At 35.1% G+C, this 72,089-nt stretch overlaps 1 non-coding gene across 1 annotated transcript; it reads left to right on the top strand.

The window, feature by feature from the left end:
* Window positions 1-37,997: 37,997 nt before the first annotated feature.
* On the top strand, window positions 37,998-38,154 carry LOC122199071. Its single transcript, XR_006193338.1, has one exon. It is a non-coding gene; the product is annotated as a U1 spliceosomal RNA (small nuclear RNA).
* Window positions 38,155-72,089: the final 33,935 nt, after the last annotated feature.

Below are 72,089 nucleotides of genomic sequence, written 5' to 3'. Positions count from 1 at the left end.
GTGGCTCAGTTGGTTGAGCGTCCGACTTTGGCTCAGGTCATGATCTCACAGTTGATGAGTTCGAGCCCTGCATCGGTCTCTGTACTGACAGCTCAGAGCCTGGAGCCTGCTTCAGATTCTGTGTCTCCCTTTCTCTCTCTGCCACTCCCCTGCTCATGCTCTGTCTCTCTCTGTCTCAAAAATAAAGATAAACATTAAAAAATTTTTTTTAATAATACTATTTACAGGGGCGCCTGGGTGGCTTAATCAGTTAAGCCTCTGACTTCGGCTCAGGTCATGATCTCGCTATCCGTGAGTTCGAGCCCCGCATCTGGCTCTGTGCTGACTGCTCAGAGCCTGGAGCCTGTTTTGGATTCTGTGTCTCCCTCTCTCTCTGACCCTCCCCTTATTCATGCTCTGTCTCTCTCTGTCCCAAAAATAAATAAAAAACGTTGAAAAAAAAAATTAAAAAAAAAAATAAATAAAGAAATGTTAAAAAATTTTTTAAAAAATAATACTATTTACAAATATCTAACAAGAATTGTATCATTTGTCTTATCACCTACAGCTAACTGTAATTTGGGTAAAGAGTTAGCTATCAGATATAAGACTGTTTGGATCATCCCTTCTCTTTTGTTCAGTTGTCTACCTTCCATTTCTACAGCTATTAAACTACATATCAAATTCTGGAACCTATGGTACTGGCAAACTAACTAGTGATGTTATCACGGTATGTGCAGTGTGAAGTTATCTGTAAAACCTACCATGTTGCATTACCAGATCTCTGGTTAAAATCCATGCTTTCAAATGTTAGGTAATTTATATTCCATGATAGGGGAAATTTAACTTAGTTCTAAGGCACCACTTGATTTAGGCACCACCAGAATGATGATCATATAAGAATGCTCACTTTTGTTTTTTTCTTAAATCAACACCCCATAGGTCCATTCCTAGAAGAAAACAAGGAAATGGTAAAGGGAAGCTCCTAATCACTTCACCAATCATCAACACTAAGTTCTGAAGGATGTGCAAAAGAGTTTTATGTAACAGTCACACCTTGTATTTCACTCAAATAGAGCCTTCACATATTAAGAAATTATAGGTAGTACTTGAAACCAATTCTACCAGAGTCTTTAGCTCTTTAGACCCTAGGCAGTCTAGGTTAAAATCCATACACTCTGGACAGATTCCATGCCTATCAGCATGTTCTTATTTGATATTACCCTAAAAAAGTTTCTCTTGCACAGTCTCAAGTAATGACAAATAATTTTGTAATTTGGGGAATGTTTTACATATAAATATTTTTACATATAAAATAATTATTATTGCAGTACATACTCTTTTCAATTCTCTATTATTTGTGTGTGTGTGTGTGTTATCCTGATTAATCTTCATGTGGAACAATATACATATTTTTTATCTGTATCTCTTTGCATATATATTCTTTCTCCCTTGCATTATTGTCATTTATTATATACTTTCAGTACAGTAACATATTATATTATATAATAAAGTATATATTACAATGTATAATATAATACACACACAGAGACACATGCACACACACACAGAGTCTATATTCTATATCCTTTCTGATCAGGTAAAAGAACCCAGAAAATAGGTTCTATATATCTCTGCATCAACTTTCACATTGTAAAATTTCAATCTGATGAGCAAATACTTAAGTCAATAGTGAATAAATGAGATGTATTGACTCTAGGCTCTTAGAAGGCAAGATCGTATCTGATTTGATAACAATAAATATCCAACTTCTAACAAAGTGAAAAACAATGAAAAAAACAAACTGGGTAAGATGAGCTTTAAATATGACAAAATTCCATGTAACAACTCCTTTATCTACATTTGACAAGGTCTAAAATGTAACTATCAATGTGACTTATTTCTAAGAAATTTTAATTACTATTATGATTAGTTTTTCCCATTTATAGAAGTATTTTGGGGTTTTTGTTTATTTTTTATTTAATTTTTTATTGCTTTATAATTTAATTGTATTATGGTCACTGTGTCCTGCATAACACTGATTTTTTTTCAAATATTCATTGAGATTGTGTTAAACACACCAGGAAAAGACCACCAAAAAGCCATTTATGTTCAAGCTAAGTTAGAAGTTTCAGTTTGATACAACAAAAGAGAACACATACAATTTTATATCTTTGTAAGTATAATTTTGGGGAACAATGATACCTTATTGTACACATTAGACGAATATATAAATCTCAAAGATTTAAAGCATGGCAAATTAACCTTACTATTGTGCTAACTAGAATATTGTGTTTGCATAGTTTTCACATGGTAGCAAACTGGTAGAGAGTTACAGAGCTGTTTTTAAACTAAAACTGAATTTGTCAAGATGGTGTTCTCTTTATCAAGAATATTCTGTAAACTCATTTTTAAATAAGAAGAAATTATACAGACTCTTTAAGTCATGCCAAAAGTTCTGAGTGCCTTGCTTTCCTTATCTTGTAGCCTAGCAACAAAGACCATTAATTAAACTCAAAAATAAACTTTTTTCTCTTTCACAGTTGCAGTTTTGCCAAAAAAAAAATACTGAAAAGACAATACAATAAAGATCTACAATTTTATGTTTCTTTTAGCTAAAATAGGACAATTAGTTGTCCACTTTCCCACGTCTAAGAAGTCACAAAGGAAATTAAAGGGATGCCTGGGTGGCTCAGTTGGTTAAGCATCTGACTCTTGATACTGGCTCAGGCTGTGATCTTGCAGTCCTGAGATCAAGCCCTGTGGATCGTGCTTGGGATTCTCTCCCTTCCTCTCCCTCTCCCTCTGCCTCTCCACAACTCTCACACATGCGCTCTCACACTCTCTCTCTCAAAAAAAAATAAACATTTTTTTAAAAAAAGAAATTAGAAAACATTTTTAAGGGGCACCTGGGTGGCTCAGTTGGTTAAGCATCTGACTTTGGCTTAGGTCATGATCTCAACTGCTCGTGAGTTCGAGCCCTGCATCAGGCTCTGTGCTGACAGCTCAGAGCCTAGAGTCTGCTTTATATTCTGTCTCCGTCTCTTTGCCCCTCCCCTGCTTGTGCTCTGTCTCTCTCTCCATCTCTCTCTCAAATATAAAGTAAAACATGAAAAAAAGAAAACATTTTTAACTGAATGATAATAACCACACAATTTTTCAAAATGTGTGTAACGTAGCTAAATCAGTGCATAAAAGAAAGTGTATAGCTTTACATGTATATATGAGAAATGGAGAAAGACTTAATATTGGTCTCCTAAACTTCCACTTTGAATGAAAGGCAAATTAAATGCAACATTAGTAGGGGAAAAATAATAATAATAGGAATTGAAATATTTATGTAGAACAGAGGAAAACAATACAGAAAAGCAATGAAGTGGCAAAAAAAAATAGATCTATGAAAGATTAATGTAATTGATAGGCCCAGAGAAAGACTGATCAAGAAAAAAATAAAACAAATTGTTGATATCAGGAACAAATCACTACAGATCCAACAGATACTAAAAAGGTAATAACAGAATATTAAGAACATTATTTCAGCAACTTTAATCAATTGATGAATACAATTTACCAAAACTGAAATAAATTACTTAAGCAAGAAGAGATGATCTGAATATACTTTTTTCTATTGAAAAAAAAATTAATTCCTAATCAAAACCATTTCCACAAAAAAGTTCAAAGCCCAGATAGATTCATCAGTGAAATCCCTCAAACATTAAAGAAATAAATAATACCAATTCAGGAAAAACCTTTTCAGAAAATACAGAAGGAAACTATGAAGTCCAGCCTAACCCTAGGACCACAGAATGAAGACAGAGATCAGATATTATGAGAGAGAGAGAGAGAGAGAGAGAGTGAGAGAGAGAGGCTGGGGGCGTGGGGTAGAAAAATGAGTCAAAATCAAGTGAGTTTTATCCCAGGAATTCAAGGTTGGGTTATTATTTGAAAATAAATTAATAAGGTTTATCACAGTAAGGGAATAAAAGATAAAAATCATATTAGTAATGCAGTAAAAGTTATTGACAAAATTCATACCTTTTTTTGTTTGTTTATTTATTTATTTTGAGAGAGAAAGAGCACATGCGAGAGAGATCAGAGGAGGGGCAGGGAGAGAGAACCCCAAGCAGGGATGTCTACTAACATCAATGAAAGTAACCATGACTAACAGTATGGAACAAACCTTCAGGTGCCCAGAAATAACTTGAGTTTCTTCATAGCTAAGTAAAGAAAACATAAAAGGCAAGCAATAGCACAGATATGAGCACCTTCAGTTTGTTCAGATGCAAAACACTGCGTGAGATTTCAGTATTTCTCTTTTCGTAACATCTGAATGTTATTATAGTATTAAATTTAACAACTGACTAAACACAGCACTCACAAGCTGATGGATGATAGGTAGTAATTGTTGAAGCAAAGCTTCAGAACAACATGTTTTACAGGGTACAGTATCCAATTTCCTGAAGTGACAGTTTTCAGTATCTTAATAGCTAACGGATAGTAAATTGTTCACTTCATGAGCATTTTTGGCACAAACTTTTAGAAGCAATTTCCAAGGGAGTCATCCAGGATGAATGATACGGTACTTAGTGCAGCACCGGAGTACAACATTAAACAATTGCCGTGTGCAGAATATGACACGATATGACCCTAATTGCAAGTTGTGTGCAAGGACAGCAAGAGGTGCTCATGTTACATGACATATGTTTTATCCTGTAACAAGAGAAAAGAATTTGCAGCCACTGAACACTTCTGAATGATAAGGCTGCTATTTACTGAAAAGTTTAGTTTTCTATGACAGGAGTTTTTAAAATACTTTTTTTATCACTTCCCAAACAAAGCTTTGTATCACGGAAACATAGAGGTGCAATGTGTTACTACCGAGATGAGTCTCCATTCATACATATGCCTTTAACTCAGCAGTGGGTCTGTAGTGTTGAACAAGTCCTTTTCTCCTATTCTCTCTGAGAAGTTCTTCCCTCTAACAGCTTTACTCTCCGAGAAAAATTTGTTTAAGATAGTGTAAATTGCAGGATATACACCCATCTTAGATAGTAGGATATGTAATGCAGAGCGAAGGGACTCAGTCTTTTCCTTGAGCTAAAAAAAGACAGTATATCAATACTTTCTCATGGACTAACTCCCTTTTACTAACTTCCAGTTTATGTTATAGAAAAGTAACTGCCTTACAATATTCCTTTCTATGCATCATGAAATACTTTGAGAAATATAAGTATTTGGTAATCTTTAGAAGGAGGTAATATGGGTGGTTAAGAATTGGGAGTCTGCAGTCATATGCCTGACTCTAAATCTTATGTCTACCATATGTTATGTCTAGGATCTTGAGCAAGCTTATTTAACTATTCTATACCTCCATTTCCTTATTTGTAAAATTAAAATACTATTGATATATATATGTCATAAGCTACTAAAAAAGATTGAATATATTAGCACATGTGAAGTATTTCAAACAAGATGGTCAAAAAAGAAGTCAATAGATATTTGCTATTATTGGGTAACATTTTGATCTTTCCTCATGTGTCATGTGTTAGGCAGATTATTTTAGAAACCAAAATTTAAGAAATAGTGTAGATAATGGTACTTAATTTTATTGTGTTGATATTATATGTTGGTGTTGCTATTATGATACATTAAATTAAAATGTTTTCATGTGTGATGCCTTTGATAACTGATCCTAAAATTCTAAAATTAGTTTTGAAACAAACTAAGTTGCAAGTTATGACAGAGAATGGGGTAGAGATGGGGACCAAAATTCTTGTCACTTGGAACCCCTCACTAGCTGTGAGAGTCTAAAATGTGTCACAAGGATCTGTGCAGAGATTTCTTGAGGGAGTGTTAATGCTTTCCACTTTCTCATAGAAAGAAAAGGAAGTGCTAGAATATACTTCAAGGAAACTCCCTTAGATAGCTCCTATGAGTCCCTCTAGAATTACCAGGGCATACTGGATGCATATATAAGGAATATCTAAACAATGTCAAGATATGAGGATGTAGCTACCAGCCTGATACAACTGGGCAGAGACAACAGAGGCATTTAGAAATGTCTTAGAAAGTAATCTCCTTTCAACAACAGCAAGGTAAAATAAGCATATGTGCCTCCCATGTGTGAGCCAAACATGGAAGTCCATCTAAACTCATTCCAAATAGATTTTAAACCAAGATAATTTCTGTCAGGGAGTGCGAAGAAAAGAGAATAAGAAGCTAAGGAAGACCAGAAAGCTAGCGAAAGGGGAGAAATCCACTATCCTATGGGTGTGATAGTCGGAAAGATCCTGCAAGAGATCTCTGAAGATTTCATGGCATTACCAACGGCCACAGAGTGAGCCTCAAATATCTGCCAAAGAGCCAAAGCTGTCTTGAGATAGTTTCAGTTAGGTGAGAACATTCCCTTTGCCCTCTCCAGGTACTCCAACACTAAAGAGATCAGTCATGGCACTGAGCAGATGGGTGAGTATGGGATAAAGGAACCCAGCCACATCTCTTTCAAAAGTCAGGCAGCCTGCCAATAACCAAGATCTAGATAAAAAGAGGATGTTGAGATAGACTTGCTGTTGAATAAAGACTGAACTTCTAAATACAGTGGCTGTAATATTTTCCTTTTTTTTTTTTTTTTTTTTTTGGAATAAAATGTCCCAAGGATTCTCTATTACCTGCAAGTGACAGAAAAATTATGAGGCTTCCTAGAGGTGTCATTCAGTGGTAGAAGAAAATGTTTCCCCTACTGAGGGGCAGTGAAAGACAAAATTATAGGTGCATTTCAATTATACTACTTGTGCTTGTTCAAGTTGACCAGTCTCACTAATATTGATACTATCGCTTGTCATAGACATGGGCTCCTCGGCTCTCTCTTTTCCTCTTCTCTGACCCAAAGGACCCTAGTTTTGAGTGTGTGTGGGGAATTGGCCCCTCTCCCTTCTTTATCCATGGTATTTCCACAAAAATTATTCTATTTTCCGCTCCAAGATTGTGCCACGACTGGGCTTAGGCCCATCAACATATTACATCTCTTTTGCCATTGAGAAGCAGGGAAGGTTTGTGATTGGAGTTTTCAGGGAATGCACTTATACCACGGGTGTTGCAGTTAGACCCAGCTCTTGCCTCCAGCTAATGGATGACATGGGAGAATGTTGAGTATAAAATTGCTGCAGTCACTCAGGTAACACACTGAAGAGCCCTTAGCAGGGTACCATGGGATGTGATACAGAGCTGACCGAAGAAGTCAGGCACTGTTTGAACTACTGTATAGAGATTAATTGAAGCTAGCTCTCTTGACTCTTGGATCGAAGCAAAAAATTATACTTCTTGTTTAATCCAGTGTGAGTTATTCTGCGCCATTTGTGACATAAAATGTTAAAGAGTTTGAGAATTTTTTGGTGCCTTGATAAGAACCTAATATTTTTTTCCATAACAAACATATTCTAACAAGTCTAGCCAAATCAATACTATTAAAATAAAGGTTTAACTTCCCAAAGTTTCTCCATTCAGATATATACATCTTGAATTACCTATTTCAACACCGTCTTTTAGAGTAATACTTCTTACCTAAATTTTCAAGAATTAAAACAAGGAGAACATTATGATTTTGGGGAGCCTAGGCGGCTCAGTTTGTTAAGTGCCCGACTGGATTTCAGCCCAGGTATGGTATCATGGTTCTTGAGATTGAACCCCACATGGGGCTCTGTGCTGACAGTGTGGAGTCTGCTTGGGATTCTCTCTCTCTCTCTCTCTCTCTCTCTCTCTCTCTCTCTGTCTCTCTCACTCTCTCTCTCTTCCTCTGCCCCTCTCCTGCTCTCTGTCAAAAATAAATAAACATTAAAAGAAGTATTAAAAAAGAACATTATGATTTTAGCTTTACCAACAATCTTTCCTGAAATCAGCTCTCTGAGAAAAAGTGAGAAGAAATACAGTCATGTTTATAGTAAACTAAAATTTAAGCCATACATTAAACTAATAGAAATAAACTTAAAAAGACAAATATATATAGAGAGAGAAAAAATACATCCACTGAATAATGAGATTTGAAGGGAGAATCTACTTTAACTATAGACTTCCCCAAGTCTCTGTATATTATTCAGTTATTAGATTTGTCATATTTGGCATCTAGTCATTCATTTCTTCTTCATTGCAAATTAATGTAATTACTAAATGGTTTTCAATTTTGGATATATTACTTGATCTTTAAAGTTATTATTTTCTCAGTCATAATATGCAACAAATTAATATTAGTCCTCAGAAGTAGCACTGGATTTATTTCTGTTTACTTTTCAGACATATTCCTGACCCCCAGATCCTACAGTTTCAGAAAATTAACAGTTCTTAGTCTGCTCTGATAGTTGTTTTGTTTTGCTCTGCTTTTTGGATCAAATATCATACTGTAGTGTCTGGTCTTTGAGGGGTAAGTTCTTCCAATTTCATGTCTGAATAAACAATGTTGTGTAGAGAATTTTAGCCTTTTTTAAGATTAATTTTTATATAGACTATATTTCAATGGAAAGATATGAACAGGATAGCAATCCCCCACTAGTTTAATGAATCCATAAAAATTGCAATACCCTTTTTCTTAGGCTAGTAACGTATAAATTACAGTACTTAAGAGAGCATGTTCTTGGGTTATTTACAAGGATTCTTATTTATCAGAAAACTGAAATTCACTCAGACTTGAAAACCAAAATGACCTATATATACCAGTATCATTAGCCTAGAAAATAGTATAGTGAGTTATTTCCCTGTCAGAACCCATGAGCTTGGGAAATATGTGGTGCAGCTAGGTCTGTTTAGAGGTTGGCAAGAAAAGTATCTGTGAAATGTCCTTTGTATAAAACAATACAGATACTTGAATAGAAGGTTTAAAAATATACTGTTTCAACTTTTATCTCTCTAAATATTTTTAAATTTATCCACAAATATAAATCTAACACATAGCTAAATTAAATACTGGGGAACTCTGTTCTCCCTACTTGAAGTCAAATTTACCAATCTCTGGTCTGGTTAAAAATAGACCAGGTTCATGATTAAAGCATAGGCTGGTGGAGACAGAATTTCAGCTGACCCAATATTTAGGAAGTGACAAATGATCCTGGGGCTCCTGACATCAATATGGCTTTAGGACTACAAAATATCGGCTACCTCTACATATAGATTCTACAGTTGATTCCATAAAATCTAATTTTGAAATTTGTAACCAAATATTTGAATCAACTGTCCATGCAATGTTCTCCATAAACATAAATGGATATCTTATCAAATAGTTGGTTATAACATTTGTATTAATCAAATAACAATTCCCATTTCTTCTATTGAAGTATTAAAAATGAAAAATGTTAAATCATTAAAAGTAAATTAACTCAAGGAAATTAATCAATAGTACACTTATTTCAATGAGCACTGAGTAATGTATAGAATGGTTGAATCACTATATTGTACACATGAAACTAACAAAATATTGTATGTTAATTATACTTCAATTAAAAAAGGTAAATTAAATCTAATATTCTCAAAATTTCTATTCTTTTAAAGACTATATAATGTATATTATATATATGTGTGTATGTATATATTACTAAATATACGTGTGTGTGTGTGTATATATATATATACACACTAAAGGCATATATATATATATATATATATATATGTATATATATATATATAGTTACTAAAGGCATACCTTGAAGATATTGCAGGTTTGGTTTCAGTCCACTCCAATAAAGCTAACATCATAAATAAACTAAATGAAATATTTTTTTTTTGCTTTTCCAGTGGATATAAAAGATATGTTGATACTATATTATAGTCTATTAAGCATAATGTCTAAAAATATGTATGTACCTTAGTTTTAAAAATACTTTATTTTTATATTGATGGCTGCTGACTCATCAGAGTGGTGGGTGCTAAAGGTTAGGGTGGCTGTGGCAATTTTTTAAAATAGGACTATAATGAAGTGTGATGCACCAATTGATTCTTCCTTTCACAAACAATTTCTCTGTAGTGTGTGATGCTTTTGATAGCATTTTACCCAAAGTGGAACTTCTTTCAAGATTGGAGTCCATCCTCTCTAATCCTACTGCTGCTTTATTAACTAAGCTTATGTAATATTCTAAATTCTTTATTGCATTTCGACAATCTCTACAGCATCTCCACCAGGAGTAGACTCTATCTCAAGAAACTACTTTCTTTGTTCATCCAGAAAAAGCAACTCCTCATCCATTCCAGTTTTGCCATGAGATTGCATTAATTCAGTCCCATCTTCAGGATCCACTCCTCATTATAGTTCTCTTGCTGTTTCCACCACATCTGCAGCTACTTCCTACACTGAAGTTGTGAACCTCTCAAAGTCATCCATGAGGTTTGGAATCAACTTCTTCCAAATTCCTGCCAATGTTGATATTTTGACCTCTTTCCATGAATCGGTTTTTGTTTTTTGTTTTTTTTTTAAGTAGGCTCTATGACTAGCATGGATCCCAATGCAGGGCTTGATCTCAGGACCCTGAGATCAAGACCTGAGCCAAGATCAAAAGTAGGACATTTAACTGACCAAGTCACCATGGCACTCCTGAATCAAAAATGTACTTAATGGTAAATTTTTTTCCAGAAGGTTTTCAATTTGCTTTGCCCAGATCCATCACAAGAATCACTCTCTATGGCAGCTGTAGCCTTATTAAATGTATTTCTTAAATAATAAAACTTGAAATTCAAAACTACTACTTGAATGGATACTGTGTTGAGGGGTAGTTGAGCAGTCATGAAAATAACAGTCACTCTGTTGTATATATTTTATCAGAGCTTTTGGGTAACCTAATGCATTGTCAATGAGTAATAATATTTTGAAAGGAATTTTTTTTTCTGAGAATTAGGTCTCAACAGTGGGATTAAAATACTCAGTAAACCATGTTGTAAACACCGTGCTATCATCCAGGCTTTATTGTTCCATTCATAGAGCACAAGCCAAGTAGATTTAGCATAATTCTTAACGGCCTTAGGATTTCCAGATGGTAAATGAGCATTAGCTTCAAGTTACCAGCTGCATTAGACCCTAACAAGAAAGTCAGCATATCTCTTGAAGATTTGAGGCCAGGCATAGATTTCTCCTTGATTAATGATTCCTAGTTTTTGATTTAAAGATAGAGATATACAACTCTTCCTTTATTTAAACATTTAAAGGCCATTATGGGGTGGGGGGAGGAGCCTGGGTGGCTCCATTGGTTAAGCACCTGACTCTTGGTTTTGGCTCAAGTCATGGTCTCATGGTTTCATGAGTTTGAGCCCTGCATCAGGCTCTTTGCTGACAGCCCTGAGGCTGCTTCAGATTCTCTCTCCCTCTCTCTCTATCCCTTCCCTGCCCACACTGTGTTTGTCTCTCTCAAATAAATAAATAAACCTTAAAAATAAATAAATAAATGCCACTATAGGGTTATTAACTGGTCTAATTTCAATCCTGTTTTGCCTCAGGGAATAGAAAGTCCTAGGGAGAGGGAGGGAGATGGCAGAGGGAGATGGGATGGTTAGCCGGTGGGTAGAGGAATCAGGACACACATTTATTGATTAAGTTTGCAGTCTTCTATGGGCAAGTTTCATGGTGCACCAAAGCAATTAAAATTGTCACATCAAAGACCACTGAGCACAGATTACCAAAACAAATATAATAATAATGAAAAAGTATGAAATATTGCAAGGATTACTAAATATGACACAGAAACAAGAACTGACCAACGGTTTTTGGAAAAATGGCATCAATAAACTTACTCAATACAGGGTTGCCACAACCTTCAATATACAAAAATCACAATTTCCCCAAAAGCTTAATAAATGGAACTATACCTGTCCTCAACTGTACACTTAAAAATGATCAAGACGCTAAATTTTGTGATGTATTTTTAATACACAGAGTCAAAAATAAGTAATTAGTTAAATATAAAAATTAAAATAAAAATTCTCAATAGTAAAATGGAATAAGACATAAAAAGAAGTTACTTTTTTCACAAAGGAATACATAAAGGATAAGCACATCATGAAAATGTTAAAACCTATAATGGGTAACTCTTTCAGTTTCTTCCTAAAGAGGTGCTATGGTGATTCAATGAGCTAATATACACAAGTTCTTACAACAGTGACTGGCCTATTAAAGCTGTTCATCAAAGTTAGATGCTATTATTAGAAGTTGGATTTATTTATTTATTTTTAAATGTTTATTTATTTTTTGAGAGAGAGTGCAGGCACAAAAGTACAAGCACAAGCGGGAGAGGGACAGAGAGAGAGACAGAGAGAGAGAGAATCCCAAGCAGGCTCTGCTCTGTCAGTGCAGAGTCCAATATGGGGCTCAAACCCATGAACTGTGAGATCATGACCTGAGCCAAAATCAAGAGTCAGATGCTTTACTGACTGAGCCACCCAGGGGCCCTTGGATTTATTTTTTTTAAGTTGATTTATTTATTTATTTTTGAGTAAGTGAAAGAGCTTTTGTGGGCACGTGAGTGGGGGAGGTGCAGATGGGAGAGAGAGAGAGAATCTCAAGCAGACCCCATACTGTCAGCCCAAAGCCCAACACAGAGTTCAAGCTCACAAATACTTAGATTGTGATCTGATCCAAATTAAGAGTCAAATACTTACCTCACACCAGTCAGAATGGCTAAAATCAACAACTCAGGCAATGACAGAAGTTGGCAAGGATACCGAGACAGAGGAACCCTTTTGCACTGTTGGTGGGAATGCAAACTGGTGCAGCCACTCTGGAAAACAGTATGGAGGTTCCTCAAAAAATTAAAAATAGAACTACCCTACGACCCAGTAATTGCACTACCAGGTATTTATCCAAGGGATACAGGTGTGTTGTTTCGAAGGGACACATGCACCCCAATGTTTATAGCAGTGCTATCGACGATAGCCAAGGTATGGAAAGAGCCCAAATGTCCATTGAGGGATGAGTGGATAAAGAAGATGTGATATATCTATACAATGGAGTATTACTCAGTAATCAAAAATAATTAAATCTTGCCGCTTGCAACAACGTGGAAGTAACTAGAGTATATTAAGCTAAGTGAAATTAGTCAGAGAACAACAAATATATGACTTCACTCAAATGTGAATTTAAGATACAAAACAGATACAAACAGATACAAAACATAAGGGAAGGGAAGCAAAAATAATATAAAACAGGGAGAGGAACAAAACATAAATGGGCTAAATGGACAAGGGGCATTAAGGAAGACACTTGTTGGGATGAGCATTGGGTGGTATATGTAGGGGAGGCACTGGATTCTACTCCTGAAATCATTATTTCACTATATGCTAGCTAACTTGGATGTAAATTAAAAAAAATTTAAAAAAAAGACTAGGATGCTTAACCAACTGAGCCACCCAGGCACCCCAGGAGTTGGAATGAGAACTGGAATAGAAGTGGAGGAGAATGGAAACAAACAATTTAAAAAAACCTTGAGAGTGTCATGCCCAAATAAGTAAATATTTAAAAAGCCATGTGTTCAGTGTAGAAAAGTATGGTTCCTAAAACATTCCTGGAAAGATGTAAATTTGTATAACCTTCTTAGAAATTAATTTGATAATGTATTCCCAAACCCTTACAGAGGTTCCTTACTCTTGAAGCCATAATTTCATTGCAAAGACTCAATCTTAAAAAGTAATAAGACATGTAGAAAAATGTTCATTGCTGTTGCATTCAATTAAAAACTTTAGATGAGAGAATTACACCCTGTTAGAAATAAGAATTTTTTATTTTCCCTATCCCATCTAATGCAGTCTACCTGTGTACCTATCTATCTATCTATCTACATACATATCTATATATCTATATCGATGCAATTAGTGATCAAATAATGAACTTTGCAATATATTCATATTTAATGATGTTGGCCCCTTAGTGTTTTTAATAATACAATTCCTTAATATCAAAAAAAATGATCAAAATTGTATTGAGTATAATTAAAATAAAAATAAAGAGAAAAGCAAATAAATGAAATATAGTAACAGTTAAATGTAGGAAATAGATTATAGAATATTTATTTTCTAAATGACTAGAAATGTTTAACATTTTAAAAAGGAATGTGACTTTCTTACTTTGATAATCAAAAGACAAATAATTACATAGATGTACATGGGATATTTCTAATTAATTACCCTCATACAAACTCCAAAACTGAAAAGTTTAGGGCTCTCAGAGATATGTTCTCATTTTAATCTAAGTAATTATTTAATGAAATTTTGAATCTGATTATAATTATAATTATTTATAAGGTAAATTATTTAAATTATATTTAAAGGGTAAGTACTATGCTATGCTATTGCTTGAAGAAAATTAAAAAATAAATTCGTGACTCACTGATTTTGTTTATTCCTTATAAATCATTATCATTCAAATCATGTTGGTGGTTTTTAATAGAAGGGTTGGGAACTTTCATATTCATGCATTCACCATTTATTGATTATCTTTGTATTAGAAGCTTTTCAAGGAACAGATTATCAGCTAAGACCTCAAATGAATCAAGGAAATTCATAAATAAACTGGGAGATTATGTTGGGAGTGTTATACTATAGGCATAATACACTTTGGACATTCAGAGTAATTATTGCTTAGCCTGAACTGAGAGAAGCTATGGGTTTTTAATAGAATCTGGTTGGACATGAAACATACTTTAAAATATTAATTCAAACCAATTTGACAATAAATTTCATATATTAAAAAATAAATAAATAAAATAAAAAATAAATAAAAAATAAAAATGTATACTGTAAAAGTGAAAAAATAAATTAAAAAAATAAAATAAAATATTAATTGAACATTTTAAGAAAAGAAAGTTGAAAGAACAATCCAGGCAGAGGCAAGAAGTTGAAATTGTATATAATATATATATATATATATTTATATATATGAATTTTAACGTGTATACATGTATAATACAATGAAATTCAATGTCATTTCCAGTGAATTGTAGAGCCAATGTGACTGGAATACAAAAACATGTACAACTGATCCCTGAGCAATGCAGGGGTTAGGGGCACTGACATTCTATGAGGTCAAAAATCTGCATATAATGTTTGACTCTTCCCAAATGTAATTACTGATAGCCTACTGTTGACCGTAAGTCTTACCCATAGCATAAACAGTTAGCATAGCATAAACAGTTGATTAACACAGAGTTTGCATGTTATATGTATAATATACTGCATTTTTACAATAAAGTAAGGTAGATAGAAAAAATACACTTAAGAAAATCATAAAGACAAAATACATTTATGGTACTATACTGTATTTTTCAAAAAATATCTGCATATAAATGGACCTACACATTGCAAACCCATGTGTTCAAGAGTCAACTGTAGTTGGAAAAGATGATAGATGGATGTTGTGGTGACAGATGGATTTAGACTAAGTTGACAGAAAATGGAAAATATGTTTTTACATAAAATGCTTAGAAGTCTAGACATTATTTTGTATGCAAACATTATCCAACAATCTAACTTATGCTTTTTGCTTGTTTATTTTAAGTTTTTATTTAAATTCGAGTTATTTAACATGTAGTGTAATATTAGGTTCAGGAGAAGATTTTAGTGATTCATCACTTGTATATAATACCCGGGGCTCATCACAATGCCCTCCTTAATATCCATTACCCATTTAGCCTGTCCCCCTGCCCACCTCCCTCCAGCAACCCTCAGTTTGTTATTTACAGTTAAGAGTCTGTTTTGTGGTTTGCCTTTCTCTCTTTTTCCTCCCATGTTCATCTGTTTCATTTCTTAAATCCCATATATGAGTGAAATCATACGGTATTTTTCTCTCTCTGCCTGACTTATTTCACTTAGCATAATATGCTCTACTTCCATCTACATCATTGCAAATGGCAAGGTTTCATCCTTATTATGGCTGAATAATATTCCATTGTATGTGGAATACTTCTTTATCCATTCATCAGTCTGTGGATATCATTTGAGCTCTTTCCAAATTTAACTGTTGTTGATAATGTTGCTATAAACATTGGGGTACATGTGCACCTTTGAATCAGTATTTTTGTATCCTTTGGGTAAATACCTAGTAGTGCAATTGCTGGATCATGGGGTAGTTCTATTTTTAACTTTTTGAGGAACCTCCCTACTGTTTTCCAGAGTGGCTGCATCAGTTTACATTCTCACCAATAGTGTAAAAGTGTTATCCTTTCTCCACATCCTTGTCAATATCTGTTGTTTCCTGTGTTGTTAATTTTAACCATTCTTACCAGTGTGAGGTGTTATCTCATTGTAGTTTTGATTTGTATTTCCCTGATGATGATGACATTGAGCACTTTTTCATGTGTCTGTTAGCCATCTGAATGTCTCCTTTGGAAAAATGTCTATTCATGTCTTCTGCCTATTTCTTTACTGAGTTGTTTTTTGGGTACTGAGTTTGATAAGTTTTTTTTTTTTTTTTTTTGGGGGGGGGGATAATGACACTTTATCCAATATGTCATTTGCAAACATCTTCTCCCATTCCATAGGTTGCTTTTTAGTTTATGATTGTTTCCTTCACCGTGGGGAATATTTTTATCTTGATAAAGTCCCAATAGTTCATTTTTGCTTTTATTTCCCTTGCCTCCAGGGATGTGTCTAGTAAGAAGTTGCTGCAGCCAAGGTTAAAGAGGTTGCTGCCTGAGTTCTTTTGTGTCTGGTGTAAGAAAGTGGCCCAGTTTCATTCTTTTGGATGTTGCTGTCCAATTTCCCCAACATCATTTGTTGAAGAAACTGTCTTTTTCCCATTGGATATTCTTTCCTGCTTTGTCAAGATCATTTGACCATATAGTTGTGGGTCCATTCTGAATATTCTATTCTGTTCCATTGATCTATGTGTCTGTTTTGGTGCCAGCACCATACTGTCTTGATCACTACAGCTCTGTAATATAACTTGAAGTCCGGAATTGTGATGCATACAGCTTTGTTTTTCTTTGTCAAGGTTGCTTTGGTTATGCAGGGTCTTTCGTGGTTCCATACAAATTTTTCATTTTTTCTAGCTGTGTGAAAACTATTGGTGGTATTTTGACAGGGATTGCATTAAATGTGTAGATTGCTTTAGGTAGTATAGATATTTTAACAAATATGCTTTCTTGAAGATAGAGAGTTTGGTTGATAATGAAAACTTAAAGACTGATGTGGGGATGAGAAGAAATTAGAAGCGGAGATACCACTTGGGAGGCAGCTTTGATAGCTATAATAAATATATATGATGTGCTGGACCAAATTATTTAGGGAGAGATAGAATGAAAAGGATATTTCTAAAGTATATAAGGCTCACTCTCTGACTTTCCATTAGTGGTAAAGGAGATAGAAAAATAATAAGAATGATTCATAGGGTATCTAAGCCTATTGTAGGTGATTGGGTGGATGGTTAATTGTATCTGCAAATCAAAAATGAAATAATAAATAAAGGTTACTTTTCTATTGCTCCACTAACAATGATATAGATTTATAGATGATAGATGATAGATAGATAGATAGATAGATAGATAGATAATAGAGATAGACAAACTATCAAGTTTACTTTCTGATAAATACATTTGTAAGTAGAATATACAATGGTTGCTCAGACTTAAAATATTCCTTATATTCTCCTAGTATGAATTGTTTATATCTGTTAGGTAAAAAAAATAGCTAATATTCAAAGGGGGAAATAATGCATAAATTACACATCCAAAGATAGTGTTGAGATTTACACTTAAAAAGAGAATGACCATTTCCCACTTGCCCAATTTGAGTGGAGGTTGATTATATGAGACTGGCTTAGCAATATGGAGAGAATAAAGAATTCTAATACTAAGCAAAAGATTAGAATTATAATATTTTAAGGGGTAATTTGACTTTTCGTACTCTGATACAAATTACTTCCTTTGATTTTAAGATTTAGTTTTCTGACCATGCCATCAACATTCATATGAGAATAATAACCTGCTCAAAATAAAACTTTATTAAATGTTTAGCTACAGAAATACTTGTCATCTTTATAACTATTATTTCAATTTTTCCCCTTCTGGGGGTTTGTTTGTGAACTATGAGAGTGAAGCAAATTTTCTTTTTGACTTGTACAACTGGCTCAGTTAAATTTAATCAGTAGTGTGCATGAAGGACAAGTGATATATGTAGAGGTGAAATAGAATTTGAGAATATGTTGGCATAGCACTTTAAAAACTGAAAGGGCTTCTTAGAAAACTTACTGAAGTACTTCTGTACAAAATATGATTTAATTTATGACTAAGGAATAAAATCTAGTCAAACTTGAGTATTTCAGGAAATTGGGTACATTTGACTACAAAATGCACATCATTAATAGTAAAAAGGCGTGCACACTTAAGGTCAGGGATGGTATGAGTAGAGTGAAGGAGAGAAGGGAATCTTGACCTTCAAGCTTAGGGTCAAGATTTATTTTCAGCTGGCACATTGGATTTTACTTTCTTTATGCACAATTTAATTGAAATAGTTATGTGATATTGTTTTAATACCCATGAAGTAATTAACATTCATCTAGACTCAATAATAGTGAACCGTTACCATTCTAAGATGATTTTAAAATCTTAGGAAAATAAAAAATAATTTGAGGTGCCACAAAAATACCTTCTTCTTTACTTGGAATGGTTATAAAATCTCTGCCCTTTAAACTTTTAGCAATTTCTAATGCAAATATTATATGAAATCATCCTCACTTTTCCAAAGATAACACTTCCCTACATAAGGGAAAACCCATATCTAAAGTATATTTTAAAAGCATTGTTAGAAAATGGTGACAAGCACTGAGACAATTTTTATGTTATCCAACTAACGAGGAATAATTGTGCAAAAATATATGAAAATGCTGTTCTGAAGAGTTTGTCAGCAATATTTGAGATTATGTGCTGAGAAACCATGGGACTGGGACAGAAACAAAGATGTCAATGGAAACAGTCTTCTTAAATGAATTTCCAAGCTTATTTTTTTAAGGTATAGAACATATACTTTTAAAAATTTTCAAAATATTTACAAGACCAAAAAAATTCAATTAAACAAAAACTTGCCAATTAAGTAGACATTAATAAACTGAAATGTACCCATAGGAACAATTTGAGTACATATGCTCAATATTAATGAAATGTTTAAATAAAAGATATTCATAAAGAACACAGCCCTACTCTGTCCAATTAGTTACAATATCTTAAACTATGTACCCAAGTAGAGTTGCCCAGGAGATTGGATTAAATTACATTTATGTACAGATAATGTGTCTAATTATCCTACAATTATTCTAAAACCAATGCTAAAACTTTTAAAGATACTTGAAACATATTATATTTTACTATTCAAATCCCCCTCACCCACAAAAATATCTGCTGAGATTCTTAATTTACTCAGCAACCCCTTTCTTAATACGTAAAAGAAACTAAACAACATCCCAAACTTCGTCAAAATTAGCAAAAAAACACAAATTTTAGTGTCTAAATATATGGCATTCTATTCAAGGATTTGATGTAATTACTAACAAAATGTAGAGAGAGGAGCACTTATAATAAGATTTGTTTCTTCAGGGAAAGCTTTTGCAGGCAGTGAGTTTACATCAGGTTTCTAAGGATATTGCTGTGGTAAATAAAGTTAGCTCCCAAGATCTGGGGGAGGATGCAAAAACAAAAAGAACCAAGGAAACTTAGAATTTGAGTTTTGTAGGTCGGCATCTCACAGCTCTTCTTATAAGGACAATTCTTGAATCTGTTACAACAGCTAAGGCGACTGTTGCAGCTCCTTTGAAATCCCCCGAATACATGTTCAAAACTAAGAGTATATATTTGCTTGAATGTCAATGTAGATGCTCATCTCCCAATGAAGGAAGGAAAAAAGTGATGAAATGACACATCTAAAGATAGACGTAAAATACTGAAATAATTTGGACTCATTAGATAAAGACTGAAAAAGAGAAGGTGAAAGAGTAGCCATCTCACCAGCACCTACTACGAGCCAACAACTGTGCAAATGCTTTTCTGTATAAGGTAGTGTTCACTCCTTGTGACCATTACCAAGGTTTGCGTGATTGACTTCCTTATACAGAAGACACTGAAGTTGAAAGATTAAATAACTTTTCCAAACTGACCCAAAGAATCTGAACTGAAATCTCTATTTGGATCTGACTAATGAAGTTTGTTAGTTGCTTTTCACTAGTTGCTGTAAATACAGAACTTTACATAGTTCCTTTGCCTGTTTAATTTCTTTGTAGCTTTCTACATGAAAAATGATAAGCCATTATATTGACATGATTTACATATAGCGATTTGTAGCATAACATGTGATTTTTACTACAAATCTTATTTGGTATTTCTATTTAAAATTCCAGGAACCTTTATGGGGCACCTGGGTGGCTTAGTTGGTTGAGCGTCTGGCTTCAGCTCAGGTCATGATCTCACAGTCCGTGAGTTCAAGCCCTGCATCAGGCTCTGTGCTGACAGCTCAGAGCCTGGAGCTTGCTTCAGATTCTGTGTCTCACTCTCTCTCTGCCCCTCCCCCGCTCATGCTCTGTCTCTCTCTCTCTGTCAAAAATAAATAAACATTAAAAACATTTTTTTTTAATTCCAGGAACCTTTTAATAGGAAGACAAAATTTTCTTGGGACAAAAGAATGAATGTAGGCAAAAATTTTTTAGGACAGAATGAGTGTAGACAGGGGTGAACAAGATACATTATTAACAAAAACAATTAATTATCCATCTCACACCTTTTACTTCACATACCTTGAAATATTCTTTACCTCCAGTTACTTTACACTCAGTGTGAAATTATTCAATCGCTTTGAAAACATCAAAGAAGTAAAAAAACGCTCCCAATCTGCAATTTACAACTGTGTCCCCTGATCAGTTACAGAAGGTCAAAGGGGCTAATGCATTCACAAAGTACAGGAACGGCTATACTGAAGGGGATATACTTAATCCTCAGAGCCAAATAATCATTAGCAGTGGTGATGGATAAAGTCGAATATGCAATAGCTGCGGGGTCAGTGCTACATTCATTCAGATTCATAAATGAAAGTAAGGAGTAATCAGGCTCTGAATGGTAACTCAAATGAAGGATAAAATGCCTAATCCCATAAACTCTGACAATCATGGTGAAATCGCATACTGCATTTCTGCTATGTGTTCTAATTTTAGTGCTTCAATGTTATTATTCAACATCGATCATTTGTGTGAAACAACACCAAAATGAAATATTTTCAAGTAGGAATTATGTATACTTTCATTGAACAAATGTTTATGGAGTTCATTCCATGGACATGTGAAGTTTGAAGTAACATTTTACTAAGTTAGCCTTTAAAAATTCCATGTATTTCATGCCAAATCTAGTTTTGTTATTTCCTAACACAATATACAAATATAAACTCCTCAATTACAAAGTCTGCTGATCTAGTAAAACTATATCATAAACATTAGAAATTAAAACTGGGGCGCCTGGGTGGCTCAGTGGTTTAAGCGTCTGATTTTGGTCCCAACCATGATCTCATGGTTTTGTGAGTTTGAGCCCCGCATTGGGCTCCGTGCTGACAGCTCAGAGCCTGGAGCCTGCTTCGGATTCTGTGTCTCCCTCTCTCTCTCTGACCCTCCCCCGCTCATTCTCTGTCTCTCTCTCTGTCAAAAATAAATAAACATTAAAAATTTTTTTTAGAAATTAAAACTGTTTATAGACTGCAATTAAAAAATAATCCCATTGTGACAAATTCTCCATAAAGTTCTTTGAAAGACAAAATACATTTTTTACTCAATAATATACTTCTAAGTAAACTGGATTTCAAGATTCCATTGCATAGTAAAATAGTGACAAATATTTTTTCTATTTCACAAATATATATTTCACATAAAAGTCTTAAAAATCTAAGGTATATCGTATTGTATAATGAAATTATCTCTAGTTCGAATGATATAAATTGTCAGTAAATCTTCCACTTCAGACAATGTATAAATATTTAATAACATAAAGATGGTCAATAATTTAAATTCAAAGAGATTTGTACATTGATCTTCCAGATAAAATGCTATTAAGCCAAACGATTTCCCACAGGTTCAGTTTTCGCTATGACCCTATGTGTTCAGGTATTATATTTGCAATGACAACTAAAGAACCCATCTTGTTCAGTAGGTGAAGCAAATTAACTGAACGTTATAGATTCCTGCTAGTGCAACAATGATGGGAACATACTTACTGCTACTTGAGGTCGAGCCCTGCCTTAGGCAAAATCATGAAATAAGCCCAGGTAATCACTGTCCCTCTTCTCTGCTCCTAAGGCTCTCCTGACCTACCTCGTTGACCCTTGTTTTCATTTCCCCTGGGTGGATAGCTCTTCCTTGCTGTATTTTGGGTGCACAGTACTTAACCAGGGGTACCTTCTTTGGGCAATGTTTCATGCTTCAAGCTTACTGTTTCGCTGTGTCAAAATATGCTAAGTGTTAGATACTAGTTGTCAGCTGGAACCCAAGTCAATAACTAAATAATAATAATAAAGTAATTAAATGGTTGTAAAATGATAAGATTTCTTCCTCTGAGAGTATTTATGATCTAGCTGCAAACACTTTTTAGAATTCAAAAAATGACTCGAATAATGAAATACCAAGGGACATATTAAAATATCTTCAAAAAGATACGTCTTTCTCTGTGCCTCTAGATCATAAGTTCTATACACCAGTCCATTCAAAATTATATTCAATCCATATTCTCCAAACTTCAGTATTATATTTCATCTCTAGATGTCTTGGCATTGAAATAATTGGACTATATAATGACATTTAGCAAGTGAATCATCATTATGTATTTTTATAATCTAATGTAATTTTTAAGATTTGGCTTCCCAGTTAGGAAGAAAATAAAATTCTTAGGTGTTGGTTAATTTTTAAATTTGTTTTCAGTTTTATTAAGATATAATTGAAATATAACATTGTATTAGTTTAATGTGTCCAATGTAGTGATTTGATACCATATACATTTGTATATATTATGAAATTATTACCCAAAAATACTAGTTAACATCTATCTACGTACATATAGTTGTTTTTTTTCCTTGTGATGAGAACTTTTAAGACCTACTCTCTTGGCAACTTCCAATTATACAGTAGAGTATTGTTAACTTTAGTCACCATGCTACATATCTTTAGAAATTATTTTCCATATAACTGCATCTTGGCTATTTTAAAACATTTTTAGCTAATTGGCATTAAGACAATGAGCATAATACAAGGTATCCAGATAGCTCAGTATGTCCATAGGAGATTCTATAGATAAAACTAAATTATAATTGGGCCTGAAATTTATATTTTATAAAATCTGTATTTCTAAGACAATATTTTATATTATTAGAAAATGAATTCTTTTTGTTATTAATTTCCAGTAACATAGTGTGAGGGTAAAGGTTGAGAAACCTATTTTATAGAGATCATACTAATAATGAATTACTTAGTATTTTCTTCCATCTATGTTAGGAAAATGCATAGTTTAGTTTCTCATAATAATCATAACTTAATTATATCATGTGTTTGTCCTACTTCTTCTCTTATTATTACCTATTATTACCTTGATAAATAAATAAAATTGATACCAAACAGATTTCTTTTAATCCATAAAGTGAGGCCTTTTTGTTGTGTTTAGAAAAACAAATCAGTAAAAGCATAATAGTTCACTATATAGATCTGAAATAATGATAATTTTAAAATTAGAAATGGTTGCATCAAATAGACCCTTTTGTAATCTTGGTCTCAAAAACCTAGTAACTAAGGTGTTAAACATTTCCTCTCTACTGTTGGAACTATACACTATTGCATAGTATACGCCCTCAATCTTCACTTGTCAAGATAAGAATAATCAATCTCAATTCCCCATAAAATGTAATTTCCATTAGAGACAAGCAATAAACACTACCAATTTCTTGGTAGCATTGGACTTCTACAAAATAATCCCTTTTAAAAGAGAGCAGGGAAAAATACTTTATTTTACCACTGAGATACTGGTATGTAGAAACAGAAAAGTCAATTCATCTTCTTATCTTACTGAGATGCCTATAATTAATGGTTTTTTTTAGATTTTTTTTTCTTTTTAAAGGCCAAAATAGAAGTCAGTGCAACTGATTGTTGCTGAGAGAAAAGGGCAGCAAGCAACATCCACAAAGAAGAAACGATTTCATGTGAAAACTGCATTGCATATAATCTGGCATGCATCCCAACATCCCCAAACAAGGGTGAAGCTGTCTATGAATTCAAAACCTGGTCATTAATATCTTCTTATGTAAAACACTCTGTGTGGAATAAAACTTACAGGCTCCATCGTTAGGAAGCTTATTTTTGCCTAGGGTGTAGAAAACACTACAAATCAGGGTGATGTATTTTTCTTTATTCCAGAACACCCAACAAACAAGATGTACTCAGATGCTGCTAAACATAGTCAAATTGATATGTACAAACACTCACTGTGTTTACCCCTGGTGACTTTTCCAGAATACGTAAGTTTGGATATCACTTCATTTTGGCAATCTTTGGGAAGTTCTGCATTCTTTTCAGGATAAATGGCCAAAGATGTTATAGAATGAGGTTTACTCAAACATTCCTTCAGTTTTAACACAATTCTAATTCCAGTGTCCTCTTTCCCTTTATTTTAGATCTGCAGACATGTTACTCCCCATTATCACTCTATCTCCTTTCTCTAACCCTGGTATTTCTCCTTATTAACTTGTACGTATCCTTCAGTACTCATCTCAAATGTGTTCTCCACCTGATTGATTTCTCTTCCAAAATTTCTCCATTGCATGCTTTATATTGTGCCATGTAGTATTTTGGGGATCTGTATGTTGAAAATCAATCCTATTATCTTGTGAACTCCTTGATAACAAGGTTGTATTTTAATCATGATCATACTACCCAATGTTTACATGATACTTTGCATATTTGATTGCAATACACTTACGCTTACTGAATGAAACATAGAAAAACTTCGTAGAAATGCCAAGAAAAGACATTAACAACAAATAGAATTAAGACATTGTGTCAGCTATTGATGTTGCTATTATCTGAGATTTTAAAAAATAATGACTTATCACATGGGTTATTTGCTGTGTTTTGATTTTGATTTCTACCCATTTGTTCCAATGTTCTCATTTAAACAATTTTTTAATGTTCATTTATTTTTGAGAGGGAGAGAGAGACGGAGCACAAGCAGGAGAGGAGGAGAGAGAGCAGGAGATACAGAATCCGAGGCAAGCTGCAGTCTCCAAACTGTCTGCACAGAGCCCTACACGGGGCTCCAACTCACGAACTATGAGATCATGACCTGGGCCAAAGTCAGAGGCTCAACTGACTCAGCCATCCAGACACCCCTAGTCTTTTCATTTAAAAGGAATTACATTGTTGGGGCGCCTGGATGATTCAGTCAGTTAAGCATCTGACTCGTGATTTTGGCTCAGGTCATGATTTCACGATTGGGGAGATCGAGTCCCACTTTGAGCTCTATGTTGACAGTGCAGAGACTGCTTGGGATTCTCTCTCTCTGTCTTTCCCTCCCTCCCTCTGTCTCAAAATAAATAGGCTTTTAAAATATTTTTTAAAATGAATTTCATTGTTATCAAAATAGTACCACTTTTTTAAAACATTTTAATTTTAAAATGAATTGATACCAACACATGGATGAACATATCTCCCTTAATAGAATAAATATACATTATATAAATATTATATGCAGCTATAAGTTTCCAATTATTTTTTGTATTAATCCGGTATTCACCACCAGCATTGCAAAGAGCCAACAAAAAGCAAGATTATTTATCATAAACCAATTGGTATTGATATTATAGAAATGGTCAAAAGCAAATGGTCTCAGATTCATGAAGTAGAATATACAACAAATGCTGAGAAAAAATTAAATACAGTTGCTGAGTTCCCATAGAGCAACATGCACAGTTTATTACATCTTACAGTATTCTATTGAAAGGACACATCCTTTAGTGTCTTAAATCTGGTATCTTTTTCAATCTTTTCTTTTTTTTTAAATTAATGTTTATTATTTTTGAGAGAGAGAGATAGTGAGCAGGGGAAGGCAGAGAGAGAGGGAGACACAGAATCTGAAGCAGACTTCAGGCTCCAAGCTGTCAGCACAAAGGATGATGCAGGGCTCAAACTCATGAGCTATGTGGTCATGACCTGAACCAAAGTCGGACAAATTAACCGACTAATCCACCCAGGTGTCCCAATCTTTTCTATTCCTAAGACAGTATCTTGTGAACAGTAGGTCCTCAAATAGTGTTAATAATATGAATCAAAATTCTAGTTTATCAGCAGCATCATATACAAAATATTGTAAAAAGTCAATTGAATTATGGCAATAATAATAATAAATAATAATATATTAATTTTATAAGAGGGAACTCAGATATCAAAAAACCTAAAGACTAAGCTCACCCCAACAGGTTACATGATTCAACATTTATAAATACTTTTCAAACTCATTAAACTTTCCCAAGTTGATTGAAGAAAGTTTATTCTGAAAACTCTTCTACATTGTTATTCTTAAAGCTTTTACATGTACATAACTTTGATCACTTCTAGTGCTTTTCTTAATACTTAAGAATGTAATTTCCCAATTTGTAATATCAAATTATGATCCAAAAAGCATTTTTAAAGGAAAGGAATAATTTTTAAAAAGATCACCAAAATTAAATTTCACTATTTCACATCTAAAACAATATCCTTTGGGCACCATTTGAATAGTTTTATAATAATTTGTCATTTTAATAACTGAGTTACTAATAACCATTCCTATCAGAAGTAGGAAATGTAATTTATTTATTTTTTTATAAAGTTTATTTATTTGTTTGTTTGTTTGTTTATTTATTTATTTATGTAGAGAGGAAAAAAAAAAGTGTGAGCAGGGTAGGAGCAGAGAGTGAGAGAGAGAGAATCTGAAGCAGGTTCCACACTCAGAGCAGAACCTGATGTGGGACTTGATGTCATGGCCTCGAGATCATGACTTGAGCTGATACCAAGAGTTGGATACTCAATCAACTGAGCCACCCAGGTGTCCATGAAATGCAATTTAGTGGATTATTCTTGAGATTGCCATGACAAATAAAAAATTAAACAACACACACATAATAAACACATATATTTTAATATAGTTCTATATTTCTATAATATTTATACTAATATATAGTAGGATCGTACATGCACAGATAACACGTGTGTGTGTGAGAGAGAGCGAGAAAGAGAGAAAGAGAGAGAGAGAGATGCCATACAACCAGCTTTCACATCACTAAAATATAAAGCTGAAGAGTGTCTCTTCCCTATAAAGTGTAAAAATACGTTAAGGAATATTTTTTAAATGTCCACCTTCCCAAGTTTTTCAATGCAAGATTTTTGTTTTAGATGTTTTAGTAATGTAAGAATTCTGTAAATCTACAAAACATATTGTACTTTAAATATAACTTAGAAAACAGAGGCGCCTGGGTGGCTCAGTGTGTTGAGCATCCGACTTCGGCTCTGGTCAGAATCTCATGGTGCGTGAGTTCGAGTCCCACACTGGGCTCACTGTTATCAGCTTGTCAATGCAGAGCCTGTTTCAGATCCTCTGTTCCCCCTCTCTCTCTCTGCCCCTCCCCTGCATGCGCTTTCCCCAAAATAAATAAATGAATAAACAAGTAAATAATTTAGGGGAAAAAAAGAATACCGGGGGGACGAACTACAGACATAAGTTCCTTCTACAATTTAAAAAGTCATATGCACACGTAATGTACAGCACGGTGACCTATGATTAACAATGCTATCTTAACAGATAGAGCCCACCTAACTTTCTATTCCATCTTCTAGGTCTAGCATACTCAGGATCCACTCATGTATATGCTTCTCAGTTTCCAAATGGTACACAGGAACAAATTCTTTCATTCCATGTGATGTGCAGACTCTCATCTCCCAAGTTAACTAGTGACTCTCCCCTGAGTTTTATTGGAATGTGACTCTAGTTTTGCCTACAGGCAATGAGGTATGATATGGATCATTCAAGAAGGCTAGTATCCTCACAAAAAGAAAGGGGGGGTGCCTTGGTGGCTCAGTCAGTTAAGCATCTGACTTCATGATCAGGCTCATGATCTCACAGTTTGTGAATCTGAGTCCCACGCTGGGCTCTGTGCTGACAGTGTGGAGCCTGGAGACCAGTTTGAGTTCTGTGTCTCCTCCCCCAGCTTGCTATCTGTCTCTCTCTCAAAAATAAATAAACATTAATTTAAAAAAAAACACTTAGAAAATAAAAACAGTTACAAAACTCCTTACTATCTTGTTTTCACAGTGTAAAATACAGGTCTGGCTTATTTTCTACATTAGAACAAGCACTCTTTGTTTAGCTAAGAGAGGGACACATATTTAGAAATTCTTACTAAGCTTTCAGGAAATAAGTTTTTCAATATCATGGCATATGATCTGTGGCATTTCCTTCAGGCAAGCTTATTCTTATAACACAACAAAACCATCTTAAAGATAACTTTATGTATTAAAGTTAACACTTCTTCAAAGAACCATAAAGTGCAGAAAATGGGAAAAAATAAAGACGTTCTTTGGTAGGTAATATTGAGTGCTCATGACAAGTGATTTAAGTACATCTTTCTAATCATTAAATGTCACCAAGACTGTTCTAAGATAGTTCAATTATACATTACCAAATATCTCTATAGTTTCTTATATTTTCCTCTTCGACATAATCAAGTGATTACATATTTTAAGATTCCACAATGGGGTGCTTGGGTGGCTCACTTGGTTAAGTATCTGACTTTGGTTGAGGTCACGATCTTGCGATTTGTGAGTTCAAGACCCACATTGGGCTCTGTGCTGACAGCTCAGTCTGGAGCCTGCTGAGGATTCTGTGTCTCCCTCTTTCTCTGCCCCTCTCCTGCTCATGCTCTGTCTCTCTCACGTGCTCTCTCTCTCTCTCTCTCTCTCTCTCAAAAATAAACATTAAAAAATAAAAAGATTCCACAAGACAAATTTTTAGTTCACTAAAAAGGTACTAAACCAAAAGTAAAACATTGTTTAAGGGAATTTCTCAAATCAGTTTAGCAGCTGTTGTATATATTGCTGACAATATTATGTCTTTTTCTAGTTACTGAGTCTCTTCCTCCTTCCCTCCATTCTTCCATCCCTCCCTTTCTCTCTCTTTTTCTATCAAACTACCACTTGAAGGAAATTTATTTTCAATGAAATCCAAATATAAATATGGAATGTCTTTCCCATAATATTATTTCTTTGTGTGAACTTAAAATCTGCTCACTATACTTCTGAAATTCACCCCAGTCATGGCTCCCACTTTCAACACTTTATAATCTTGCACTAGGTCAAATATGATATTTTCAAAAGAACTCATACTACTATTTATTGACTATCTTCACTGTCAGGCTTTATCATCTCTTTTTCATTGTCATTCATCATCATCATCATCATCATCATCATCATCATCAATCAACCACCATTCCTTTAGCGCCTACCATGCTTCAAGTCCTGCACTCAATGACTCACATATGGCATAAATGCTACTTTATTCAATTCACAAAACAAGTCAAAGAAGCAAGTAATATGATTTGAATTCTGCTGATAGGGAAAACGAGTATCAAAAAGATTAATCTGATTTATTAATCCCCAAATTAAATGATAGGTTAATATTTGAATATGTATTTATATGTCTTCAAAGTTGATATTTCCCCACTATTCCCTTCTGAAGAAAGCATTTGGAAGGTCCATCAAAAAGATGTTCTTTGAGGGCACCCGGGTGGGTCAGTTGGTAAAATATCTGACTTGATCTCAGCTCAGGTCTTGATCTCAGGGCTGTGAGTTCAAGCCAAATGTTTCTACACTGGGCATGAAACCTACTTTAAAAAAAAAGTCCTTTAAAGGCTTTTTATCAATTATGTTTATTAATTTAAACATTGTACTTCTGTCAATGACTAATACATAACCCAAATACTTCCTGATACTTTCAAAAGAAAAAATAAGAGAATTTACTTATGTAGATTCCCAGTGCATTATCATCCTTACATATGTTCTAACCTTTGATAAAATATCAACTTGTAATTATTTTTTTCTGGTACTCCTGATGTTTCTGCAGGACAAGAACATCAGAGTGTGTAAATGTGAACCAGCAGAGAATTGTCTAAAATATACTCTTGAGTGCTGGAATGACTCTTCCTCTATAGAAAAGGCCCTGGCTTGGGGAGCCTGTGTGGCTCAGTTCATTGGGTTTCAGACTCTTGATTTTGGCTCTGGTCATGGTCTCACCATTTGTGGGATCACAGTTCATTGAATCAAGCCCCACATGGGGCTCTGTGCTTGCAGCACGGGGCCTGCTTAGGATTCTCTCTCTGCCTCTCTCTCCACCCCTCCCCCTCTCATGCTTTCTCTCTCAAAATAAGTAAATAAGCGTTAAAAAAAGAAAGAAAAGGGGAAAAAAAAAGAAAAAAGAAAAGTCCCTGCCTGGCTTTGGGCCCCTCCAGACTTTATCTATGGGGCTGTGTTGATCACCCACTTTGAATAAGTCTTTGTAGATCAATCTGGGAAGCATTGGAAAGCTGTACACACACATTTAATTACATTCCCCAGCATTTGCCTAGCTCACATATAGATAACTGAGTAGATTTTGAATATTTCAAAGCATGACCAGATGTTTTTTATCTTTCTTTGCTTCCTTTCCCTTCCTCTTTTCTTTCCTTTTCTTTTTTTTTCTTTTCTTTTCCTTCTTTCTTTCTTTCTTACTTTTTAAAGTCACTTTCTTTAGCCATTCTGTCCTCCCCTCTAACCAAGCTTGATGTATAATAATTACAAGACTTGGTACCCAGCAGTTATTTCTTGATGGACTAATTGAATTCAACATAAGTAGAAGTAGGGATGAGCTAAAGGTTATACATTGGTCCACTTTACAATGGACCATTTTGATGTGTGTTAATCAATAAGCCAAATTTGGTTTTGAATTAAGTGTCCTAGTTCAACCCATTAAGAAACTTAAATCAGATGTTGTACATGGTCCAGCAGTATGGTCTAATATTTAATTACTGAAATTGAAGAAACGAATAAAAAACTGAATGATTTGAAACTTTCTCATTAAACAATATATTTAATTTTCACTCTACTTGCAACATATATAGGCACTGTGCTGGTTTTGAAAGTAGAAATCCTTGTCTGTATTCCAGCCATCAAGATTATATATTTCGTTTCAGTAACCGTTGAGCCAGAAAAAGGAAAGTGCATATATTTGCCTTAAAAATAAGAGAAAAAGGAAAAGATGCTGCAGATGGGGCATAAAAAAAAAGAATACGCAAAACATGTAATAAAAGTAAGAAACTTAGCTTCTCAGGAAAAACTGTATAAGGAAATAAAATCAAAGTGTCAGATAAGCATCAACGGAAAGGGTTTAGCCATCTGATATATTTCTGATTTGATAGTTGAGTGTTCAATACTCTTTCGTAGGAGAGTAACATAAAGAAGACAATGTCTGTATAAAAGTTTAGTTCCCAAAATAAACAGAAGAGGAGTAAAAGCGAGAAAAGATTGAGAGTAGTGTCGTTGTCAGTGCTTCATAGGGATCCATGTGCTGGTGCTGCTGAGATTCTGACATAGACTTGACTACAGAAAATGAAAGACATGAGCAACCCAAAGCTAGTTTAGCAGCATTGTCAAACTTAATTTGTTTTCACTCCTTTTTTCATATATTTTTGTTTCCTTTTCTAACATAGTAACTTTTCTTTAGGTAGAGTAAAATTGCATGAAGAATGAATAATATATTACTTCTCATCACACATATACATTCAAAGGCTGTACTTACATAGGATTTCTTTTTCATAAATTATTTAGAGGATAAAAATTTTTGTGCCATTACATAAGGCTTAAGTCTTGCATTCAGATGGTGAAAGTGTTTAAGAAAGTTAAAAGTCTTCATTCTCTGTCTCTATTTCAAATAACTATGGCACTTTAGAAATCCTATCTCCTCTATTTCCTAAGGGTTTTGCTCACATGATAGATCAATAGAGCTATCTTTAGAAATTTTATCAATGTATGAAGCGATTATGATGAAAATTCCCTGGTGTTGATAAGGTGCCAACAAAACTGTCAATGAACTACAGATACAAAGAGATAATAGTGATGGCAAATAAAAGCACAAAAAACTGTTATAACAATAAAATCTATAATTTATGTTCAGTCTCAGAATATATGGATCAGTGATGAATGCTGCTGATCATACCAAAATGAATACAGTTATCCTGAAGAACCCAATTCATATCTGCAAATGAGAAAAATCCTCTGTCTGAAATAGTACGTCTGAAGCAGTCAAGAACTTACAACATAAGCTAAACTGTATGGTATGTGGGACTGGGAAGCATTCATGTTTCCTTCCTCAGGATAACCTTGCTTGTCTTCTAAGAAGGCTCTCATACATTGATGTCAGATGATAGTGTTAGTTCTACAAACACTGCCAATTCATTTAAAAAGAGGATTAAGTTCTTGATTCACGGGGTGATTTACAAAATTATATGTAAATATAAGTTGAATATGTAGAAGGCTGTTCTCTGAGAATTAAAATAAAATGAATTAAAAGTATCACCATTTTTTTTTAATTTGAGTATACTTTATTTTTTTATTTTATTTATTTTTTTTAAATGTGTGTTCATCAATATGTTTGAAATTTATTTCAGTGTTTGAAATTTATTGTCAAATTGGTTTCCATACAACACGGAGTGTTCATCCCAACACCCACCCTCCCCTCCTCAATACCCATCACCCACCCTCCCCTCCCTCCAACCCCCCATAAACCCTCAGATTGTTCTCAGTTTTTAAGAGTCTCCTGTGGTTTGGCTCCCTCCCTCTCTAACTTTTTTTTTCCTTCCCCTCCCCCATGGTCTTCTGGTAACTTTCTCAGGATCCACATAAAAATGAAAACATATGGTATCTGTCTTTGTCTGTATGACTTATTTCACTTAGCATAACACTCTCCTGTTCCATCCATGTTGCTACAAAAGGCCATATTTCATTCTTTCTCATTTCCATGTAGTATTCCATTCTGTATATAAACCACAATTTCTTTATCCATTCATCAATTGATGGACATTTAGGCTCTTTCCATAATTTGGCTATTGTTGAAAGTGCTGCTATAAACATCGGGGTATAAGTAGCCCTATGTACTTGAACTGCAGTCTAATGTTGCCTAATATTAGTTAGAATATAGTAAGCAATAGGAAAAAAAAACTATTTTTTGATCTTGGAAACAACTGTGTGTGTGTGTGTGTGTGTGTGTGTGTGTGTGTGTGTGCACGCGTGCTCATGTATATATACTTATAGCAATGGCCTGGATAAAATGACTAGCCACATTCGAATATCTGGTTGACATGACGCAAGAGTCAAGGCTCCATTTTTCAGTGATACATATCCCTCTGGCTTGCCTTGTGATCATTTCCCCATCCTACTGTGTCCATCTGCCACCTCTATTTCTCTTTGTCTTCCTTCCTTCCTTCTTTCCTTCCTCTCATCCTCTCCCTTTCTCTCTGTTTCTGGATGAGAAGGTAGGTAGATAAGTGGGTAGGTAGATTGTTAGATAGATAGCTGGATAGACAGACAGAGGATATCCATGTATATGGGAATGGAGCAGAGGGGAGATTTCTCCTTTCTGCTCAAACATGAACACATGAAAAGCGATCTATTTCACTGAAGCTCTTCTAAAAGCAGAGAGATTCTCTAGCTTACAGCTAACAATGCATTTTTTGGGGAGAAGGGAATGGGGTCTTCAGAATTCAGCTAGGGAAGAACAAACACAGACTAGGAAGAAGAGAAGAAATATTGCTACAATCTGAAATTCTTGACTTCTTTCTGCTTTGAACAAACTTTCCTGCTTAGAAGGTAATTACACTAGCCCTGCATGGATGCCACAGGCTTTCATAAGTGATTGACTTTAGGTTTTGATAGAAATCTGGATTACATTTATGTAACCATAGTCTTGTTATTTTAGGGTGATATCTCATAACATGAGACTCATACAAGCTCCTACAATTTCACCTTAAATGTTTGCTCCTTCTGTTCCTGGTAGGATGACAACATTGCCTAAAACAATGAATTGTTTGCCAATAATTTGTTCCCACTCCCTCTCTACCTTTAAAAAACTTTCCTTCTCAGGGTTCCTGGGTGGCTCACTCAGCTAAGTGACAGACTCTTGATTTCAGCACAGGTCGTTATTTCATAGTTTCACGAGTTTCAGCCCTGTATCGGGTTCTGTGCTTACAGAATGGACCCTGCTTGGGATTCTCTCTCACCCTCTCTCTCTGCCCCCTCCCTCACTTGTGCTGTCTCTGTCTCTCAAAAAAGAAAGAAAGAAAGAAAGAAAGAAAGAAAGAAAGAAAGAAAGAAAGAAAGAAAGAAAGAACTTAAAAAAAGAAAAAAGAAAAACCCTTTCCTTCCCTGTAGCTCTTTGCAGATCCCCTTTACATGCTAGATGGGATGATCCATGAATTGATTAATAAAGCCAATTAGATCTTTAAAAGTTACTTGATTGAATTTTTGTTACTTAACAGTATATATAAATTTAATACAGTACATAGCTTGAAATCCTTTTCAGAGAATTGAATACCCCAAATCAATTTATTAGCCCAAGTCTATTCTTTCATTCATTTATGTATCCACTCATTCATTCATTCATTTACACATTCCTTCTATAAACACATGTTGATTGCCTGTTATTTTCATTAGTTACTATACATGCAATAAATAGGCCACCTTTTTCATTAAGAAGCTGACAGTTTGCGATGTAGTCAGAGATGCAATTAAATAATTATATATCATGTATTGTGTTAGAATAGAAATACAACTGAAGACTGTAGGAGTGTGTATCTGGAAGTAATAGTATTATACCAGTTCAAGTTATGAACACTGGGTATCTACATTTGGGGATAAGATATAGAGAGCTCATCAAAGCAGCAACACCAAGCCAATATTTATTGAAAAAAATGATCATATAATCACACATTTTCCTAGTCCATAAGCTGCCTCCTACTTGTAGGCAAACAGTTAATTTAAATTAATGTTGATCTTTCTGTAAGGATAAATGATTTGTGGGAGTATACATGTGTACATATGGGAGTATATGATGCTGTATACCACTGGCAACTATCTATATCAGGAGGAAAATATCACTGGTGTTAGTCACATGAACATAGTTTCAAAACATATCTATTTAAATTTAAAATGTTCTTATGAAATGGATTTTCCTTCACGTGTGTGTGTGTGTGTGTGTGTGTGTGTGTGTGTGTGTCTATCAGTAATATGAAGAACTTGGGCTGTCCTAAGACATCTTCAAACATGAATATTGCCTGGTTGGAGATATGCCCTCTATTTTTCACACATTCTTCGGGAGTTGCAGCATGGAATGAGCCCTTCTGTTCCAACCTACTGGAAGTTAAATCTATATATCTGGGTGGTGCTAGGAGGTCATGGATCATTTCCAGAACCCAGATCTTCAGCCTTAAGCAAGACCTCAAAAAAAATTTTTTTCTACTGAATAATTATGCTAAGAAACATGCTGCTTCATTAGAGTGCAAAGCAGTCAGTATGAAACAAACAAAAAGTTTAAAAATGATTCTAAGTATTTAAAATAAACCCTTATATAAAATCACCATTCTATCTTTTAGCCTCTGTGTAATAGCACAGTGAACATGATAAAAACTCCAGAAGCACATACATAGGAGAAGCTATTTTTCTATGATTATTTTTCACAATGTTTTCTAAGATTACTTTTCCCAATATTATACATCCATCTAGGGAGCACATAACTGGGTTACACTATTGCAAATATTCATAGGAATAAAGAGTTTCAAGATTCAGATTTTTTAAATAATTGTTAATTATCATACCAAGCATGTAATTAGGTCCTGCCATTATGCTAAGTGTTGGATATAAAGAGACTGAGGGAGCTCTCAGATCATTTGGGGATGCTGATAATAAAACACACAATGAAAATATGGGATCCTGGGAAATTTTTGAGAGTTTTTAAGCAATAAAAATGTTCAGATTTGAGTATTAGAAAGAACTCTGGCATGCAGATACTTAGGTGAAATAATATTAACATAAGACGAAAAGGAAAAAACTAAAGCGTAGGAAGATAACACTGGCCCATAAAAGAAAACCACAGAGAAGCTGGAGGCAGCTTAACAGGTGGACAACTCAGTCAGGGTTCCCTGGCCTGAGGCAACAGTAGAGATACTGCCAGGCTATCAAGGCCTGAATTCCCCTAGGAGTGCCTGCTTACTCGAACTGGGGTAGAGTGTGATGCAGCCACTTGGGTGTCCTTTCTGTACACTCAGTATGAGGAGGAAAAGAGAGAATGCAAGACAGGGAGACCAACAAAGAACCCCAGTGAATATAAGTTATTAGTCAGAGTCCTGAATTTACCCGATATACAACACTGTTCCTCTTGCCTTGCTAATCACATCCTCACCACATCCTTCTTCAAGCTACGGCTAGGGTTCATGTTCGTCCAGACAGCTAAACTCACAAAGCTAACAGCTATAGCTATCACCTCTCAAAGAAGGAAGAAATCCTTAAGTTGAATAGAGTGTTATTTTGTGAACACAAAGAGAAGTAAAGAAGGCAGGACAAATACTCAGTAGCTACACCACTAGATTTTCCAGAGAAGCAGAAATCTATTATTTGCCTTTAAGAATAGAAACATGAATGTGGCATCTATTCCGGGGTGCCCTGCCACAGGGTTACTTTGGGCTGCTTTGGACACCCCACCCAAGGCCTTGCGCACACTCCTCCATCTTTGGATTCTGATAGCTGCCTCCTCCCTGACAACTTCTGGCCCACAGTGGGAGCAGTCGGAAGGAAATGGACTCTCTTTTTTTCCCTACCCTAAGCTCATCCATCTGTAAAATTCTCATTCTTTTACTAAATTCTCAAATGACTCAAAAGCTTGTGCCAGATACCTAATGGGCATATGGGAGCATATGACTCCAGGACCCTCGTGTAAGCTTTACTAAGCGTAATTCCATTCTCCTCTGCTTACATATCCAGTTTGTGAGGGGTTCAATACTAGGTTTAATAAGTGAGTAGTATGTAGTATGTTATAGAGCAGGCCTCAGTTAGCAGTCACATATAAATCCTAATATTTTCTTTAATGTATATACATGTGAGTAAACTACATAGTAATCTACTTGAGTCCAGGTACTAAATTTTACTCATAGTTAGTACAATGGATATCAGATATTTGTTCTGTGAATGTACCAAAGAATGGATCAAACAGGAGCGCCTGGGTGACTCAGTACAATGAGCGTCAGACTTGGGCTCAGGTCATGATCTCCCAGTCCGTGGGTTCGAGCCCTGAGTTGGGCTCTGAGCTGTCAGCACGAGCCTGGAGCCTGCTTTAGATTGTGTCTCCCTCTTTCTCTGCCCCTCCCCCACTCGTTCTCTCTCATGCTCTCTCTCTCTCTCTCAAAAATAAATAAATATTTTAAAAAAAGAATGGATGAAACAATTGATAGATTTCCTAAAAGTTAGTTTGTCCAAGGCAAATGATTTTCTAAAGGGCAAAAGTGTCCTGTCTGTTTCTCAAGGATAAAAGAATGTAAAAAAAGATTTTACTGATTATCCATTTCCACTAAAATTTTAAGTTTGTATCCTATGGGTGTTGTTCCACTTAAATAAAATTTCTGTATCTCAGTGTCTAGGGGAAACCACTAATTGTTTTTTGTTTGTTTGTTTGTTTGTTTCCTTTCCCTTTTCCCTACCTTATTTATTAAACCAAGACCACACCTCTGGGAGAGAACAATCAACCTATTTTGGAATCAGAATTTGCATTGACTGTAATGAATATTCTGATCAAGCCCCAAATTGAGGTCTGAACGAGGGCACCATACTGAGGCTTCTCTATTTCACTGCTCAATTGCATTGTTATAGATGCCCTTTACATAACATAAAACATCAAGTCTGGTTAAGGAGCACTTTAATCAGAACAATATTTCATTAAAAAGGGAAAAAAAAGATAATTACCTGGGAGAGAAAAATACCATGATCAGGAAGGTGGTTTTCCCAGGTTGAGGCTTATCCATGCACTTTGCATGTTCAGTGTAATTTCCCCAATTATGGGAAACTCAACCGTAGGATATATAATAGTGGGAGACTGTTGGTACTTTCCCCTGATAGTTTTGGTTCACAAATGTCACAGTCTATAATTTGCTTCCAGGTATTTGTAAGTTAGGTTTGGCCCTGTTTTTGCATGTAGACATTTTCAGTGTAGTAACTTTGCATTGTTACTATGCTGTGCTAATTATGACAACATTTTCTCTCCTTCCAAGATTCTTTTGTTTTGTTTTTTATGTTTGTTTATTTTTGAGAGAGACAGAGCACGACCTGGAGAAGGGCAGAGAGAGACATAGAATCTGAAGCAGGCTTCAGGCTCTGAGCTGTCAGCACAGAGTCCCATGTGGGGCTCAAACCCACGAACTGTGAGATCGTGACCTGGACCAAAATTGGATGCTTAACCCACTGAGCCACCCAGGTGCCCCTTTCCTTCCAAGATTGTAGTCATTCTGTGTGATTTATACTTATGTTTATGTCTACCTCTTGTGTTTGATTTTTGTCTTGGCAGGATTTATCCTTTTCTCCAGTGTTTAAAATCTTTTAAAAGGCTTCCTTCCTGCTTTGTAAGGTGGCAAAATCACCTCCAAAAATCTGGCCCTGCATTTTAAACTGCACTCAACACTATTCTCAACACTATTCTCAACACTATTCCTACCTTTGCCACTTTACTGCTGAATTTTTTTCAAGTTTTCATCTTGCTTAGTATGGTCCTTGACCAGCAACTTCAGCATCACCTAGCACTGTGGGAGTGTGCTAAGAATGCAGCATCCGAAATCTTGCCATTTGCAACCACATGGATGGAACTGGAGGGTATTATGCTAAATGAAATAAGTCCATCAGGGAAAAACAGATATCATAAGATTTCAGTCATATGTCAAATTTGAGAAACTTAACAGAAGACCATAGGGTAAGGGAAGGAAAAATAAGTTACAGAGAGGGAGACAAACCATAAAGAGACTCTTAAATACAGAGAACAAAGTGAGGGTTGACGGGAGCATGGTGTTCGGGGTGGTGGGAGAAGTGGGTGATGAGCATTGGGGAGAGCACTTGTTGAGATGAGCATTGAGTGTTGTATGTAAGTGATGAATCATGGGTATCCACTCCTGAAGCCAAGATTATACTGTATGTTAGCTAACTTGGCAATAAATCAAAAAAAAAAAAAAATGCAGCATGTTAGGCCTCACCTTTGCAAAATCTACCTAAATCAGAATCAGCAGTTTAACAACATTCTCAATTGATCTTATTTGCAATAAAGTTTGAGGGGAAAGAATAGGAAAAAAAAAAAAACAACAACAACAAACCACTAATACAAAAATATCTTCCCAATGTAATGATTGGAGTAAATTTTTTTGTGTCTATGGACAAAAATCTACTTAATTATTTTTTTAAGTTTATTTATTTATTTTAGGGGATGGAGAGGCAGAGTAAGAGAAAGACAGAGAATCCCAGGCAGACTCCACACTGTTAGCACATAGCCTGAAGCGAGGCTTGAACCCACGAACTGTCATGGCCTGAACCAAAACCAAGAGTCAGACACTTAACAAACTAAGCCACCCAGGCACCCCGTCCTTAATTACTTTTTCAAAATAACTCTGTCCTTAATTTCTTTTCACTCTTCTATCCTTATTAAATCATGCTTAAATAATTTTTACTAAAATTTATATTCTACATTTCCTAGACTGTTAGCTCCTTGAGGGGGTTGACAAAGGACTTTATAACTCACAAAGCACCATGCAGAGAGTTAACTATAAAAAAAATCCTGAAGTGAGATAAATTGCCGGTTGCCCTTAGGAGTCTGAAGAAATTGCAGAAAACCTATTGCATTTAAATAACTGTCTGCCTGTAATCCACCTCAGTAATAGAATGGAGATTTTCAGGGAGAGGCAGAGGGAAAAGGAGCCTGTTTTTGATAAGAGGAGATGATTCTCATAGGGTAGAAATCTATCATGAGCACTTTTCTGCTCCCTGCTTTGGTTTCTGCTAAAAGAAATTGGTAGCAGGAAACTCAGACACAGGAAATTGAAGAAGCAATGCTATAATAATCACTTTGATTGGGGATGACAGAGGCACAAAAATAGCAGGACTGTGAACAGTAAATGAAGCTAGGGAGACAGGAATAGATGCCACAGCACTGGAGCAAAGCGTAAGTGTCCCAGGATGACTTATTAAAGAACATATGTATCAAAGCTGGATTGGGACAAGTTGGTTATAATGTTAGAATCACAAGGGTATTAAGTCATAATATTTTGAGGTTTTTAAAAAATCATTTTGTGATTAGTTAACCCATATTTATTGTTAGAGGTGTCAGGAATAATTTTCGTTTCAATTAAAGAAAAAGTTTTGTGCACTGTTTTTGTCTAACATCTGATTAAGAAAAGTAGGTGGTTCAGGGGCACCAGGGTGGCTCGGTTGGTTAAACATCTGACTCTTAGTTTCCTCTCAGGTCATGATCTCATGTTTCATGGGATTGAGTCTCACGTCTGGCTCTGTGCTGACAGCACGGAGCCTGCTTGGGATTTTCTCTCCCTCTCCCTGCCCCTTCCCTCCCTGTGCTCTCTATCTCCCAAAATAAATAGATAAACATAAAAAAAAAAAAAGGAAAAGGAAAAGCAGGTGATTTAAACCTGTGAGTTTAGTTTGTGCATTTTTTAATGTTTGTTTGTTTGTTCATATTTATTTTTAGATAGATAAAGAGTGAGAGAAAGAAACAGAGGGGCAGGTGCAGAGAGAGAGGGAGAGAGACAATCCCAAGCAGGCTCCATGCTGTCAGTGCAGAGCCTGATGTGGGGCTCAATCTCACTAACCCAAACTCACTAACCCATGAGATCATGACCTGAGTTGAAATCAAGTGTTGGATGCTTAATTGACTCAGCACCCAGGTGCCTGGGTTTGTGCATTTTAAACACATTGCTGTAACTACCTTTTTTTTTTTTTAGAATGTTTAAAAACCTTTATATATACATATATGTGTGTGTGCGTGTGTGTGTATACAAATTTTTTAAATTTTTTAAGGTTTATTTATTTTTGAGATAAAGAGAGAGAGAGAGTGCAAATGGGATAGGGGCAGAGAGAGAGGGAGACACAGAATCTGAAGGAGGCTCCAGGCTCTGAGCTGTCAGCACAGAACCTGATGCAGGCTCAAACTCACGAACCCTGAGATCATGACTTGAGCCGAAGTCAGATCCTTAATTGACTGAGCCACCCAGGTACTCCTAAATCTTTTTATATATTAAATGGTAATAATTTTCTTCACAGTTTTCCCTCCTCAGCTTGAACCACTAAAGTGACAACAGTAATTTCGTATTTATAAAGGTATCTGCTAAGCCAATTGAAATAATTCATTATATATAACTAACAATATATTCTGTAATATATGTATAAATATATTCTTATAATATTTGAAGAATACAAGTAAGATGCATTTGTTATATACTTAGCATATTTTATTGAAAAGAAAAGAAAAAAAAAACTCCAGAGATTCACAGTGATTAAAAACGAGTACACAAATTTTCAGACATAGTAGGTGGGACTAGTTCAAAAATATCTTACAATTTCCTCTCGAACTATCTTAGATAACATATTGCTCTTTTGTACACAGGAAATGTAAGGATTCCCTGTTCTAAATGATGATTAAAGAAACCTTGAACTAGAAAGGGTAAGCAATTTTAGTTGCAAAAAATTAATGATGCAAAACATGACTGCTAGTGGTATAGGGTTTGAATTTGCTAACCAATATTTTAAAGGGATTTTATGGTTTTTTTGCTATTGTGATCTGTGGAGTACTTTTCCTTCCTTTACTTGACTTCATTAGTCTTCCAATATATAATTAGTGTCTTTTCTTTCACTGGGCTCCTGAGCGGCTGCAAAGTGTAGGGTTTCTAATGCAAATGCCATGGAGGCTCTTGGAAGGCATGTGAGGCCTCCAGTCAAGGAACAGGGCTGGAACACAGGCTTGCCTCACATGGGTCCCCAGACCACGAATCACTCATTTGGAACTAAAAAGATACTGTTATTTTCTTTGGAAAACCAGACTCATCTTACAATTCTAAGCAGCACAAAACTACTTGAAAAGCATTCTTTCCTAGCCAATCCCATGCATTTTCACTTGGAAATTTATGTCTAAGAAAACAGTTTAGATACATTAACTGTGATTGGGTCCACAAAGTTTCATCTCCAGGAACAATAGTCAGCATCTGCTCTGGAAAAGCCCTTATCAGAGAATGGATCTTGAGGCCAGTAACATTTTCACAGTAACAACACCAAAAATGGGAAGGACCCAAAGATGGTGGCTTTTTTATTAATATTATTATTATTATTAATATAAAATTATTTATTTTGTTCTTCCAAATAAAAACCTTTGGAAAACTACCATCTTTTTCCTCTATCAATTATTTTTTCAGGAAAGGACAATATTAACTGACAAATTTCGTGAGAAAATAATTTTTTAATGTTTATTTTTGAGAGAGAGAGAGAAAGAGAGAGAGAGGGAGATAGTGAGCAGGGGAGGGGCAGAGAGAGAGGGAGACACAGATCTGAAGCAGGCTCCAGGTTCTGAGCTGTCAGCACAGAGCCTGACACGGGGCTCGAACTCACACACCGTGAGATCATGGCCTGAGCCAAAGTCGCTTAACTGACTAAGGCACCCAGGTGTCCCAAGTGAGAAAATAATCTTAACTATTCTTATTAACACGGATTTAGCTTATGAAAACTTACTTCATTTTTTTATGTTTATGTCGAATTATCTTACCTCTGTCAGGTAAAATTGCTATCTTAAATCTAACATGTGTCAGGAAGTGAAGACTCGCAAAAATGCAAGGGGTTTTCTAAGATTGCAGAGAGCCTCGTGTTTCTGTTGCAAGGTCCTGAAACCATCAATACAACTGAAAAATCAAGCGATTAAACAAACTTCAGTGAAAGAGTACCTGTATATTCAGTACAGATCTAACTATTTTTGTAATATTTGAGGAATACAGTCAAAATACATTTGTTATATATTTGGGGTGTGTGTGTGTGTGTATTTAGTGTATATATATATTTAATATATTATATTTGGGAAGAAAAGCTAAAAACATAGAAGACATACAACGATTAAAGAATGAATACATGAGGGGCCCCTGGGTAGCTGCTGATTAAGTGTCTGACTCTTGATTTTAGCTCAGGTCATAATCTTGTGGTCCTAGGATAGAGCCGCACAGAGGCTCTGCACTGACAAGGTGAAGCCTACTGGGATACTCTGTCTCCCTCTCTGTCTGCTCCTCCCCTTCTTGTGTGTGTGTGCCTGCTCTCTCTCTCTCAAAATAAATAAATAAACATTAAAAAAATAAAGAGTGAATATACAAGCAAACATGAGAAGCAGTACATGTTGGGGAGGATGTGGAGAAATGGGAACCCTCTTGCACTGTTGGTAGGAATGCAAAGTGGTGCAGCCACTCTGGAAAACAGTGTGGAGGTTCCTCAAAAATTTTAAAAGAGAACTAACCTACAATCCAGGAATGATACCTCTAGGTATTTACCCAAAAAAAATAGAGAAACACTAATTCAAAGGGATACATGCATTTCTATTTTTATTGCAGCATTATTTACAATAGCCAAACTATGAAAGCATCCCTAGCATCCATTGAGATAAATGGATAAAGAAAATGTACAATATATATTTATTATATTATATTATATTATATTATATTATATTTATATATATATATACATATGTACATGTGTGTGTGTGTGTGTGTGTATATATATATATATATATATAGAGAGAGAGAGAGAGAGAGAGAGAGAATGAAATCTTGCCATTTGTACCAACATGGAGAGCTAGAGAGTATAATGCTAAGTGAAATAATTCAGTCAGTAAAAGACAAATACTATATGTGATCTCACTTATATGTGGAATTTAAGAAACAAGACAAATGAGCAAAGGAAAAAAGAGAGAGAGAGAGAAGAGAGGCAGAGAGAGAGAGACAAACTAAGAAACAGACTCTTAACTATACAGGACAAACTGATGGTTACCAGAGAAGAACGGCTGGGGGGATGGGTCAAATAAGGCATAGGGATTAAAGAGCACACTTATCATGATGAGATAAAATAAAATGATTTAAAAAAAGAAAAAAATTAAAATAATAAAAATAAAATATTACTGGCAAAATAAAGAACAAAAGACACTTTTACTCAGGAAATTCCAAAGAATTTAGGAACTCTATGTCGGGAACTCTGTGTAGGGTCAAAGACCAAATACTGGAACAAAAGAGTTTTTATCACTTAGGTATCCAAAAGGGTTTGGGAGCTCTGTGCCCAGAACGGGAGCAGAGACTAACAGACGTATTTTCTATTACCTCACTGTGGCATGTCCCAGGAAGTAGAGTTTGCGCACGCACACTAAGAAGAATAAATATGTGGGCAATGTTGGGCAGATCCAGGTGGTAGGTGGGAAAAGTCCTGCCCTCATGACAGATCAAAACCAAAGGCAAGCGCCCTGTGGTTTGGTGACGGAGATGATGGAACAGGAGCAATGGATTTATTACGGGAGCCTAAAATCTACGGAGGTACTTAATTCAGGATGATATTATGCTCCCCAGTAAGTCCCGAAGGAAGAAGTGGTGTAGGCTCCCCCAAGATGTGAAGTAGAATGAATTCCAGAAAGAAAAGACCTCAGTAAATGCCTGAAGCCATGGAAGAGCAACGTATATTTGAGGAAAGTAGATGTGGTGTTTCCTGGTGTCTCATAGGAATTAAAACGCTTATAACTGGAAGGCCTTTAAGAGAATTTGGCAGATTAAAACTTTGGGTGGTCTACTCAAGTCAATGCCAGGTCAGGCCAGCACCTACAAACTTGATTGCCTGTCAGGTTTTCCTTTCCTTATTTAGGGGGAGGGAGTGTATGTTTTATCCTCCTCACAACGCTGTGAGAAATCTAATTAAAAGTAGTTGATTTTTTAACTATGATATTAAGAAAAAAACCTAGCGAGCCCTTAAAGATTATAGAAACAGCTTGTAGGAAGCTATGACTACTTTTCCTTTATAGACACCCTCATGAACCATACCCTTATCAGTAAACTGCTCAGTTCTGGATCCAGCCTCCCCCAAAATTACAGAAAACATAAATAGATAACAAATAAGTATTTAAGAACTAGAGGCATATGGTTTTTTGAGGAAAGACCTTAGGAAACAAAATAGTTTACTAGTATTTCTTCCTCTCACATGTCTCAAAGCTTTCTTCTCGGTTGACAACACATAGGAGCAGAATAAGATATCACTGAGATGTTTGGCCCCAGCAAGAGGGAGGATCAGCATTCTCCTTGGGGCACCTTCTATCTAATGACATTCTGTATATATGACGGCACATCTTAACTTCCTTGGTCCCTTCAGTTGTCTCTATAGATTGCGGGATGCCCTTTCATGGGGAGACGGCACGTGACTAAAGGTCAACACGGAGTTATTTACTACGTGGGAATGATCTAGAAGGAATAAAAATGGCATTGACATAAATGCCACAAGGGATAATTCTATAAAAGGATTAGATCAGCGAACTCCATCAGTAACAGGAAAGATAACAGGCAACTGCAAAGTTAGGTACTCTGGTTACCTTAAATAGTATTTGCTTGGCTATGAATACTCTGAAAAAAAATATTGCTCTAAAAATAATGAAACATCCTACCCATTTGTAAATGTTTTGCCAGCTTTAAAATGTAAATGTAAAAGAAATAAGCTAAATGATTTCAAAGACAGCTCTAAAATGTTTGATAGTCCTTTAAAGAACACTGGAATATATCATACCTATTATACTGATTTTTTTTTTTTTTTACACCACAGATCTCTGTGGGTAAGTAGATTTGTTATGAGTTTGTGAATATGTGTGCCTACCTATTGACTGTCTATCTATATAGAAGATTCTATTATAATTATGGATTGATGTTACAAAAAACTTCCCTTTTACATTTAATGTAAAATAGAGATTCTCGTGTGTCTCCCTCCTTTCCTTTTTATTGATTCATTTTATGGTTAAATCCTCCAAAGGACAATAAATGACAACCAAATTGATTTTTAGTTTCAAATCTGTTAAATAAAACATCTGGCACCATGTGCAACTGCCAGTGTTTTGGGAAATTTCTGCTGTTTTAGAGGTCATTGCAGGTACCAGGTAACATATTAAACCAAGCTTGTGGAAAAATGTTAAGTACATTATATACTTTTCCCAGGATTTCTTTTCTGAGTCCAGCTTGCTTCCTGTCTTGTTTTGTTTACCCTCTTCTCCCACACCCCCAAATAGCTGTGCTTCAATCAAAACACCCAAGCTCTGGCCCTGAGTTTCTTCCCTGGCTAATTATGGTGACTTAGCAAAAAATGACAACAAAAGAAAGTGACTAAAATATGGAAGAAAAAAAAATAATTGCTGCTTTGTGATGTATCCTACACCTAATTACATGAGACTATTAAAACTTGGTAACAGGATTCATGCCATCAACATCTGCAGTCACATTATCTTTGTAACAGAATAGAATGTCACATAACTGAGGTTCGTGGTAATGACCCTGAGACATCAGGAAATCATTAAATTATCTTCTGTCTTCTCTGTTGAAAAAGCAGGAAATCATAGAGTGCAAGTTATACTTTTTTTTTTTTTTAGGCCACTATTTTAGTACTTGATTCTGTGTCATGAGATGTAAATATTTTCTACTATTATGGATTTTTAAGCTCACTTTGTGTTATTAAGCCATTGTACTTGCAAGTTCTTGGAAGTATATTTGGTAAAACTTTCTGGTTATTAGTATTGTGAAGGATATTTGCAAATTCTATGTAATTTATATCATTAAAAATTGTGGAATTTCTAACATATCACAGTTTCCTTCTTTTAAGGTGATTCATTTTGAAAGAAAGATAGAGCAGGGGAAGGGCAGAGAGGGAGGGAGACAGAGAATTCCAAGTAGGCTCAGTGCTGTCAGTGAGAAGCCTTATGAGGGGTGCAATCTCACCAATCGTGAGTTTATGACCTGAGCCAAAATCAAGAGTCAGTCGCTTAACCGGGGTCACCCAGGAGCCCCACACATATCAGAGTTTTTAACGATGTGAATACCCCTAGTTATTGACTTGCAAAGGTTCCCTTTGCAGATAATAGTAGATAAGCCACATTTGCTCCTGTGTTCAGCAGGCATTCATTGAGCACCTTTTATGTTCTAGGAACTAAAAATAATAGGTTTTAAAGACAAATAAGTCAGACACGGGCCTATATGAACAATTCTCAAATCCCTGGAATGATGGTAGGGGAAGGTGCTAGCAAGGAGATACACATTTAAAATAAAATATGAAAAGAGCTCAGGAAAACCCTTAAGTTGTGTGTGACAATTGTAAACTAAGTTGCAATGCTACTTAAAAAATGTTTGCTGATGAATTAAACCTGACTGAAAACAATCAGTCTTAAATAACCTTCAGAATAGTAAACACTTCCATAGTTCTCAATTAAATATCCTTTTCCTCTATTGTGGATTTGTCCTACTCACTTGTTCAGAGTTACCAAGAATATTGAAATCTGGCACATCTGGGTGGCTCAGCCAGTTAAGTGTCCCACTCTTGATCTCTGCTCAGGTCACAATCTCCTATTTTGTGGGATAGAGCCCAATGTCAGGCTCTGAGCTGACATCATGGGACCTGCTTGGGATTCTGTCTCCCTCCCTCTCTCTCTCCCTTCACCTCCCCTGCTCACAAGTGCTCACGCATTCTCTCTCTCTTAAAATAAATAAATAAACTTAAAAAAAGAAGAATATTGAAATCTAGTATATAACTCTAAAGTTAAAATACTGTATGTCCTTTTCTAGTATTTCGTATATGATTGACAATAACATTATAACAAGGTATTTAAATTTTTGTTATATAAGTTTATGGCAGAAATGGCAACAATAAAGTGTTCAAGAAAGTACTTTAATGTATTTTATTTGTTGATTTATTTTGTCAATGCTAAATATATTCCATATTAACAAACGAGAATCATTAGGGCACACCATCCATCACACAATTTCCCACTTACGGAAAAGCAAATACACTACTCAAAAATCATTTAATGCTTTAAGAATTGACATTAATTTAGATGGTGTTTTCATATACAACTTTTTCTGGTTCCATCTATTTAGTTTAAATCTATTTTTTAGAATATTCATTACTGAAAGGATATTTGATAACATATCCTTTGGAGACATTGTTATGTGGAGTAACACTTCTAAAACTACTTTACATATACATAAACTTTAAAAACACACTGAAAGTTAATCATAGGTCAAGTAACTTTCCATTTAATTGCTAATTAAAACTTGGAATGGAAACTAAAAAGCTTCATTTTGTGCTGCTTTCCAATAATTGCCATTAATATGATTATATTCTTGTTTAAAGCTTATCTAAATTAGCTCATTAGCCAGCATGGTTACTTATACACCTCAAAGAATGAAAAAAAATCAATTTCATCACATTTTTATACTGATCTCAGGGAACATGGCTGGTGTATTCATTACCATCTGTGTCCATAGCCCTGTACAGTATGGCATATGTGTCAAACCAATTACTATGCAAATCCCAAGATCATCCCAGCATTAATTCCCCAGTGATTCTGAAATCTTCGCTAGTTTAAATAATCACAAAGAAAAATTGTATTCTTGGAATTAGTAATACATATTTTGTCCAAGTTGGGATTCACAGGAAACTAAGTTTCTTTAAAACAGACATATTTTTAAGTAGGACTGTACATTTTAACTTTTTCTAAATTAAGCAATATAAAATATAGAAAATGTGCTAAGTGGTCTACTATATTAAAAACATTAATTTATAGAGGTAGTTACAATAGTAACTAAGGAAACAGTACTGTAAAAATATTGTCAGTATTCTCTCAACGAGGACTAGAACTTCCTTGATAGGTAATGTGCAGTTTTATTATATATTGATAAATATGTTAGAATAACTTGAAGCAAACTTTATACTCTCCCCTTTTTAATACTAAGTAAAGGTAGACTCTCCCATTTGCCCAATTTCATTTCTTTATATCTTAAGTTCTTGTTGATTTTTGACTCATTCCATTCAAATTCCCAGATGTAAACTGCAACATGGTTTTTCAGCCTGTTATTTTCTCAATTTCTTTTGTCCTTAAAGCAAAACTATTTTTCCTTTGAGTTCAAAAATATTTTAAGTTGATTTGTGGCATGATCCTGGTAACTCTTATTTTTCTTTAGGTTGTCTATAGCAGGTGCCTTTATTTATAAAGTGCTGCACTAACTAGGTGCTTTGTACATAAGTAAGACAGATCCTTTAGGACTGTATTCTTACCATGCAAATAGGCAAATATTCCAGTATATTAGAGCTTCCATTTTATCTATGAAATTTCTGTCATCAACATACCAAAAGTGCATTTCCAACTGCTGAGATTCATTATTTCAACCATTCAACTTTTAATGAGCACTATTCTAGCTATTTAGAAATCCCTTCATGAAGCTTACAATTTAATGGTGAAACAGGTAAAACCAAACAATAAAGAAATAAGTATGGAAATTCCATGATGGCTTTTTATGGGGTAACAGTAAGTGTCCTGAAGAAAGGTTAAGCAGAAGACATTTTTTATAAGTGAGCGTCTTTTAGATCAAATAATTGGAGGCTTATTCCTTACACACAAATGTCTGATCACATTAAAAGGTGAAAAAATTGGGCTGCCTGGGTGGCTCAGTCGGTTAAGCGTCCGACTTCAGCTCAGGTCATGATCTCACACTCCATGAGTTCAAACCACACGTCGGGCTCTGTGCTGATAGCGCAGAGCTTGGAACCTGCTTCAGATTCTGTGTCTCCCTCTCTCTCTGCCCCTCCCCTGCTCATGCTCTGTCTCTCTCTGCCTCAAAAATAAATAAAAAACATATAAAAATTTTTTTAAGTCAAAACATTTATAGGCCATTATTTTTTCTTTGCCTTTGTGAATTTGTTATTAATAAAAATCATATTTTTAAAGTCAATTGTATGTTCTTCAGTATTCTTTGTAAATTCTGTAATGTTTCTTATTAAAATATATGTTCAACTTAAATCACAGTTAAGTTGTGTACCACAACTTTTAGATTAAATTCCAATGTCTTTGCAATGGTGTTTACAATAGTTTCTGTAACTACTATGTCATTATATCTAAAATAGCAATCTTGTCATATTCTAAGCCAATACATTGCTATATAGCACTTATAGCTACCTGATATTACATACCTCTTGTTACCCCTTCTGTCAAAATACACACTCTGCTGAGCCAGGAACATAGTCCTATTTATTGCTATTTCCTCACTGCTTAGCACATAGTAGGCAAGTAATAAATATTTGCTGAATAAAAGAATTAAGGAATAAAGGTTCAATGACTTTGAAACCACTATCATTCCTTCTTTCCTCTTCTGCTGTAGTCTTAGGTGCCCATTTTAAATCTCCTTTTGTATCAGACAGCTCAACCTGTCGTAACAAATTACCACAGAGTGGCTTAAACAACAGAAATTTATTTTCTCACAGTTCTGGAGACTAGCTGTCTGAGATCAGTGTTCCAGCATGGTCGAGTTCTGGCTGTGTCCCCCCCATGGTGGAGAGAGGAACTCTCTAGCATCCCTTTAATTTTAAGGATACTAATCCTTTAAAGGCCCCACCATTATGACTTCATTTAGCCTTAATTTTCTTCCTTCTAGGCCCTATCCCAAATACAGGCACTGGATGTGAGGGCTTCAACATACAAATCTGGAGGGGTAGACACTGACAATTTAGCCCACAGAACACTTTACTATATTATTTAGGTTGAAAATAACCCATATTACTATTGTTAATAATTTAAAGACGTTTCTCCAAATAGTAATTAGAATCTATTATACTTAAACAAATTTTTTAAAATCAAACACTTATTTTTATGGTATTTTTAAAGCAGTTACTGACAAATATAACCTATTCTTTTTTTTTTTTTTTAACGTTTATTTATTTTTGAGACAGGGAGAGACAGAGCATGAACGGGGGAGGGTCAGAGAGAGAGGGAGACACAGAATCTGAAACAGGCTCCAGGCTCTGAGCCGTCAGCACAGAGCCCGATGTGGGGCTCGAACTCACGGACCGCAAGATCATGACCTGAGCCAAAGTCGGACGCTTAACCGACTGAGCCACCCAGGCTCCCCTAACCTATTCTTAATAAATAAATAAATAAATAAATAAATAAATAAATACATAACTTCATAGTCTGCTATGGAAAAGTGAAATGAGCTACTCTTTTCATCAACAAAAGCTTAAAAAAATGCATATAACTATATATAAATTATATTTTTGTAGGTTTTCACCTCTACAATATTTTTTAAAAATTATGACTAGATGGGGAAAATGCATTCTTTATAAATCAAGTTTTCTATAGAATAAAGTATGAGAAAATATTTTTCTCTTAAAATACAATAAAAGGAAATTTTTGCATATTTTATTTTGAAATATATCTAAATTTAAAACAAAATAGATAACTAATAATACTGAACAAATAATACCAACCACAACTATTGAAAGAAGGCAAGGCTAATTAGAAATGTCTGACTCACAGTGGTTTATTTAGTATAACCCAGTATTTAAAAACATCTATTTTCAACAAAATCCATAAATAATAGTATTAAAGTGAAAAAAAAGATGCAATGGATTATATTTCCAATGCAATATTACCTGCTCTTTGGTTTGGAGTCTTTTTCCTAACTTAGTACTTTTTTCCCCATACTATTCAAAAAGAATCAAATTGTTAAATTATTAATCATCTACAGTCACAAATGTTATACATATATTCCTTCAAGCTCAGGTAATGGAAATCTGTATTTTTTAGTCAGCATAATTCAACCCTGCATTACCTCAGAAATGTCACTCCCTTGACACTTCATCATGTCAAAACAGTGGAATGTATGTCATATCTTCTGTGTAGCAAAGGTTCCTACAGGAACAACATGGAGCCATTGTGACATTTTTCTAATTATCGATCATTTCATGTCTATGTAGTTGAAGGGCATTGGTTCAAACTGAACATTCAGGTCACTTTTGGTATTCTATATTGACTGTGCTACTAGAAAAATTTATGCTGTATGTTTTTACACCTCTTGCCTAATACCTCTGAATTGCTTGATCACCGTATCTGCATTTAGTGTCATTATAGACTATATGTGTATTGGAAGAGAACAAGACTAAATTCTCTGAGCACAGAGACTGTATACTTGTGTTAAAATTTCTACCCCCAAGTCAGATACACAGTAGGTGCTTAGTGAATATTACTGAACAAATATATAAATGAATATAATCCATCCATCCCAGTCTTTAAACTTCCCTGCATAGTTCTTTATGTGAGTCTTTTAAGGACTACTCTCTTTCCGGTTTTATTTCAATAAACTTAACACTATCCATATGAATTTTGGGAGAAAAGTGGACAGATTCTGTGTCAAAGTTACTATAGTTGGAGAGGATTTGGAAGGAACAATATGAAGCATAATTTTATATATACTATGTATTTATCTATAATATGGGCTAATGAAGCACACCTTATTTATTGACCTGTATCAGGTTAGAATATATGCTTTCAAATAACAGGAATCCAATCCCAACAGGCTGGAATAATAAAAGGAAATTGTTGGCATATGTATCTGAATAATTTAAATAAAGAATGATCCTGGGGTGCCTGGGTGTGTCAGTCAGTTGAGTATCCAACTTCGGCTCAGATCATGATCTCACTGCTGGTGAATTTAAGCCCTACATCAGTCTCTAAGCTCAGAGCTTGAAGCTTGCTTTGGATTCTGTCTCCATCTCTCTGCCCCTCCCCTGTTCACACTCCATCTCTCTCTCTCTCTCTCTCAAATATAAAATAAAACATAAAAAAAATTAAAGAATGCTCCTATAGCAATCAACACTTTACCAATGTTTATATTAGTAAAGTCTACCAATTTTGTTTGTTTTGTTTCTAAAAGACTTAAACTAGATTATCCCAAATTTAACATGACTTGCAACAGGTTCAAAGGGGTTCCTTGTTCACCTTAAGAGAAATTCATGTTTCTTCGGGTGAAAAGGAATTTTTCTTACTCAGAAGCTCTCACCTAATACCATAGAGGCTGGATTTGGACATCATGGTTATCGACAAACCATTCACATGTCCATGGGAAATTGCTGATTGCTTTAAGGCCCACACCTAGGGCTGTAAGAAACACAGCAAACTTCAAGCTTGAGATGAACACCGGAATGAAAAACCATAGCACTGTGGCCAAAGGAAAGAGAAATGAATGCAAGAAGGCCAAAAACAGAACACGTCCAGCGATGTAATTTGAATGATATTCATGTTTGAAATTCACACTGTAAAAACATAGGCTTGTCAACCAAACAACCTTTGCTCAAAAGAATTACTGGGCACCTGGGTGGCTCAGTCAGTTAAGCATCTGACCCTTGATTTCTGCTCAGGTCATGATTTCACAATTTGTAGGATCGAGCCTTGCTCCAGGCTCTGCAATGACAGCGTGGAGCCTGCTTGAGATTCTCTCTCTCTCTCTCTCTCTCTCTTTCTCTCTCTATCTCTATCTCTGTCTCTATCTTTCAATAAATAAGCTTAAAAAAAGAAAAGACTTAAAAGAAGAATTACCAATTTCACAGTGCAAAACCTCTTTTTTACCTCATTTTTTACACCTGAAAGTGAGGATAATAGGACATAGAACAAAGTTTTATTATAAATTTTAACTTAGATAATAAATGCAAGCTGTTCAGTAAATTGCCTGACAGAAAGCAAATGCATAACAGAAGTTCACCATAATAACAACAACAACAATAATTGTTATAGTCCTCACATGTATATCATTTTCTACAATAGGCACTTATTACCTTAATGCCCATCTCTAGAGTATTATTTCCAGGATTGAATACAGTAATAATCTACATGTTTATTTCCATTATAACCCTTGTTTTATTGGATTGTAATCATTTACTTAGTTGATGTTAGATAGTTTACTAAAGTTCTTTGAAGACAATGTCTCTACCGTATTTACCTGTATAGTCCCAGTGGCAACTACAATGTTTGTTATATAGTAGATCCTGCTTAAATCTGTATTGAAAACAAAAATTAAAAAAAGAAAGGACAGAGGGAGGGAGGGGGGTGTTGAAAGGGAAAAATGGTTAAAGGACATGAGGATAAAGATGACTACCCTCGGGCAGCAGAATGAAAGGTTGTGAGAGGTGTCTGTGCCTTTTCTGTGCTGTCACTTGATTACAGGTCTTCTTTGCACACTAGGAAGACACACCTGTAAGGGACTAATGGCAGAAGTTGCACATATGGAATTATGTCTCAACGTGAAAACAAACGAAATAAAACAGCAGCCACCAAAAGCAAAGCGACAGACAGAGTGAGAAGTATCCGAAAGTAGAATGGGCAGCTCATTATCACACACATAGAGACATGGGAACTACTGGGAGAAACTTCTATAAACGAGTTTGTTTCAGGGGAGCCTGCGTGGCTGAGTCTGTTAAGCATCTGACTTTTGATTTCAGCTCAGGTTCATGAGTTTGAGCCCTAAGTGGGGCTCTGCCCTGTCAGCACAGATCCTGCTTGGGATTGTTTCTCTCCTTCTCTGTCTGCCCCTCATTCTCTCATTCTCTCTCTCTCTCTCTCTCGCTCTCGCTCTCGCTCTCACTCTCACTCACACACACACACAGAATAAATACATTTTAAAAAATAGTTAATAAAAAGGAGGCTGGTTCATTAGAAATGCTTTGTTTTGATGAGGATTAAGGTGCTCTTGAACTCTGAGATTATGTGAGACCTATGATTTGTTATATTTGGAAATTAAATATTAAACACTACCAATCTTTCGGCGCAACAGCCTCTAACATAAGGCACCAGAGCCTGTTTTCTGGTGTTTATACTTGGCCTCTCCACTGCCCATCCTGCCGTCACAGCTCAAGTGGATAAAATTTAAAGCAGGTTTGTGGATGTCAACCCCACATGTTTGAATGTAATAAAACTGTACTTTTAATTTTTATTTAATCAAAATCCTTTGGGGGCAAAAAAAAAAAAAAACATTTAAATATGTTACTTAAAAACCAAAATTAAATTCACTTTCTTAAGGATATATCATTCCTTTTAGAATTTTTAAAAATGCTAGAAATGACATCACAAAATAAAATATAAAAATGTTGAATGCTTGCTTTCTCTTTTTAAAAAAATAAAATAACATAAAGGATAGCTAATCCAAGAATTCTGCACCCGCTCTCTGTATTTGAGGAACAAAGACTACATTTCACATTTGCTCTACACGAGGCAATGAATAAAAGATCACAGATAAAAGAAAACCAGTAAATCATCATTTGCATTGTATTGATGTTTACTGAGGTATAAAATCCCCTAGAATTTAGATGTGCTATCACATTGTTATGGAGAAGGTGCTCTCTTCAAATAACATGGGATTCAAAACACACATTTGTGTGTGAGGATTGATTTGAGATGAGCAGTCTGACAAATTCCTGGAAAAAAAAAAAATCTCCGTGTTCTATTATACCTTGAGAGGTGCTAAATTTCCTATATTTTAAGGCTTTGTTTTTTATTCTTATTTTATTATTTTTAGAATCCACACCTACAGTAAATAATGACTGATTTCTAAGAGCATCGCTTAAATAGTAAAATGTCAAAATAAACATATAACACTTCTTGATTTATTAAGAGTATAAAAATATGGATTTAATTCTTTTTTACTTTAATAAATGGCAATTTAAAGAAATAAACCATTCCCCAATAATAGTTTTTCAGACAGTGATGTTAAAACCTCAATAGAACATGATCAAAAATGGAATCAGAGTTAATAAATACAACAGTCATTTAAAATGTACCCACGAACATATTATCAATATATAGGATTAGTATGTTCTGGTGCTATTCTCCCAAGCCAATGTAGAAAAGCAGCTTACGATTGCTGTGTGACATTGCTACCTTGGTCTGTTTAACACTTAAATTATAAAGATTTATTGGGGGGAAAAAAGAAAAAGTCAAGATGAAGTTGAGAGTGGCACAGTGGAAATTTCAAAGGCATAGCTGTGAGTCGAATTATTCATTTAAGTTTTAGGAAATTGCCAGGCATGGGAATAATTTATATTCACTAGGAAGCAGGTGAAGCAAGGAATACTGTGCACAGACAAGCACAACAGTAAGAATAGAAGAGTGATTAGGGGTTTCATAGAACCCTAGAATTTTAGATTTGGGAGATGTCACAGAGACATTTTTTGCCTCATTATTGTTATTAAAATGTATAATCCAATAAGAGTAATGTATCTTAAGGGTGCAGCTGTGATGAACTTTTATAAATATATACAACTGAGTAATTGTCACTAGAATCAAGATAAGAACATTACAAACATCTCAGAATCCTTCCTGCTCCCCCATCAGGCACTAGTTTCCCCAGATGTAGCCCTTACTCTGAATTCCATCGCCTTTGATTATTTTACCGTTTTTAAGTTGCATAATTTTATTTTACTCAATAATATCTTTGATTTTGATCCCTGATGTTTTATGTAGCATAATTCCTTCCTTTCCATTGTTGTATAATACTCCATTTTAGACCAGTATACCATTTATACATTCTTCACTTTATGATATTTTAGTTGTTAGAAGTTTTTCACTATCACATCGAGAGTTGATACAAACACTCTTGTGCGCTGTATTATTAGACATAAACATCCATCTGTCTTTGGTATATAACTGGGAGTTGAAATTGTTAAATCATAGGATAGATATATCTTTAACAAGCAGTTTTTTTACTAGTTTTTGTCACAATTTTTACTCCCACTGACACTGTGGTTATTTTAGTGGCTTTAATTTTTGTCATTTATTGACCATTTAGATACACTCATAGGTGAAGTGGATGTTCAAGAATTTTCCTAGTGTTTTAAAACTAATCTTCCAGGGGTGCCTGGGTGGCTCAGTTGGTTGGGTGTCCAACTTTGGCTCAGCTCATGATCTCATGGTTCACGGGTTCAAACCCCACATCGGGCTCTGTGCTGACAACTCAGAGCCTGGAGCCTGTTTTGGACTCTGTCTCTCCCTCTCTCTCTGCCCATCCCTGCTCATGTTCCGTCTCTCTCTCTCAAAAATAAATAAACAATGAAAACAGTGAGGGACGCCTGGGTGGTTCAATCAGTTAAGCATCCAACTTCAGCTCAGGTCACGATTTCACAGTTTGAGCTCCATGTCGGGCTCTGTGCCGACAGCGTGGAGCCTGAGCCCACTTTTGAGCTCTGGGTCTCCCTCCCTCTCTCTGCCCCTCCCATGCTCACAGTCTGTACCTTTCTCTCTCAAAAATAAATAAATGTTAACAAAAAAAATTTTTTAAAAATAATGTTTTTTTAAAAAGCTAACCAAAGCAGATTTATACTTTCTGGTACTTATAACTAAATAAAACGAAATGGTATTATTGCAAAAATATTGCTTTGATCTATGACCTTTTCAAATCAACCTTTTCATTAAATTTCTTGAGCTAAAAGTAAATGGCCTATTTGAAGAAAAGAAAACTGATAGATTTGAATAGCATGCTTTCTTTGGTGCTTTAAAGGAGTATTATGTAATATGAAACTGAAACCATGAATACTTTCGCAATAAGTGTTGCATATCTAATTTCCTTGGATATGTATTTTTTTAAGTTTATTAATTTATTTGGGGAGAGAAAGAGAGAGAGAGCAAGCGAGCAGGGGAAGGACCGAGAGAGAGGGAGAGAGGGAATCCTAAATAGGGTCTGCACCAGCAGCACAGTCCCCATGTGGGGCTCAATCTCACAAACCTTGAGATCGTGATCTTGGCTGAAACCAAAAGTTGGACACTTAACCGACTGAGCCAGCAGGGTGCCGCACTTGTGTTATAAAGTACAAAGAAAGAATACATTCCCTTAATTTCTGAAGTGTGATTATACAGCAGATTGTAATTGAACATTTTTAAATCTTGCCATTTGTAATATATTATAAAACGAGCATTATTTATTGTTCACAAATGATCAGAGTGGTATCTTTCACAGACATTAAAAAGAGTGGTTGTCATCAAAGTCCTTACACGGAAATTAGAGTAAGATATAATTACTTTTCATCGTGATTACTAGTAAAATATGATGTAATGAAGATGTCTTGATATCTAGAAAATAAAAATAACCCTTAATACCTATTAATATGACTATTATAACACATGCAAAATAACGAGCGTTGGCAAGGATGTGGAGAAAGCAGAACCTGTGCCTTCCTGGCGAGGATGTATGACGACGGTGTGGCCAATGTGGCACATGGTGTAGTGATTTCTAAAAAATTAAACATAGAATTAACATACGATCCAGCAATTTCACTTCTGGGTCTGACCTCCAACCCCCACCAAATTGAAAGCAGCAATTCAAACAGATATATGTAGACCCATGTTTATAGCAGCATTCTTCACACTACCCAAAAGATGGAAGTTACCCGAATGTTCATGGGCACATTAATAGGTAAAATGTCATCTATACGGAGGCACCTGGGAGGCTCAGCCAGCTAAGTGTCTGACTCTTGATTTTGGCTCAGGTCATGGTCTTGTGATCAATGGGATCAAGCCCCGTGTCAGGCTCTGCACTGACAGCATGGAGCCTGCTTGGGATTCTCTTTCCCTGTCTCTCTCTGTCCTTCCCCCACTTATGTACACATGCTCTCCCTCAAAATAAATAAATAAACTTTAATGAAACGAGATCTACACGTACAAAGGGAGGAAATTTTGGCACAGGCTACACAAAGGATAAATCTTGAAGACACTATGCTAAGGGAAGTAAGTTAATGACAAAAGAACAAATATTGTGTGAGTCCACCCCTATCACGTTCCTAGAGTGTCAAATTCATAGAGACAGAAAGTGGAATGGTGGTTGTCAGGAGCTGGAAGACGGGATGCTAGGAATTAGTGTTTAACAGATAAAAAGTTTTAGTTGGGGAAGATGAAAAGTTCCGTAGACAAATCAGGATGACGGTTGCACAACAATATGAATATGATTAATGTCTCAGAACTGACTACTTATAAATGGTTAAAATGATAAATTTTGTGTTATGTATTTTGCCACAATTTTTATAAAAAGAAAACATAAATTGAACTAAATCCTCAGAAAATGAAATCATCTGCCTCTAATTATGATTAGTCAAGAAAATATCTTATTATTTCAAAGGTCTTTTGTTGTTTTACTACGATTCCTCCCAATTATTCATATTAAATTCAAATTATTTGTATTGGATGAAGAAAGGTATGCAAGATGCTTTAAATGTTAAATATTCATATAATTTGTATACTAAAAAAAATCTTATTATAATGACTATATAATAAAAGCTGTTTAGCAAAGTGTCATTGAGTACTTAGGTATTATTTGTTACCTCTGGTTCTCAAAGTGGAAATATTTTAATACAAACACTTTTCCTCTTTTCTTTCAATGGGAAAGATGTCCATCAAAGACTTCCATTAAGAAAACGTCCCTGTACATCTCAGGCAGATGCCATCTTGATCTTTGATGAAATTCTCTTGCTATTCTTGACGGCATGAATCGTAAATCTTTTATAATACACTTTCATGTGCATTGTGTGGTTAAGGGAGTTAGGTTTCGTTTGCTTAGTTGGCTGGTTATTTTTGGTTTTGCTTTTTTGATTAGCTTTATTATTTTTTTTCATGTTAAAGCTTGGTTTTGCACATTTTGGTAATCTATTAAGTGTTTGACACAGTTGAAATTTAAATGAACTGATTGACAAATGAATTAAACTAATCGAGAGTTCTAATAACCAAAACAATTTTCCTTGTGATTGAAATATAAAGAAATTGGTGGAAACTGTATAGGAAAAGCTCTCATTTGTTTGGTGACTGATAGATTTTTAATATCTATGCATACGTCCTGAATACAAAAAAGTTTCTGGAACAGAAATAAGAGTTACTGTTACTTATAGCAATAACAACATTGTTTCTCCATGCCCCAATATTTCTCTTATATTAGGTGATGCTATGAAAGCCAGATGAACTCTGTAAGTGCACAAAAAGGGATTCATGTACCACAGGAGAGAAACCTTAAAAACCATGAGTCTGGGAACTCATATACATTTTGCTCTGCTCTTAAGGAGAGAGAAAGAAATTCTTCCTAAGGTAAATAAATTCTCCTCCAGAAGAGGAAGGGAAGTCCCTAAATTCTACCTCTTTGGAATATAAATAAATTATTCTGGGGGGCAGATGAGTATCTCCAGATTCACAACCCCTAAAACGTCTCTGTGGCTTCAACCCATTTTAATATGTAAAAACACACCTCCGGGAAGTTTAGTCTTTCCAAAGTTCTATCTATTTAGTCATCTTTATACTCCAAGCTTGTCCCCTAACCCAAGTTCAAGTAAAATTTACTCAGAAAGCTCTAACCATTCAGAGGCATAAAAATATTTTCTCTTTTCATGCCTCAATCTTTTTCATCCTTTAGTATGAAACTTCTATATATATTATCCCATCCAAATGTCTATGTAGTCTTTTGCCAACTATGAATTCCAATGTTGAGGAGAGAAAATATTTTCAAGAATTCATAAACCAATAAGCTTTCTAATTTGATTATACTTTTGCAAGCTTTGAGCCAGTTGAATTCTCCTCCCCTTACCACAAACACCTATTGTATCATAAGCCATATATGGTTCTTTGGTTGAATTGTACCTCTTGTGGCATCTTCGTCCAGCTATCTCTTGAATATTTGTTGTATGTGAAAACAAGGCACAAGAATGACAATATTATTGGGCAAAACAAAAGTAATTGCTAAGGCCATTTTAGTGTTGTATTCCATTTTCACCATGTGTGGTTAATACTTTGGTCTGTTATATTATTATTAAAGCAAGTGGTAGTTTATCTTTACTTTGAACAATTAGAACAGGGAGAGCAAGTTTTAAAGATATTTTGTGGGAAATAATTCTTTTGGTGGGAAATACATTCCATTAAGTTTCTTTATTTAAATTTAAGCAATGAAAACTAAAATCTACTCATGCATTAAACATGTTTAGCTTCCTAGTATGTGTGGCACTGTGGTTGTCTGTGAGATAATGTGAGAAAACTCAACCACCAGTAGTCACACGTAATTAGAGAATTATACAGTTTGAGAGCCCAAAGGCATCTTAGCGATTATCTTATAAAATACTCCTGTTTCACTGATGTGACATTGGGTTTTCAGAGAATTTAAGTTATACAGGTTAAGGTATGATCTTTCAGTAATATACTGTGTATTACTTATTGAAATAAGCCATCTTTTGCCCCAGAATTACTCGTGCGTTTAGGATCCATTAAAGTTTCTGAATAGTTTAAGATGCTTATGGATGTGGTAGGCATAGAAAGCAGGAAACTATATCAAAAGGTGTTGTGTTTGCTTTTTACCTTCTAGTATTTCCATAGAAAGTTTTCAGCAGAGTTACAGTGACATAACAACATAGTATTTGTGTTTTAGGCCACAGTGCTCTTCATCCTTATTTGAGAAATATCCTTTTATTGACCAGCATGGGCAGGGTTAGAAATTTCAAGCCAGGCCTCAGAAGAGCCCTTCACTAATGGACAATTCCTCAATACATTTGCCCATAGTCCTTGGACAGACCAAACCTCATGATTCTGTGTCCTAAATCGTGAGGCACATTTTTTTCTTTTAGTGCAACCTTCCCTATACTGTCTCAGGGGTGTGTGTGTGTGTGTGTGTGTGTGTGTGTGTGTGTGTGTGTGTTTTCCTGGCTTCTGGAAGAAAGCCCCTAATTCCTGAATAACTACACTGTAGACTTTGATTAAGAATTTTTTTCAATGTTTTTTAATGTGTATTTACTTTTTAGAGAGAGACAAAGAGAGAGGGGGTGGGGGGGGGAAACAGAGGGAGACACAGAATCTGAAGCAGGGTCCAGGTTCTGAGCTGCCAACAGAGATTCAGACACAGGGCTCAAACCCATGAACCATGAGATCATGACCTGAGCCAAATTCAGTTGCTTAACCAATTGAGCTACCCAGGCGCCCCTGGTTAGAAATTTTTGTGACTATAAAGACATAAAGACACACTGTCTTTACGGCACTCATGCTTTGTGTACATCAGCAGAACCAACTCAAGCAGCATATGCTGTGAGAAAGACTGCCCAGCTCACCACCTCTTCCTTTCCTGGCTTATGGCAGTGGAATTTGATCTTTTGCAAGGAAACTCTTCCTTAGAACTCAGGCTGAATTCAAACCCTTGTGCTACAGTCATATGTGAGAAGCCAACTTGTAAATGGCCTCAGAATATATAAAACTGCTTTCACTATCATGCAAAGCTCATTGCTGTACCTGATGCCTCAGCCTCATGGTTTTCTTTGGAAAACAACCAAGCTGTCACTTTTTGCCTGGCAGTGGCTGGCAGGAAGAATCATCTCCTCTAACATGGCTTCTGGCTGTCTTCATTCTTCTCCTCTTAATGTTATCCTTTCTATGTAAATCATTTTCAGGTCATAACTCTGTTGATTCCATGATCACAGGTTATTAAATGTAGTTGCTAACAAAGTCCTTTTAGATCATTTCAGCTTTTCTCCCTTGTTGTGTTTCCCTGAATCTCTCCAACCTGCCTTCTAATCACCGATTCATTCAGTCATTCATTCATTCACTCATTCATTCTCAATCATTTGCCAGGAACAAAAGCAACTTTAAAACTGGTGAAAATACAAAAAAAGAGACAATAACAGAAAATAAATAAAATGAAAGAAAATAAGTGAGGAGGAAAATGGGACAAAAAAGCAGTGAGAAAAATAAGGTAAAGACAGGAATAAGTAAGACAAAAAATTGATTCTGAAAAAAAAATCTGTGTATTATAGACAATGATTGTTTCAACATTTTAACCCCAACTTAAAGAAGAGGACATAATTCATGGCCTTCATAAGATAAACATAACATTGTTCAGAATCATTCTTTCAGGTAGGAACCTGAGAGTAATATGGTTTTTTTTCTACTTATCCTCTCAAAAAGGACACAATAATTAATTCAGCTAATAGCTTTTTAAAAATATACTTATGATGAGTAAAATTATGTACAACAATAGTTTTAGAGATATCTCTTTTAATGTATTCCAATATCATAACATCACTCCGAAATTCTAAGAAAAAGAAAGAAAGAAAGAAAGAAAGAAAGAAAGAGAAAAATTCTGTAAAGGAAACAAAACAGTTTAGTTAACAAGCTTCAAAAATCTGGTCTAATGCAGAAGGAGATGATAATATCAGGTGTGGAATGGAAAATATATGCCATCTACACCCCTCTCTGATGGTATCTCCCATGCTGATAGTACATATAAGTAACTGATTGCTAAATACTTTTGCTTGGGTTCATGTGTGGCCTTAGGGAGCCACTGTCAATCAGTTGGGCATGGTGTTTGAGAAGAAGCCTACATACGATTAATTTATTCAAGGCATGGAGGTTCTGCAGATTCATTTTTTTTAACATTTATTCATTTTGGGGAGACAGAGCACGAGCAGGGGAAGGGCAGAATGAGAGAGAGGGAGATACAGAATCTGAAGCAGGCCCTAGGCTCTGAGCTGTCAGCACAGAGCCTGACACAGGGCTGGAACTCACCAACAGTGAGATCATGACCTGAGCTGAAGTCGGTAGCTCAACCGACTGAGCGACCCAAGCGCCCTTGCAGATTCTTTAGGGAGTACTACATAACATCAATTTTTCTCTACTGACCTGTATATGTAATAAGAGGAAGTGACAAATCACTGTAGTGCAGCTATTTTAGATTGCTTTAGGTAAGGATTCCAAAGTTTTACCAGGCTTATTTGTAAATGGAAATAGTTTTCTCTTTTTAAAATGTAGTAGCCTAAATGATAAGAAATATGCCCTATTAACCCACTCCAACGTTGCTCACAAACGTAATAAGGAAGTACTTTCAATACAATATCTTAAAATCCCTTAAAGGTGTTTTGCTTTTGTTTTAGTTTGTTTTTTGGTTTTGGTTTTGGTTTTGGTTTCGATAATGAGGGGTGGAAGGCATGGACTAACGAATTCTAAAAGTTATATGTAAATGAAAACTGCAAAATCAGTTAAGAATAGCCAAGAGAATTTTAAAGAAGATAAAGAAGAAAGCTGGAGGAATAATATTCTAGAAATGAAGATCTATAATAAAGCTCTATTAATTAAGTCAGTAGGTATTGAAAAGAGCATTTTGAAGTTGATCAGTGGAACAGCTTGGGGACTCTAGTACTCATGTATATGATTATTTAATTTATGATAAAGGTGTCCGAAGAGTAGTGATAAAGGACAGTATGACTATCCACGGGAAAAAATAATTTTGACCTTTATTTCAAAATGTACACAAAAATTATTTCCCGATAAATTGTGGCTCTGAATTAGAAAAGTAAAGAAGCACCTGAGTGGCTCCATCAGTTAAGCATCTGACTCTTGATTTGGCTCAGGTCACGATCTCAAGGACTGAGCTCGAGCTCTGCATCCAGCTCTGCGCTGACAGTGGGAAGCCCGTTTGTGATTCTCCCTCTCTCTCTGCCCCCTGCCCTTCCCTTACTCTCTTTTTCTCGAAATAAATAAATAAACTTTTTAAAAACAAAATAAATTAGTAAAGTAAAACAGAAAGCTCTTAGTGAAAAGTGTAGGATAGTATTGGCCACCCCTTGGTGTTGGTAAGCATATCTCAGTCTACACATAGCCTACAGAGGGAGAAATGATAAATTAGGTTGCATTTAATTTAAAAACTAGTCTATTCATCAAAAGCCATTGTTCAGGAAATAAAAGGTAAGAGTGGGAAAAAATATTCATTCTACATACATGTAACAAAAGACACATTCAGAATATATAAATAATTCATATAAATTCAATAAGGAGAAAGCAAACAATTCAATTAAAACTGGGCAAGAGTTGAACACACATTTCCAAAAAAAGAATATCCAAATACCCCAGGAATAAATTATTCATCAAGAGACTTCATTATTCATTAAGAAAAAGCAAGGTCAGACTAGGCTATCTCAGGTGAAATGTCTAGGGAAAAAATTTAAGGAGACACTAGTGTTCTGTCAAACATATATCAAGTAAAAATTGATACAACCACTATTGAAACTATTTTGTTTGTACCTATCAGTGTATATCCTGGTCCAGCAGTTCTCCTACGAGAACCCAACAACAACAAAAGTAATACTGTATTCACCAAAAGACAAGTACATAAATGTTTATGGGAACATATACAGGACACTCCATACCTCTACTGACAGAAGTCAGTATTGACATAAAGTCATTATGGTATATTGATGAAATGGAATGCTATACATAGTGAGAACTAGTGAGAACATTGAACTATAACTATACACAACAAACATGAATAAGTCTTGCAATGTAGATTGATGGAGTCCTGACACAGAGAAATATATACTGAATTATTATACATATATGCACTTTAAAAACAGGTAAAACTAATCTACAGGCAGGATATCGGTCATCCTTGGAAAGGGATATTGCTGCAAGGGGCCAGAATGGGCTCTTGAATACTTTTAATATTCTGTTTAATGATATGAGTGCTAGTTACACATGTGCTCACACTGTAGAAATTCATTGATTTATCTACTTATCTTTAATGTACTTTTTAGTACATATGTTTAATTAAAAGTTCATACCAAATAAACAAACAAATCATGTTAGATGCAATTAAATAGAAAGTAAACAGAAGGTGTCTTTGCATAAACACAGAGTGTTTCTGCACAAAATATCTTGACCAGTAAGGTTCAATAGGACTAGAGGCATTCATATGGCATTCAAGTAGTCTCACACTTTCTACACATTCATATAACATTTCATTTACATATATCTTCCACAGATACCTTTGTCACCAAATTTTCAAACTCCGTCCTTCAAAATCTCTAACTATGCTAAGTTGACAACAAATAATCAAGCAAATTAGTAGCTTAATAAATTTGACTATTATGTATGACTTTTTATAGTCATTTTCCTTTTTATTTAATTACCTACTTTGTTGTCAAAGTATCCAACTTAAAAATCACAATCAGATGTTTTCCATGACAAGGAGAAAAATCATGCGTGTAAAATTCACTCTAAAATATAAGAACAAGTTTATACCCCAAATAGAACCAAAAATATAAGGACTTAAGAAAAATAGACCTGCCAGTTTAAAACCAGATGCTTTCTATACAAAATAATGGAAAATAAGCATCTGATACTTTGCATAGTAGACAATGAAGAAGCAGTCTATGGTTTACTACAATTTAGATGAGGATTAGAACCAGGATTATCACTGGGAAGCACTGGCCATGAAACAAACAAGGTAGCCTGGGATCCTAAAGGATTCCTTTATTATTGGCATGATAATTTTAGGTAGATAAATAAGACGCATTTGCATACAGGAAATGGAGATGCTGATTCTTCAGATGTAACAAGCAAAACCAACATAAGTAGGAGATAAAACTATAGACTCAGCCAAACAGACAACAAAGATTGGAGGGGATTGATGTTACATATAAATCGTGTGAATCAAAGTATGTTTGTTTGAGAAAATCAAGTCATCTGTCCTCTTGAAGTGACTAGTTTCCTGAAACCATTAAACAATCAGGAAACAAACTCAGTGTTGAGGAGCTTAAGGTTTTTTTATCTTCTCTACCTATTGGCTATTTCTAGTAGAACTGGTTCTGAGATGGGAATATGGGATAGTTCAGTTCCTCAGCAAGGCTCTTGAGTTGAATACCATTGCAACATTATGACAGCCAATGAGTATAACAGAATTTTTTCCCTCTTCTTTATGGCAACCAAGGATATTGAATCCATTTGATATAAAAGATAAAGAAAGAAAGGGTCACAAGAAACACCTGTGCCTGTGCAAATCAAACAAATCATGAAGTCTTGATCTTGGTACTAAACTACAAGACTCCCAGAAGACAGGTTACTTGAACAAAATCTGTGCCCAAAATTGAGTCCCCATAATTGAATAAGAATATACAGGTAAATGTTTATGTAATATTTTATGACATTTATCTTCCAGGAGAAAATATTCTTTGTCTTATCCAAATATCTTTTGTTTTTTTTGTTTATTGTAATTGGCTACAGTGAGTTTCGAAGGCTAAGATCAATTCTGTCTGTTGCATTCTCTTCCTATAACCTACTGCCTGGCATATGGTTGGTGCTACATAAATGTTTGTTTAATAAGTATTTTGAGTATTGAAAAGTCTTATATTTGAATAATTTATTATGTTTTATAACAACAAATTCAAAGCAAATTCATTTTGCTTGTTGCTATTTGTGCGCTTAATGTAAGATCTACTAAACGAACTAATCAATATTTATGATTAAATTGTCTATGTTAGGGGAGCCTGGGTGAGTCGGTTAAGCATCCAATACTTGATTTTGGCTCAAGTCATGATCTCAGACTCTGCTGATGGTGCAGATCCTGTCTGGGATTCTTTCTCTCCTTCTCTCTCTGCCTCACCCTCACTCTTCCCTGGCTCACATGCACATGTGATCTCTCTTTCTCAAAATAAATAAATAAACATTTAAAAACTAAAAAAACAAAACAAAACAAAACGATGGGTCATTTGAGTGGCTCAGTCTGTTAAGTGTCCGACTTTGGCTCAGGTCATGATCTCTCAGTCTGTGGGTTTGAGCCCTGTGTCAGGCTTTGTGCTGACAGCTCGGAGCCTGGAACCTGCTTTGGATTATGTGTCTCCCTCTATCTCTGCCCTTCCCCCACTCATGCTCTGTCCCTGTGTCTCAAAAATAAATAAACATTAAAAAAAATTTTAAAAATAAAATAAGATGAATAAATTGCCTATGTTAGAGAGATAAAATTTGTTTTATTTTATTCCAGAAGGAGAGATACATTTCTATTTATACCTTATTTAGATAAATAGATAGACAGACAGACAGATAGATAGATAGATAGATAAACTATCTTCCATCTAACTAATGACATTGAGATTTTTTACTAGAAAACTTTACAGATATTTTAATCTTCATATACGTGTATCAGTATGCACACTTCATATATATGACTCGATGCACATACATTTAAAATAAAGAAATATTTTGAATCATAGTTTCAATAACAAAAGTCCTACTGCAACAAATTCACATACCAAAGATCAGGACCTAAAACTCCTTTTGACTTTAATAGCTAATGCTCGCCATTGCAGAGATGGCCTGAAGCAGTGAGAAGAGATAGAAAGAGGGATTTCTCCAGTTCATGTGAGCTGTGTCATTAGTGAGAGAGGAACCTTACATTTCTATGTTTAGTTCAATTTGACTTGAATCCTTTCCAGCCTTTGCAAGTCATGTGGCCTTTTCTTGTTCCCTCTGAGAATTGTCTGAAGGGCTTTTCCTTCCTCAAAATTTTAGTCATAGTTGTTGAAAAGCTGCAAAGCCATGACATTCTTAATACTGACAAGACACATCTCTTTTACAATTTTCTGCCTGATAAATTCTTAACATTTCCTATGGGCAAAAATCACAAGAAAAGGTGTGAGGGAAAAATTATTTCACTGGCTTTTGTTTGTTTGTTTTCATATAGATGGAAAATTCTTCTCTACTAGCCCATTTGTATTCAAACCATCTCAGGCCAGAATTTTCTAGGCTAATTATTTTGTTCTTGAGTGAACAATAGATATTGGAATTTTTTAGTAGGCAGTGAATAAACTGTTCAGCAGTTACAAAATATATACTTGACCTATGCTTAATTGTTTTAAGTATGTGCTTCATTGCTTCCAAGAAACTAAGTGGAGTGGAGGTCAGGGGTGGAATGGAATCATCCTCGGGGAAGCATGACAATTCTGGCTTAACACACTGGGTCCAATCCTTCCACAGGTCCAGGAGCAAAACAGACAAAGTAAATGTTTTAGAGAGGAAAATTTATTAGGAAATGATGGCAACTGCCAGGCAAGTAAGCAAACCTCATGTGCCAGCTGGTTGTATAAAGGGATGGTGGTTATATAAGCCTCAGGGTTTTTTTTTTATTTGCCTAACACGGGCTGACAGGAACCACAGCCTTCTCAATGAAACACAGTGAACCACAGAGGCATATGCTAGGGGCAACTCTGTGAAGAGTATGATACCATCAGCACAAATCCATCATCCCAGAAAACAGAACTCCATACATCTTATTTTTATGGGGAGCTATAACTAACATCCTTTGTCTGTGTACACAGCATTATTTTTAGTTATATAAGTCACAGTAGTGAAGAAAATAACACAATTTACCTGAAAAGGTTAATGGTTTTCTTGGACACCTAATTTAAAACATTTATCTCTCTAGGTGAAACCATGGCTGTAAAGAGTTAGTTAGTATAAATCTCAAGTTATGGCTCAAAAGTTCAATACACTTCTAAGAGCACTTAATGCCCAAACAGACTAAAAGTGTTTTTATGGAGATCAATGGGCAATCCCCTCCTCAATCACATTTTATTTTTCCTATGAAGTGGAATGGTGGTACAGTTACCCATAATATTTAAGACACAGAGAAGTCTTGGTGAAATCTACGTACTGATCAAATCTTTCAACACTCAATGTGTGCAGTGGGTACAGATTGACATAGGTGGTTATAAAGGCGGTTGGGCATTTGGTGTCTCTTGTGGGCCCTAAATAAAACAAATTTTAACTCATCCCTGCAAATTAAAAAAAAATACATATATTTAAGGGGATAAGGAAAGGGTGGCTTCTCTAAAGAGCTCCTCACTTGACAAGGATCCCATTTCTAGGGCATGATATTCAGATTGTTAGGCTTAGAAACACGATTGTTTGTGCACCCTGAATCAGTCAGTCTCCAGGGGATAAAGTCAGGCTAACCACAGTCACAAGACTCTAATTTACAAGACAACCAAGTGGGACCTAATTATTATTAAATAAAACATATAGCCGTCAAGAGGACTGAATACTTCTATTTACTGATCAGCATATTCCTTCCCTATAGGCAAGTTAAATTATAATTATATGATTTCACAGTCAACATGGGAATAAAGCAAGAGCAGTTAATTGGATATTTTATTGCCTAATGTCATCAAGCCCTGAGAGCGTGAAGTATTCATCTCAACACAGAGACACACAACAGAGGTCAGTTGTTCCTGGGTGGGAGCCAGGGTTCAGATAAAACGTCTCTAAAATAACAGTCTTGCAGAGATATAGGGGTGTAAACAAGTTAGTAGCATACTGTGTTATGCATCTTGTTAAGTTTAGAGTGTTGTGCTATGTGCTGCATCAATAAATATCACCTATGCTTAGGTACCTCTTTGAACAGATCTGTAGAAAATTCCTATTTATCTACAGTTTTTTGAGTCTGTCACAACTTCGTGAGGCATCTGTCAATCCACAGAGCAGCAGATCTCAACATTTTTGGTCTCAGGGTCCCTTTGTACTCCTAAAAATTATTGAAAGCCCCCAAAATTTAGCATTTATTTTTTATTAAATCAATCAATATTCACCAACTTAAAAATTAAAACATGATCTATTTATTTACTAATTAATTTAACAATAAAAAACAAAAATGCATTTTAAAATTTCCATTTTTAAGTATTGGTGATGTATTATGTATATTTTTACAAGCATTGTTAATGTCTGGCTTAATAGCTGTATTCATCTCTCTGCTTCTGGTTTCAATTTATTGACCTAACATATCATGTCACCTTTGAAAAAAGACACAACATATAGTCATGAAAAAATAACAGTGAAAAAGGCAAATGACCTGATGCTACTGTTATTTAAATAGTTTTGATCTCAGGGACACATTGAAAAAGTCTTCAAGGACCCCAAAGACTCACAAATCACTCTGTTTTGGTTTTTTCCCCTAGATCTAATTTCCCAACTGCTATAACAGCAGTTCTCACTTCTGGCCACACAAGAGAATCATGTGAAACTTTAAAAATATCCAACTCATTAAAAAATTAAAATAAAATAAAATAAAATAAAATAAAATAAAATAAAATAAAATAAAATAGTAAATAAAAATATCCAACTCATGATTATACACAGATAACTCTGGTAACTGCTACCCTAAAGCGTTAAGACCTCTCCACTTGCTACAGTGACACTTTTTCTTTAGGCTGTTGACTGTCTCTTCTCTGCCTTCTTCCTCACATCCCAACCTATCTCCTAAGTAAATCCCTGCTTATTTGCTGATGCATGACAACTGGGTGAACTCCATCATTTGCTGCCATTCAGTGAACCAGCCATATACACAATAATATAAGGCCATTCAACTAAAAATGTTGACTGGTAAAGCCAAGGACATCAGCTATCTAAAGGATAAACGAGGGAGAAAAGTCTGCAAAAAAAAAAAAAAAAAAAAAAAAAAAAAAGGTTATAAACTGGGGAGAAATCACATGAGAATAAAATAATTCTGAGACAGATTTTTAGATCAGGAGAAATGCCTTGAGATTTGAGGACCTAGGGGAGAAGGAAATCCATTCAAGTTGTGAACAGGTTTTTAAATTTTGCGTAGAGGGATTGAGCCCTATTCCCACATTCTGGGGCTCAGAACTGTCACATTCATGCTAGTTGACACTGGTTTAGCTTCGTCTCTGTGCCTTAACCCTAGCTTTAAAAAATCATCTCTCTTTTTCTCAAAGTCCAGTTTTCTCTATCTGAAATATCTTCAGATTTCCTGTGATCTGTGCTTACATTCATTCATTTTTTAATTCTTTTTAATGTTTTAATATTTCTTGTAATTCTATATTCCTAGCAGTATGGTTACAATCTTGCTTCTCAGCTAGGTAAAGAAGAAAATATTTTGGTACTAACTAGTTAACCATCTGAGTCATCTGCCTCTGTATACCTTTTAGCATTACTTTCCCTATTTTTGCTGTGTGTGTGTTGTTTTGTTTTGTTTTGTTTTGTTTTGTTTTGTTTTGTTTTGTTTTAGAGAGGGCGAGCAAGTGGGGAAGGGGACAGGGGGAGAGTGAGAGAGAGAAAGAGAGAGAGAGAGAGAGAGAGAGAGAGAGAGAATCTTAGGTAGGCTCCATGCTCAGCACAGAGCCCCAAGTGGGTCTTGATCCC

This window comes from Panthera leo, chromosome C2, assembly GCF_018350215.1.
Source record: "Panthera leo isolate Ple1 chromosome C2, P.leo_Ple1_pat1.1, whole genome shotgun sequence".
NCBI classification, from domain to species: Eukaryota; Metazoa; Chordata; class Mammalia; order Carnivora; family Felidae; genus Panthera; species Panthera leo.
This window is presented reverse-complemented; position numbering and strand designations above follow the sequence as displayed.